General features: G+C 42.4%; 1 protein-coding gene across 1 annotated transcript; it reads right to left on the reverse strand.

The window, feature by feature from the left end:
• Positions 1 to 12709: 12709 nt before the first annotated feature.
• LOC115138404 (centrosomal protein kizuna) lies at positions 12710 to 50237 on the reverse strand. The gene is given in 16 exon segments (XM_029675221.2): positions 12710 to 13721; positions 14091 to 14137; positions 29542 to 29608; positions 29885 to 29965; positions 31263 to 31325; positions 31844 to 32006; positions 37456 to 37606; positions 38879 to 39043; positions 39703 to 39822; positions 43078 to 43384; positions 43598 to 43918; positions 43921 to 44206; positions 45999 to 46076; positions 47598 to 47760; positions 49243 to 49305; positions 50050 to 50237. Coding segments are annotated over 16 exon segments (2235 nt in total). The 5' UTR covers positions 50115 to 50237; the 3' UTR covers positions 12710 to 13626.
• Positions 50238 to 72089: the final 21852 nt, after the last annotated feature.

Here is a 72089-nt window from a genome sequence, read left to right on the forward strand (position 1 = left end):
CAAACAGGAAGGATATAACTCTAATTCAGTAAAGAAAATAATTAGCCTTTTTCTCAGAAGTGGCTTCCATCTGGCCACTCTCCCATAAAGCCCAGATTGGTGATGTGCTGTAGAGACTGTTCTCCCATCTCAGCCAAGGAACTCTGTAGTTCTGTGTGGTTATTGGGTTCTTGGTCACCTCCTTGACCAACGTCCATCTTGCCCAGGTGTTCAGTTTGGTCAGACGGCCAGCTCTAGGCAGAGTCTGTCTGGGTAGTTCAATATTTCCAATGATGGAGACCACTGTGCTCTTGGAATCGTTCAAAACTCTAGAAATGGTTTGATACCCTTCCCCAGATAAACGCCTCATAACAATTCTATCTTGGAGATCTACGGACAGTTCCTTGGACTTCATGGTATAGTTTCTGCTCTGACGTGCACTGTCAACTGTGGACCTTATATAGACAGATGAGTTTATTTCTAAATCATGTCCAGACAACTGAATTGGCCACATGTGGACTCCATTTAAGTTGTGACATCTCAAGGATGATCAAAGGAAAGTGGATGCATCTGAGCTTAAGTTTTAAATGTCACAGCAAAGGAGGGTGAATACTTACAGTTGAAGTCAGAAGTCTACATACACCTTAGTCAAATACATTTAAACTCAGTTTTTCACAATTCCTGACATTTGATCAGAGTAAAAACTCCCTGTTTAAGGTCAGTTAGGATCACCACTTTATTTTAAGAATGTGAAATGTCAGAATAATAGCAGAGAGAAGGATTTATTTCAGGAATCACATTCGCAGTGGGTCAGAAGTTTACATACACTCAATGAGTATTTGATAGCATTGGCTTTAAATTGTTTAACTTGGGTCAAACATTTAGGGTAGACTTCCACAAGCTTCCCACAATAAGTTGGGTGAATTTTGGCCCATTCCTCCTGACAGAGCTGGTGTAACTGAGTCAGGTTTGTAGGCCTCCTTGCTCGCACACACTTTTCAGTTCTGCCCACAAATTTTCTATAGAATTGAGGTCAGGGCTTTGTGATGGCCACTCCAATACCTTGACATTGCTGTCCTTAAGCCATTTTGCCACAACTTTGGAAGTGCAGTTACAAACCGTAGTCTGGCTTTTTTATGGCGGTTTTGGAGCAGTGGCTTCTTTCTTCTTCCTTTCGCACCAAAGTACGTTCATCTCTAGGAGACAGACCGCGTCTCCTTCCTGAGCAGTATGACAGCTGCGTGGACCCATGGTGTTTATACTTGTGTACTATTGTTTGTACAGATGAACGTGGTACCTTCAGGCATTTGGAAATTGCTCCCAAGGATGAACCAGACCTGTGGAGGTCTACAATAATTTTCTGAGGTCTTGGCTGATTTCTTTTGATTTTCCCATGATGTCAAGCAAAGAGGCACTGAGTTTTAAGGTAGGCCTTGAAATACATCCACAGGTACACCTCCAATTGACTGAATTGATGTCAATTAGCCTATCAGATGCTTCTAAAGCCATGACATCATTTTCTGGAATTTTCCAAAGTCAACTTAGTGTATGTAAACTTCTGACCCACTGGAATTGTGATACAGTGAATTATAAGTGAAATAATCTGTCTGTAAACAATGTTTGGAAAAATTACTTGTGTCATGCATAAAGTAGATGTCCTAACCAACTTGCCAAAACCATGGTTTGTTTAAAAGAAATTTGTGGAGTGGTTGAAAAACAAGTTTTAATGACTCCAACTTAAGTGTATGTAAACTTCCGACTTCAACTGTATCTGTAAGGTCCCTAAAGCCAAGCAGTGAATTTCAAACACAGATTTAACCACAAAGACCAGGGAGGTTTACCAATATCTCACAAAGAAGGGCACCTCACCTATTGATGGATAGGTCAAAAAAAAAAAATGGTGGAGTGGTTGAAAAACAAGTTTTAATGACTCCAACCTAAGTGCATGTAAACCTCCGACTTCAACTGTATGTAAATGAGACATTTATGTATTTAATTTTGAATATATTTGCAAGAATTCCCAAAACCTGTTTTCACTTTATCATTATTGTCTATTGTGTGTGGGTGAGAGAAAAAAAGTAATACATTTTGAATTCAGGCTGTAACACAACCAAATGTGGAATTTAAGGGGTATGAATACTTTCTGAAGGTACTGTAACAGACAAAACAACTATTTAATTCTGTGCTGAGGGGCAGATACAGGGCTTTCTGTCACGCCTGCTCCCGCACTTCTACCATGGCACTCGAGGGCGCCAGGCTCCCCAGCATTGCGCACTCCCGCCATCATCATTACGCACACCTGCCTTCCTCCGTCATGCGCATCAGCGATTATTGGACTCACCTGGACTCAATCACCTCTGTCATTACCTTCCCTATATCTGTCTGGTTCAGCGCTCTGTTCCCTGCTTCTGCATTGATTGTCGTCTGTCTTTGTGTTTCCCAGTTCTGACACTGTTCCTGTCCTGTTGCATGTCCGTTCCAAATGAAATGTTGACTCCCCGTACCTGCCTCCCTTCTCCAGCGTTGTCCCCTACAGCTTTCCCTGGTGGACAGAATACTATCAGTGGATTCAATACATATACATGTATAGGTTACTGCCAAAATAAAGGAAACCGTTGAGTAAATGAGGGATACAAAGTATATTGAAAGTAGGTGCTTCCACACAGGTGTGGTTCCTCAGTATTTTAAGCAATTAACATCCCATCATGCTTTGGGTCATGTATAAAAATGCCCAGTTGCCCATTATTTTTGGCTACCATGGCTAAAAGAAGAGATCTCAGTGACTTTGAAAGAGGGGTCTTAAAGGAGCATAGGGGGTTTAAAGTGTGTGTGTATGTGTGTGTGTCAGTCACCAGACCTCAGCTCAATTGAACACTTATGGGAGATTCTGGAGAGGCGCCTGAGACAGCATTTTCCACCACAATCAACAAAACACCAAATGATGGAATCTTTCTCGGAATAATGGAGTCGCATCCCTCCAATAGAGTTCCAGACACTTGTAGAATCTATGCCAAAGCTCATTGAAACTGTTCTGACGGCTCGTGGCGGCCCGACGCCCTATTAAGACACTTTATGTTGGTGTTTCTTTACCTTGATTGGAGCCATGAAAAGGCTTTGTGGGAGCACTTTAGACTGGAGCATTTACCAACGTGATAAACTAAAAGCATGTCCTTCATGTGTCCTTGAGATACTGTATGCAAGAAGTATACAGGTAAAATAAACAGTTGCCTTCCAGTGGAAAGGAATTCATCTTGCATGGTACAAAAAGGCATAGAGCTTCTTTATATTAGGCATTCTCTGCTCCAAGAGGGAACTCTTTGGAGATTTGATGGAGAGTGAATTTTTCATTTCTACAGCACTTTCGGATGCCTCAAAGACACTGCGGGGCATTTTAAACAGGAACATAGGCCTGCCCTACAGGGTGTTGCCCATAGAATTGCAAGACACAACAATCTATTCAAGGTTTTATTAGTTGTATGTAGAGGATACACATCAATAGAGGCTCCCCGGAGGCGGAAGGGGAGGACCAAATAAAATAGTGAAACTTTAAAGTTAAACTTTTTAGATAAAACTATACTAAATATATTCACGTCACCAAATAACTGATTAAAATACACAGTTTTGCAATGAAGGTTTACAGTAGCCTCAGAAGACCTCTGTAGGGTAGCACCACAGTGTAGCACCAGCTAGCTTCTGTCCTTCTCTGGGTCCATTGACTTCCTTACAAAACATAGGAGGCTCATGGTTCTTACCCACTTCCATAGACTTACACAGTAAATATGACAACTTCCGGAGGACGTCCTCCAACCTATCAGAGCTCTTGCAGCATGAACTGACATGTTGTCCACCCAATCAAATGATCAGTCAATGAATCTAGTATTGAAAGCATAAGCTACAGCTAGCTGGCACCACTAGTAGTTGAGTAGTTAACTCAAATAGAGAGAGAGACAACAGTTTAACAGTTTTGAACAAATTAAGTTATTTCAAAATTAATATGAAGCAAGAGAGAGAGAGAGAGAGAGGGAGAGAGAGCGACCTAGCTATATTTGGTTGTGTTTTTTTTTAAACGTTCACTTAGCTAGCGAATGCAGGTGCCTAGTTTAGCCTAGCTGGTGTCGTGACATTGTATTAGTTAATGTGACAACTGTTGCTCATCGAATGATTAAAGGTTTCTAATTGCGTGATTAACTGAATCAAGCAATTATTAACTCATTAACCTGGGACACCATGGGAAAATTTGTTTTATTGAGTTTCTATTTCCCAAATGAACTCAAAGAATATCAGAATATTGATTTTACAACAGCCGCTAATTAATCAGTTACCTCTGCAGTCTCGTTCTGAACGTCGCATAATCCGGGAATCTGCACGGACCCGGGTCTCACCAATGAGTTCGTACCACACCAATCTTAGTTGATTATTTATTTACTAGAAAGCTAAAATGATGATAAAAGATATACATACACAAAAACACATTCTAGGCTATGGATTAGAACTTAGTATAACGCGCCAACACACTATGGCGCGTGTTACCCAAAATGGGGATTTAAAGGAGAGAGAAAAAGAGAAAGTACACAAGAGACATATACATTTGGGTGAATTTGTCAGCTATGCTTATTCTAACCCTAGCCTTGCCCCAAACTGCTGCTCTTATGGGGCAGAATATAATGATGTAATTACGTGGGGAAGGTCTCCGTGGATTCTCCGCGTGGACCGTTCGGACTGCTCAATGACGCACTTCTCCGGCGCAACTCTTTGGTTGTCCTCACGATGTCCGTGTCCTTTTGGCTTAGGAGTCTGTTCCCTCGCCCTTGCTCTGGAAGGGCTCTTCTGAGGACAGACAGCTCTGTAGCTCAGAGCTCACAGCGTAGGAATGAAACAGTGTAGATACCACAATTCGATGGGGAGTGGAGGCTAGGTGGTTCGACTTGAATTCACCCGCTTAGACACAGCTAATCATTCGTAGCTTGGGTAGAAAAAGATTTCTTTGTCTTCAAACTTGCGTTTTGGGTTTGTTGACTTTTTAGACCTCGGCTGTAGCTTGGGTCACTTAGTCTCATCTGTAAATTCTTCACTCACAGGTTTTATACCCTCGGGTCAGAAGTGGGCATAACGGCCTTTAGGGCAATTCTCTGGGCGTACCAAGTTAACAGGAATGGTCTAGATTTGACTCAAATCCAATTTTAACTTCACATTTCATCTTTACCAAAGCATTCTCTTTGATTTGGACATTTTCCACACTACGTACAATGTTGAAACATCAAACATATACTAGGTAAACTGTTGACGTTACAATGTTTTCGTAATAACATCATCTATTAACCTTTAATAACAAAACAAAAATGACATACATTTTCATATTCAATCTATCGTCATGACCACCATTGTGGCTGACGGAAACCATTGTTCCAAAGTCCCTTTATTTCATGTTTAATGTTCTGAAGCTGGTTCTCCATATTGAGGGGACACAGGAATGTTGTGTGGCCTAAGATTTATCAGGGACGTGAGGGGTCATAAAACCCCCACATCTTCAGACCCCTAGATCTCTCCTCCTCTGTTGGGGGTGAGAGATAATCTGTAGGGTTGTGGTCTCCTGTAACCTGACCTGACCAGGACAGTCATGACACTTGCTATGGCTATCCAACACTGGAACTCTTCCAAGTCAAGGTAAGATTTAGATTTTATAAATGTATTGCCAGCGGGACCCACCGGTGTAACTGCTAAACTGCTTTCTGACTGTACACTGCACTGCATGACTGTAGAGGGTTTACTAATGCGTTAGTTATAGTATGTTGACTATGAGAAACAGTGACATAGGCCTACACTGAATAATAAAAAATTATGAATCCCGTATTGGTCTTTCACAGTAGGGCAAACACAAGCTGTACTGTGCAAGTAGGCTAATAGTAGGCCTACCATTGAAACAGATTAATGTAAAACAAAATGCATAGGTTTTCAGATTGATGCAAATAATCATGATATCATTCTGACAGCTACTTTGTAGCTACTATAGTTAACATTTAATTTGGGAAAGCCTTCCCATCTACCAGAAGATGGTTAAGCCTATCATTAGCATGGCTATATTTTTTCTATTCCTTAATTGTTTGAAACCTGGACGCTTTACTTCATATTATGAGGCATGTCTTACTTTACTTGAAAGTAGCCTATAGCCAAAATCCCATCATAGAAACGTGGAGGCAATACTTTTTATTTTATTTTTATAAAGACTCACTCATAGGCCTTCTCTTGTTCTATTGGTTTTCTTTCAACTTTCTTTCATTGTCTAACAGCCAAATCATATTAGCAACCCATGATAGTAGCATATTTAGACCCCCTTCTTTCAAAATATATAATGGATAGTCCCAGCTCTGTCCATGAAACCGCTCACATGTGCGGCGCACATTTTAGAACAGTTTTGCTGCCAGAAAAGGCTCCGCTAATAGCCAGGGGTAGCAGTGGTAAGGTGTTGGGACTGCTGTTGGGACAGCTTCATGTAGGCCCTAACAGTTTATGGGCACCGTTTGTCACTGTTGTAGTCCAATTAATGTATTGTTTAGTTTTGTGTTGTGTCGTGTAGTGAGTTTGCCCCACGATTGACATGCTAAAACCACCACTGCACACACACATGGTATACACCATCCAACAAAATGCTTACTTGCAGGTTCCTTCACGACAATGCAACAAATTAAGAAATACAAAAAATAAAAGAATATGATCATAAAGTAATTGGCTCAGTAGAATAAAATAAAAATTTTAGCATAAGTATACAAGAAGGCAGAATTGATTTAAGTGATAATGCCCGAGAAGCTGGTGTTGGGAGGATATATTGGCACGGGTGTTAGGGCCGGAGACCAAGTCAAGAAAATGTGCTCTCTAGTCAGGACACTGTTGTTCAGAGGAGCTAGCCAACAACACAGCTAACACAATCACTTTAAACGGAAGCTGGAAAGACTGCAAACTAGCTGCATTGCGTTTAATTTTAGCTGTTTCTATTGACATTTCTTTCTGTAGATCCATAAAAACGATGCCAGCTGATGCATGATTTCGACTGGCTAAGAAAAGCTGTCTGCCTGTCTGTCTCGTCCCGACAAGTTCATTACTACAGCTGGAGATCTCATTTCAATATTGAAACAATGTTGCAAATGTTGGAGAGACAGACAGCAAGGTTTATACAAATCTCTGCAGTTGAAAACCAAACGCTAGTCTGAAAGAAACGGGAGATAATGTCTAGATGCCTTTTATAGTGAAGATCAAGTTTAGAAATTGCCTGGCTGGCCTGATGAGACAGTGGATTGCGCAGTGAGATGGAACAGAGTAAATAGGCATTTCAACGTCATAGCTTTAGCCGGTGGTAACATGTTGAAGACACCGGTTGGTTTTAACCAATCAGCATCCAGGATTAGACCCACCTGTTGTATAATGTCCAATATTTACATGTGTTTTGGGGAAGGGGGATTGGGGGAAAAGTGTATAAATTGTTCAGTAACCAGAGTCTGGTAGCGGCAGTTGTAGCATGAATGTACTGTATACAGTATGTATGTGTGTAGCATGAATGTACTGTATACAGTACGTGTGTGTGTGTGTGTGTGAGTATCTGAACCCTGCTGAAGGTGCCGCAGGTGTTTTTAATAACAGTGACCTATTCATTGCTTTATGGTTTAATAGATGCAAATCAAAGCTACTTTTTGTGTAATTGTAAACTTAGGAAATTGAAAGTGAACACTCACACTGTTGGTTAAATGGTTTGTTATGAGTGCTATGAGTGCATCCTGCATGGCCATACACAAGCATAAAAGAGCATTTTTTCTATGGTAGACATATCCGTTGTGATAGAAACTACACATTATATGGCATGTGTTCACATCACATCCAACTAAGACTTGGCTTTGTAATTGGGAGTGATGATCGTATGTAAAATGACCCATATTGCAAGTAGCCCATGTTTGATGCTTCAACAACAGATCTCATACTGTATGTTGAAGAGCCGATGGTCTAATATCGTCTGTATTATCCAATAAGTATGTATACTTCAAGAAGCCATTGAGCCTTGAATCACAGAATCTCCCCTGACATGTCAGGGTGCTCTAGCAAACAAACAGCAGAGAACTGAGGACACCATCCAACCTGGAACTGAGTAAGTAGTGTTTGGTCTGATGCTATTTTGAAAGCCAAGAAGAAAAATTAAAAATTAAAAATAAAGTACATTACAATGATATATTTTACTTTATGGGGATTGAATGCTGAGTTAAGGCTTGCAAGGACAGACCAGATGCAAATTCAATTAGCACTAAGGTGTGAAGTAAAAGGTGTCGAGGCCTTTGGGCCCAACAAGTGGCAGGAGCCTTTGAAGCATCCTCTGAAGCCCCCTCATGCTGTTGAAAGACCATTCACTGGAATTTTCTACAAGAACTCTGCCTCCAAAAATAAAAGCTTCTCCCAAGTGGGTATGACACTCCTGTTTCCTGCTGCACTGCTGCTTGGATTCCACCTGGCGATCTGTTCACCGTCTGCCCTGGCCTGTCTCCCCCTGTCTGGTACAGGTACCCCCACCACACTCCCCCATCTCTCCCGAGCTTTCGCTCACCTCCAGCACACACGCACTGTTGGGGCGAGTGACTCTGCACTTACAATGGCTAGCCCCAAGTCGTTATATATTGAATTTCTTTCTTATGCATTTTGCTATTTTCCTCATGAATCCTGCATGCTTTGTTGACTACAAACTTTCTTAACCCAACCGTGGGACAGACTATGTTTGTTCCCACACTCGGGACTCTGACTCTCTATTGGTTACACAGACTTTTGCCCTCCCATCCTATCCTAACCACCTCTTGCCGGCTATATATTCATGTTACCTGATGAAATTGCTGTACAATTGTCACGATCGTTATAATGAGTGGACCAAAGCGCAGCGTGATCTGGGTTCCACATCTTTTTATTACTAAGTGAAACTCACAGCAAAACAAAACAATAAATCTCAAACTAAACGTGAAGCTAACAATAGTGCTAACAGGCAACTATCCATAGTCAAGATCCCACAAAACACAAAGGGGAAATGGCTGCCTAAATATGAGCCCAAATCAGAGACAACGATAAACAGCTGTCTCTGATTGGGAACCATACCAGGCCAACATAGATGTATAAATCACCTAGATAACCCACCCTAGTCACACCCGACCTAACCAATATAGAGAATAGAAAAATCAGGAAAATGAGAAATAAGTGCACTCAGGCTATCCGGAAGGCCAAAGGTAGTTCCCTTAAGGAGCAGTTCTCTCTCTGTGGGTCTAACCCCAAGAAATTCTGGAAAACGGTTAAAGACCTGGAGAATAAACTCTCTCCCTCACAGCTGCCCATGTCCCTTAATGTGGATGATGTGGTTGTCACTGACAAGAAGCACATGAATGAGCTCTTTAATCACCACTTCATTAAGTCAGGATTCCTATTTGACCCAGCCATGCCTCCTTGCCCGTCCAACATTTCCTCAACTCCCACCCATTCTGTGACTATCCCCGATGCTTCTCCCTCTTTTTTTCCCCTGCCACGCTACAAAGTTTCTCCCTGCAGGCAGTCACTGAGTCTGAGGTGCCAAAGGAGCTCCTTAAACTTGACCCCAAAAAAGCATCTGCGTCAGATGGTTTAGATCCTTTCTTCTTTAAGGTGAGAGCCCCTATTATCGCCAAGCCTATCTCTGATCTTTTTAACCTGTCTCTCCTCTCTGGGGAGGTTCCAATTGCTTGGAAGGCAGCTACGGTTCGTCCTTTATTTAAAGGGGGAGATCAAGCTGATCCTAACTGTTATAGGCCTATTTCTATTTTGCCCTGTTTCTCAAAAGTGTTGGAAAAACTTGTCAATAATCAACTGACTGGCTTTCTTGATGTCTATAGTATTCTCTCGGGTATGCAATCTGGTTTCCACTCAGGTTATGGATGTGTCACTGCAACCTTAAAGGTCCTAAATGTTGTGCTGGTATTTTTATTGACTTGGCCAAAGCTTTTGATACGGTAGACCAGTGGTTCCCAAACTTTTTATAGTCCAGTACCCCTTCACACATTCAACCTCCAACTGCGTACCCCCTCTAGCACCAGTGTCAGCGCACTCTCAAATGTTGTTTTTTGGCCATCATTGTAAGCCTGCCACACACACACTATACGATACATTTATTAAACATAAGAATGAGTATGAGTTTTTGTCACAACCTGGCTCGTGGGAAGTCACAAAGTGCTCTTATAGGACCAGGGCACAAATAATAATATAATAATAATCAATAATTTTGCTCTTTATTTAACCATCTTACATACGAAACCTTATTTGTTCATCACAAATTGTGAATAACTCACTACAGGTTAATGAGAAGGGTGTGCTTGAAAGGATGCACGTAACTCTGCAATGTTGGGTTGTATTGGAGAGAGTTTCAGTCTTACATCGTTTTCCACACACAGTCGGTGCCTGTATTTCGTTTTCATGCTAGTGAGGGCCGAGAATCCACTCTCACATTGGTACGTGGTTGCAACGGGCATCAGTGTCTTACCAGCGCGATTTGCCAAGGCAAGAAACTCTGAGCGCAGCCCTATCCAGAAATCTGGCAGTGGCTTCTGATTCAATTAAATTTTCACAGAACTGCTTGTTGCAATTTTGATGAAGCTCTTGTTCAGATATCGGTAACTGAACTGTAGGCAGGGCATGAAAGGGATAATGAATCCAGTACCTGAGTAATTGCGCACCCAGCTCACTGAGGTGCTTCGCATATCACATTTGACATTTTCCATAAGCTTTGAGGTCATTTGCACACAAAAAATCATATGATGGAAAGACCTGTGTGTTGTCCTTGTTAATGCAGACAGAAAAGATCTCCAACTTCTTAGTCCTAGCCTCAATTTTGTCCCGCACATTGAATATAGTTGCAGAGTCTTTGAGAGTCTCCCTGTAATCCTCGATTCAGATCATTCAGGCGAGAAAAAACATCACCCAGATAGGCCAGTCGTGTGTCAGACAAGTGAAAATGATGGTCAGTAAAGAAAACTTTCTCGTCTCTCAACGTTAAAAAACGTGTCTATACTTTGCCCCTTGATAACCAGCGCACCATGTTGCAGTGTATGTTGTAAAAGCGTTACATTGTCGCTGCCCAAATCATTGCATAATGCAGAAAATACACGAGAGTTCAAGGGCCCTGCTTTAACAAAGTTAACCATTTTCACTGTAGTGTCCAAAACGTCTTTCCAGTTGTCAGGCATTCCCTTGGCAGCAAGAGCCTCACACATCCCTGGGTCACTTCTCTTTTCAGCTGACTGCAGCTAGCGACTAGAAAGAGCTGCAACAAACACTCAAACTGGACAGTTTTATCTCAATCTCTTCATTCAAAGACTCAATCATGGACACGCTTACTGACAGTTGTGGCTGCTTAGTGTGATGTATTGTTGTCTCTACCTTCTTGCCCTTTGTGCTGTTGTCTGTGCCCAATAATGTTTGTACCATGTTGTGTTGCTGCCTTGCTATGTTGTTGTCTTTAGGTCTCTCTTTATGTAGTGTTGTGTTGTCTCTCTTGTCGTGATGTGTTTTGTCCTATATTTAAATTGTATTTATTTTTTAATCCCCCGTCCCCGCAGTAGGCCTTTTGATAGGCCGTCATTGTAAATAAGAATTTTCTCTTAACTGACTTGCCTAGTTAAATAAAGGTTAATTAAATAAAAAATGTAAAAAATGATTTGCAGCCTGCTACCACTGTGTCTATCAGGAAAAGTTATCTTCCAAGCTATTTATTGTGTTGTTATACACCGAGTGTACAAAACATTAAGAACACCTGCTCTTTCCATGACAGACTGACCAGGTAAAAGCTATGATCCCTTATTGATGTCACTTGTTATATCCACTTCAATCAGTGTAGATGAAGGGGAGACAGGTTAAAGAAGGATTTTTAAACCTTGAGACATGAGATTGTGTATGTGGGCCATTCAGAGGGTGAATGGGCAAGACAAAAGATTGAAGTGCCTTTGAACAGGGTATGGTAGGTTATGGTAGGTGCCAGGCACACCGGTTGTAACAAGAACTGCAACACTGCTGGATTTTTCACGCTCAACCGTTTCCTGTGTGTATCAAGAATGGTCCACAACCGAAAGGACATCAAGCCAACTTGACACAACTGTGGGAAGCATTGGAGTCAAACAGGACCAGTGGTTGACTCCATTGTGGAACGCTTGACACCTTGTAGTCCATCCCCCGATGATTTGAGGCTGTTCTAAGGGCAAAAAGGTGTGTGTGTGTGGGGGGTGGAGGTACAACTTAATAGGAAGGTGTTCCTAATGTTTGGTATACTCTGTGTATTTTGTACAATATACCTCCTCTCACAGAGTTATCTGCTGCACCAAGTATCTGTTGACCTGCTCCTTAACACGGATATTATGTTAGGGAGCCTTTTAGCAAACTCCAAATGATCCCGACACATTCCCTTTCTGCGTGAGGTGCAGGGCTGGCTGAAGCCATTACTGGTAATGAGCGTGGAGTCCTACTTTAGAAGGTTCAGGCATATAAAGTCACCTAAAAGCTGACTAATGGAATCCTACCGATGTACTGAACGCCAGGGGCTTTTACAATATTACAACATAACATGGCTTTACAAATGTTCGATATTCTATAGACATGATACAGATGAACTTTCATGTACGATTCAGAAAGGCGACCTCTCACAAGAGGTTATTTACAGAAGTGGAAAACAGGCTGAGGGCCAGTGGAGACGCTGCATGGTTCAGGTGAATTTATTTCCAAGGCATTTTAACTAGTGTAATGAATAGTCACTGTCATTGACATGCACTGCTACTTGAAGGGTGAAAGGGAAAAGGGTGGATGGGAGGAGGGAGGTTGATGGGTTTAACAAACTGCATGTTTTTTCCCACAAAATTAATTAATGTCTTTTGAGTACTGTATGTCTACTCGACACGTAATTTGATCACAAAGCATTATAAAAAAAATAGAACATGAAAACATGATTGTAATTCTTCTGAGCAATAAAAAATGAGTGAGTTTGAAATGTCATAGCAAATGAAAAGGCCCATGGGAAATGAAAAAGGAAAAAGAATACAGGTCTGATATAATCATTCTATATAAGTACAACTTGTTTCAAAAACATACATTGTGATCATTGTGGATCTGTTAACACGACGGTACATCTTGTCCTGGGCGATGGGCCACTTCAACAGGTCCGCAGGTCGTTTGGTAACATCCAGAGTGGCCATTGTTCTTTGTCATTTCACAGGTGACTCACGTCACTACACTCAAGCATGCTAGATGCAGACCACTCGGAGATGCTAGCAGCATTCAAAATGCATGATTTCCAGCCTAGTGCAAACAAATCGCTTCAAAAGACCCGTTTAATCTATTTCAAGCTGTTATTATGAGTTGTAAGAGTCATTCAGATAAAGAGACTGAAGCAGGGTTAACATCGGTGCATTTGAAAACTCTTCACATACTTTAACCATAGTAAGAGGTATCAGGTTTATCATTATACCTTTTTTATGATACAGTATGTATACAGTTTACAACGTAGAGAGAGTTTAGTCGGGTAACAAATGGAAGAAAAATAAACAGTATGCAGATGTTCTCTAAAGCGCTTTCTCTCAGCAGCTTCTGTTAAGAATCCCTTTTCTCAGGTAGTCAGTCCTAAAAATCCTCAGAGTTGTCATTGTTCGTATTGTATTGAGGGCGCAGAGCTGCTTCTATCTCGGAGTTGCTGTCGTCTGACTCTCCCCAAAAAGCTACAAAATAAATAACAGACCCAACATTTGACGCCTGAAACTGAATCATGAAATTCATAAAAGCAGAGATGGGGTGGGGGGGGGGTATATTCAAATGCAAATAGGAACCGATAGTCATTGTGAAATGCATACTAATTACACATGTAACATGGCTATTACAGAGAGCAAGATCTTGAATAATTGTCCATGTGCCCTTTTCACACCCATTTGTGATCCATACTAAGATGGATGATTCTGACATTAGCATAACATAACATCTCACGTGGTTCACAATATTGCTAACTTATTGCTAACAACTAACTAGCCTGCTTGGAGATATGACAAAGATAGACAGCATTATTTTGGCTTTGTAATGCATTCTAAACTCACCTTTAGACTGTACAGCAGAGTAGGTTTTCATTTTTGTCGTTTCTCTCCTGAAAATACAAAGAAAACAGTCAATAGCCCTGTGTTTTGTTGATAGAGCATCATTTCAAGAAGCAATAGTTAATTGTGACGGTGGTCTTTCACATTGAGAGCACTTAAGATTTCAAATGTGCATGGCAGTTGTGTCCAATAAGGAAAACCTCACCAGTTGTGTCAAAAGACAAACAAACCTTTTATAATCTCATACAAGAAACAATGGTTCAGAATTCACACAAGTCAAGCACATAACAGGTAAATAGCCTTAAAGGATAAAAAATGATAGTTGCCACACAGTCAGTGAAATCCTAGAAAAACCATCAATACAGCTCAGTACATGTCCCATCAATCAAACGCACAACTCACACCAACAAATACCTTGTTTCTTGTGCCAGTGCCCTTACCAAAATGTGTATCTAACACACACGTTACAAGGATGCCTATCCAAACATCGAGGAGCCAGACTTCCAAGCCTCAGCCCGTTTTAAAGGAAAGGAAAACCAAAGGGAACTTCCTTGACTCCTGTTCTAATCGTGCTGAAGGACTTCCACAAGCCCCCACTTTATTCAGAAGTGGTCCAAAGACAGGGTTGCTGGGTTCCCATAGCATCAGTGATGTCGCTATGTAAATGTAGGACCCCTGAAAAGGCTTTGATGTGCCTTGATGCATATGCAGTAGGCCGTTCCACTTTTAAAGGCCTCTTCAATTTACATCATCACAGGGCCTATTCACAACCACCACAATACATCCCAATCATCTTTCGGGTTATCGTATATCCATATGGTCAGTTGTTTATATTTTTATGTCCTACGGTGAAAGTCTTTTCTTTGAGATGTAACAAAAATAGGGCAGTTTGCGCTCTCACACACACACACACACACGCACACACACACACACAGGTTGTGTTGATTCATCTGCATCCATGTGTCCCTCAATTGAAACGCATGACCCCTTTGATTGCCATCCTCACAATTACCCCCTTCTCCCCAAGCACAGCCTTGGCAGAGCCAAATGTGACTGCTGTACATCGAGTATATGAACTCAATTATGTTATAGGTATATATATATATATTTTTGAAATCCTCCCAACTCCCCATTTCTAACAGTGAGAAGATTGCTTTCCAATACAATGCATTCAATTATGTAGCCGGCATAACTATTACGGTGTGACCATCACATTCACATATCAATAAGCTTCCTGGCAGATATTTGGATGATGTCTACCTCTTGCCTCAAGGCAAGAGAAAAAGAGTATAACTCTGAAAACCTTTGGCACGCCGAGCAGGCAAATCAAAATAGAGCCAGTCAAAAAACCAAGGTCAAGAAAGTAGATGTGTGGGACGAGGCAAGGACGCAATCACAAATGATTAGCCTGTCTGCATCTTAAAAGGGCACCTTGCATACAGTATGTATGTCCTTCTGAAACCCAGAGCAAGGCTTTTGTTGGGGGCCTTAAGCCTTTTAGATTACACCTTTTTTGTTCAAAAAGGTACAGATTCAGATATGATTCAATTAGACATTCTTTATGCAAGAAAATGGCAAAATGTAACATTCATTTATTCAGACTAGACAAATATACAGTGCCTTCAGAAAGTATTCACACCCCTTGACTTTTTCCACACTCTTTTTTTACAGCCTGAATTTAAAATGGATTCAATTGAGATTTTTTGTCACTGGCCCACACACAATACCCCATAATGTCAAAGTGGAATTGTATTTTTTTGTATTTTTAAATGAAAAGCTGAAATGTCCTGAGTCAATATGTATTCCCCCCCTTTGTTATGGCAAGCCTAAATAAGTTCAGGAGTACAAATCTGCTGAACAAGTCACATAATAAGTTGCATGGACTCACTCTGTGTCACACCCTGACCTTAGAGATCCTTTTAATTCTCTATTTGGTTAGGTCAGGGGGTGACGAGGGTGGGAAATCTATGTTTTCTATTTCTTTGTTGGCCTGGTATGGTTCCCAATCAGAGGCAGCTGTCTATCGTTGTCTCTGATTGGGGATCATATTTAGGCAGCCTTTTCCACCTGTTGTTTGTGGGATCTTGTTTTTGTGTAGCTGCCTGTGAGCAGCCCAGAACGACACGTTTTGTTTTCGGTGAGTTTCATATTTATTAAACATGTGGAACTCCAAGTAAGCTGCGCCTTGGTCCATTCATTCAGACAAGCGTGACACTCTGTGTGCAGTAATAGTGTTTAACATGATTTGTGAATGACTACCTCATCTCTGTACCCCACACACACGATTACAGTTGAAGTCGGAAGTTTACATACACCTTAGCCAAATACATTTAAACTCTGTTTTTCACATTTCCTGACATTCAATCCTAATAAAAATCCCCTGTCTTAGGTTAGTTAGGATCACCACTTGATTATACGTAAGAATGTGACATTTCAGAATAGTAGAGAATTATTTTTCAGCTTTTATTTCTTCCATCACATTTCCAGTGGGTCAGAAGTTTACATACACTCAATTAGTATTTGGTAGCATTGCCTTTAAAATGGTTTAACTTGGGTCAAACTTTTCGGGTAGCCTTCCACAAGCTTCCCACTAAGTTGGTTGCATTTTGGCCCATTCCTCCTAGACAGAGCTGGTGTAACGGAGTCAGGTTTGTAGGCCTCCTTGCTCGCACACACTTTTTCAGTTCTGCCCACAAAATGTCTATAGGATTGAGGTCAGGGCTTTGTGATGGCCACTCCAATACCTTGACTTTGTTGTCCTTAAGCCATTTTGCCACAACTTCAGAAGTATGCTTGGAGTCATTGTCCATTTGGAAGACCCATTTGCGACCAAGCTTTAACTTCCTGACTGATGACTTGATGTTGCTTCAATATATCCACATCATTTTCCTACCTCATGATGCCATCTATTTTGTGAAGTGCACTAGTCCCTCCTGTAGCAAAGCACCCCCACAACAGGATGCTGCCACCCTCGTGCTTCACGGTTGGGATGGTGTTCTTCGACTTGCAAGCCTCCCCCTTTTACCTCCAAACATAACAATGGTCATTATGGCCAAACAATTCTATTTTTGTTTCATCAGACCAGAGGACATTTCTCCAAAAAGTACGATCTTTGTCCCAATGTGCAGTTGCTAACCGTAGTCTGGCTTTTGTATGGCAGTTTTGGAGCAGTGGCTTCTTCCTTGCTGAGCGGCCTTTCAGGTTATGTTGATTATAGGACTGGTTTTACTGTGGATATAGATACTTTTGTACCTGTTTCCTCCAGCATATTCACAAGGTCCATTGCTGTTGTTCTGGGATTGATTTGCACTTTTCACACCAAAGTACATTCATCTCTAGGAGACACAATGCATCTCCTTCCTGAGCGGTATGATGGCTACGTGGTCCCATGGTGTTTATACTTGCGTACTATTGTTTGTACAGGTGAACGTGGTACCTTCAGGCATTTGGAAATTGCTCCCAAGGATGAACCAGACTTGTAGAGGTCTGCAAATAATTTTTCTGAGGTCTTGGCTGATTTCTTTAAAATTTCCCATGATGTCAAGCAAAGAGGCACTGAGTTTGAAGGTAGGCCTTGAAATACATCCACAGGTACACCTCCAATTGACTCAAATGATGTCAATTAGCCTATCAGAAGCTTCTAAAGCCATGACATTTTCTGGAATTTTCCATGCTGTTTTAAAGGCACAGTCAACTTAGTGTATGTAAACTTCTGACCCACTGGAATTGTGATACAGTGAAATAATCTGTCTTGTAAACAATTGTTGGAAAAATGACTTGTGTCATGCACAAAGTAGATGTCCTAACTGACTTGCCAAAACTAGTTTGTTAACAAGAAATTTGTGGAGTGGTTGAAAAACAAGTTTTAATGACTCCAACTTAAGTGTATGTAAACTTCTGACTTCAACTGTATCTGTAAGGTCCCTAAAGTCAAGCAGTGAATTTCAAACACAGATTCAACCACTTGACCAGGCAGGTTTACCAATGTCTCGCAAAGAAGGGCACCTAATTGAGGGATGGGTAAAAATAAAAAAGCTGACCTTTTTATATCCCTTTGAGCATGGTGAAATGATTAAATACACCTTGGATGGTGTATCAACGCACCCAGTCACTACAAAGATACTGACGTCCTACCGGATTCAGTTGCTTTAAAACAGTTAGAGTTTAATGGCTGTGATAAGAGAACTGAGGATGGATCAACAACATTATATAGTTACTCCACAATACTAACCTTATGGACATAATGAAAAAGAAGCATTTACTGAAAAAATATTCCAAAACATGCATCCTGTTTGCAACAAGGCACTAAAGTAATACTGCAAGAAATGTGACAAAGCAATTAACTTGGGGCAAATCCAATACAACACAGAGTACCACTCTCCATATTTTCAAGCTTAGTGGTGGCTGCATCATGTTATGGGTATGCTTGTAATCATTAAAGACTGGGGAGTTTTTCAGGATAAAAAAATATTCACAATGGAGCTAAGCACAGGCAAAATCCTAGAGGAAAACCTGGTTCAGTCTGCTTTCCACCAGACACTGGGAGATCAACTCACCTTTAAGCATGACAATAATTAATACTTTCTGAAGGCACTGTAAGTCAACTTTAATGAGTTGTACTTACCTACAAAATACAAAAATACTTCAGCTATAAAATGACTCACAGCCCTGATCCAATTTGTCAAAGTTACAGTGGAAGCTGTTTGCAACCTTGCAGTGGACATATTTAAATATGAACACATTTTAGACTTCATTCCATGTTCAAAATAACTTTGTAAGATTGTCTTCTTCTTAGCAGCCATTATACCCAGCATAAAAATCTGGATTTCTTTTATATGTCATGTTCAAATCACCTTTAAGTAGGAGCAATTCTCACGAGAATGTCAACATCCACAACTATAGATTAAGTGTCAGACACTCCTGGAACATTTTTTGCTTCTAATTGAGAGAATGTTTGATTTAGGGAATACCAGACAGATAAAACTGTAATTACACAAAACGCACACAATCAATAGTTACATGGCCAAGTCATAATTTTGGGAAGTGCAACCTTGTAGTTCTGACTACACAGTTTATCCATAAGAGTATTCATGAAGTCTTAGTGCAAGGTGAGCTTCAAATGAAATGTTTTTAAAAACGGTCTGTACTTTTCAGAAAATTGGCACTTGAAGTGAATGTGGAACAGCAACGAGTGTCTCGTCGTGATGTGTTTAGTCCTGTATTTTTATTTTAATCCAGCCCCCGTCCCTGCAGGAGGCCTTTTGCCTTTTGGTAGGCCATCATTGTAAATAAGAATTTGTTCTTAACTGACTTGCCTTAAGAGACGAAGTCTGGTTTGTTACTTCCCATTTACTTCCCAGTCCCTCTTATTTTGGATAGGGACGTATTTTACAAAATTACACATCAGCTGTTACGGCACTGCATCCTAGGCTATGACATCTGAAAACACAGACATAATCAAAATGTATGTATATATTCACATTCCTTTTTTAAAATCTCAAGCCATTTACAGCAACATGTTACTTCTTCTCCCCGCCACTGTAATGACGGTAATAAATACATGTTTCCGGGGAATAAATTGGACTATTCTTTTATAACTTCCGCAGGCAGCATGGGAATGATCCGTCAGCTGCTCCACTTCAGACAGGGACCGGACTGATTTTCAAGACTGGGCCATTACCATAGAGAGCCCAGGATGCCAATGACCCCTTCAAATCTAATATTACATTTCCATAAACATTTCTGCCAGTTCATATTGTGCTGAGTTTCCCTTAATTGAGGCAATGATCTGAATATGTAAGACAGACCGGGCTGGCCACTGTTTTGCACTCTGGTAGACAGAGGTGAACGTAATGTGAAAAATGCTGCAAATTATAGCTACCATTGAAATGCCTCCTTTTTGGAGAGTCTCCTTCCTGGTTTATGTGATTGTTACATATTACTGTTTACCTTATGTTATATCTACATTACAATAAGGTTTGTGAGCAGGACTGGCATCCTTCATTCACAACTTCATGATTTTTTTCTCTAACATTTGATTATTGTCTATCATTAGGTTATAGGCCTTGTAGAATTAAGAATTGTATGATACATTTGATACAAATGATACAAAGGAAATATCAATAACCAATCATGTCATAGCCCTTATAAAATAATTCCACAATTACAAATCCATATTATCCCACTGCATGTGAAAAAGCAGACTTTATTTCCCCCCAATTAGACATACTTATTGCTAGTGTCTAAGTAAAGGAGACCTAGACCTATGACTGCCTCCTTCGCTTCTCATATGCTATCTTTTCAAACTGCACTATATAATGATTGTTTTTGTAATGAGTTCATTGGAATGAAGGTAATTTGATGATGTTCTTCCATAATGGAAAAGCTATACAGGGTGGTGGATTCTGTCTGGAAAAATAATGCTTACCTTGCATTTCATATACTGTTAGCACAGCCTGGTAGAGAATGGTGCCTCTATTTACACTGTCTTTTTTAAGCTCCTAACACCCACACAGAAATGCTAATAGCACAGGCACTCTAGCACAGCGTTTGTCTAAAGGTAAAGGGAAAAAAAGAGGGAGACCCATCACCCCATCACTCCCATCAACTCCTACTCCCTTCCCAGCTATGACCCACAGCTAAATTGTTTAGATGTTGAATAAAGCAGAGGATTATAGTAGGATGGAGCACTCAGGGTATTCACCGATTCCACTCTGTGCTCTCTAATGTATGAGTGCTCTCTGCTGGCCATAAAGGAAAACTGCAGCACTGGAAATAGTGCCATAGATTCACACTCGGGTACATTCATTGATAGTAGGTGGCTCCTTCATTGGGATCAGAGCTGCTTGACAGAACAGAACACATTGACTGACAGAAATAAAATGGAATATTTTATTCAATTCAATTCTAGACCAGTGAAATTAGTCACAAATGAAATACTGAACAAAAAAATAAAATAGAACGTGCTAAAATGTCAAAGGTTTTACTAGAAATCGGTCAATTTTAATAAAATTAATTTCAAATTGTATTAGTCACATGCGCCGAATACAACAGGTTACAACACCTTACTTACGAGCCCCTAAACAATGCAGTTAAAAAACTAAATAAAAAAACGAATGAGAAATAAAAGTAACACGTAATTAATGAGCAGTAGTAAAATAACAATAGCGAGACTATATACAGGGGGGAACCAGAACAGAGTCAATGTGCGGGGGTACCGGTTAGTCGAGGTAATATGTACATGAAGGTAGAGTTATTAAAGTGACTATGCATAGATGATAACAACAGAGAGTAGCAGCAGTGTGTGTGTGTGGGAGGGGGAGGGAGGCAATGCAAATAGTCTGGGTAGCCTTGGGGGTAGAAGCTGTTTAGAAGCCTCTTGGACCTAGACTTGGCACTCCGGTACCGCTTGCCATGTGGTAGCAGAGAGAACAGTCTATGACTTGGTTGGTTGGAGTCTTCGACAATTTTTAGGGCCTTCATCTGACACCGCCGGTATAGCGGTCCTGGATGACAGGAAGCTTTGCCCCTTGATGTACTGGGCCGTACGCACTACCCTCTGTAGTGCCTTGCAGTCGGAGGCCGAGCAGTTGCCATACCAGGCAGTGATGCAACCAGTCAGGATGCTCTCGATGGTGCAGCTGTAGAATCTTTTTGAAGATCTGAGGACCCATGCCAAATCTTTTCAGTCTCCTGAGGGGGAATAGGTTTTGTCATGGCCTCTTTACGACTATCTGGTGTGCTTGGACCACGTTAGTTTGTGGTGATGTGGACACCAAGGAACTTGAAGTTCTCAACCTGCTCCACTACAACCCTGTCGATGAGAATGTGAGTGTGCTTGGTCCTCTTTTTCCTGTAGTCCACAATCATGTCCTTTGTCTTGATCACGTTGAGAGAGAGGTTGTTGTCCTGGCACCACACGGTCAGGTCTCTGACCTCCTCCCTATAGGCTGTTTCGTCGTTGTCGGTGATCCGGCCTACCACTGTTGTGTCAATGGCAAACTTCATGGTGTTGTAGCTGTGCCTGGCCGTGCAGTCATAAGTGAACAGGGAGTACAGGAGGGGATTGAGCACGCACCCCTGAGGGGCCCCTGTGTTGAGGATCAGCGTGGCGGATGTGTTGTTACCTACCCTTACCACCCGGGGGCGGCCCGTCAGGAAGTCCAGGATCCAGTTGCAGAGGGAGGTGTTTAGTCACAGGGTCCTTAGCTTATTGATGAGCTTCGGGGGCACTATGGTAACACTGCAGTCAATGTATAGCATTCTCACATAGGTGTTCCTTTTGTCCATGTGGGAAAGGGCAGTGTGAGGAGCAATGGAGATGGCATCATCTGTGGATCTGTTGGGACTGTATGCAAATTGGAGTGGGTCTAGGGTTTCTGGGATGGTGTTGATGTGAGCCATGACCAGCCTTTCAAAGAACTTCATGGCTACAGACGTGAGTGCTACGGGTCGGTAGTCGTTTAGGCAGGTTACCTTAGTTCCTGTGCCCAAGGACACTATGGTGGTCTGCTTAAAACATGTTGGTATTAGACTCGGATAGGGAGAGGTTGAAAATGTTGGTTGGTCAGCACATGCTCCAGTACACGTCCTGGTAATCCGCCTGGCCCTGCGGCCTTGTGAATGTTGACCTGTTTAAAAGGTCTTACTCACATTGTCAATGGAGCGCGTGATCACACAGTCTTCCGGAACAGCTGGTGCTCGCATGCATGTTTTAGTGTTATTTGCCTCGAAGCGAGCATAAAAAGTAGTTTAGCTATTCTGGTAGACTCGTGTCATTGGGCAGCTCTCGGCTGTGCTTCCCTTTGTAGTCTGTAATGGTTTGTAGGCCCTGCCACACCCGACATGCGTCAGAGCCGGTGTAGTACGATTCAATCTTAGTCCTGTATTGACACTTTGCCTGTTTGATGGTTCGTCGGAGGGCATAGCAGGATTTCTTATCAGCTTCCGGGTTAGAGTCCCGCTCCTTGAAAGCGGCAGCTCTAGCCTTTAGCTCAGTGCGGATGTTGCCTGTAATTCATGGGTTCTGGTTGGGGAATGTACGCACGGTCACTGTTGGGATGAAGTCATCGATGCACTTATTGATGAAGCCAATGACTGATGTGGTGTACTCCTCAATGTCACCGGAGGAATACCAGAACATATTCCAGTCTGTGCTAGCAACACAGTCCTGTAGCTTAGCATCTGCTTCATCTGATCACTTTTTGATTGATCAAGTCACTGGTGCTTCCTGCTTTAATTTTTGCTTGTAAGCAGGAATCAGGAGAATATAATTATGGTCAGATTTGCCAAATGGATGGCGAGGGAGAGCTTTCTATGCACTCTATGTGTGGAGTAAAGGTGGTCCAGAGTTGTTTTCCCTCTGGTTGCACAATTAACATGCTGACAGAAATGTGGTAAGACCGATTTAAGTTTCCCTGCATTAAAGTCCCCAGCCACTAGGAGCACCGCCTGGGGTGAGCGTTTTCTTGTTGCTTATGGCGGAATACAGCTCATTCAATGCTGTCTTAGTGCCAGCCTCTGACGGTGGTGGTATGTAAACAGCTACGAAAAATACAGATAAACTCTCTAGGTAGATAGCTTATCATGAGATACTCTACCTCAGGCAAGCAAAACCTTGAGACTTCCTTAGATATAGTGCACCAGCTGTTATTTACAAAAAATACATAGTCCGCCACCCCTGATCTTACCAGACGCCACCGTTCTATCCTGGCGATACAGTGTATAACCAGCCAGCTGTATGTTGATAATGTCGTCGGTGAGCCATGGCTCCGTGACGCATAAGATATTACAGTATTGAATATCCCAGTATTGAATATCCCGTTGGTAGTTCAATCTTCCGCATAGGTCATCAATTTTATTTTCCAAAGATTGCACCTTTGCTAGCAAAATGGAAGGCAGTGTTTTTTTTTCAATTGCCTTCGAATTCCTGGAGAATTCCCCCCCTTTTCTCCGCCTTCTCTTCACACAAGTGACGGGGATCTGGGCATGTTCCTGGGAAAGCAGTATGTCATTCACCTCGGGCTCGTCGGACTAGTTAAAGTAACAAAAGGATTCTGCCAGTTCGTGGTGAGTTAATCACAGTCCTGATGTCCAGAAGTTATTTTCGGTCATAAGAGATGGTAGCAGCAACATTATGTACAAAATAAGTTAGAAAATAAAAAGTTACAAACAACGCAAAGGAGAAGAGAAAAAAACACGTAAAAATGTCAGCCTTCTTCTCCAGTTGCCCTTTGGCCCTAATCTATGGATTTCACATGACTGGGCAAGGGCACAGCCATGGGTGAGCCTGGGAGGGCATAGGCCCACCCACTTTGGAGCCAGGCCCAGGCAATCAAAATGAGTTTTTCCACACAATAAAGGGCTTTATTACAGACAGCACTCCCCTCAGATGATCCCACAGGTGAAGAACTTCAATGTGGAGGTCCTGGGCTGGGATGGTTACATGTGGTCTGCAGTTGTGAGGCCAGTTGGACATTAAGCCAAATTCTCTAAAACAACGCTTATGGTAGAGAAATGAACATCCAATTCTCTGGCAACAGCTCTGGTGGACATTCCTGCAGTCAGCACCCCAATTGCACGCTCTTTCAAAACTTGAGACATCTGTGGCATTGTGTTGTGTGACAAAACTGCACATTTAGAGTGGCCTTTTATTGTCCTCCTGCACCTGTGTAATGATTAATCAGCTTCTTGATATGCCACACCTGTCAGGTGGATGGAATATCTTGGCAAATGAGAAATGCACAATAACAGGGATGTAAACAAATTTGTGCAAAACATTTGAGAGAAATGTTTTTTTTGTGCATATGGAACAATTCTGGGATATTTTATTTCAGCGCATGAAACAATGGGACAAAGAATTTCTACTTAATTTTATCATGAATAGAAATGAAATTACATTGTGTGATTAAAAGCCCAGTGCAGTCAAAAAGGTGATTTTACTGTGTTGTATTGAGTACACAAAATATTATGCTCTTTCCATGACATAGCTTAGACCGGGTTTCACCTTGTTAGTCTATGATCCCTTATTGATGAAACTCGTTAAATCCACTTCAAATCAGCGTAGATGAAGGGGAGCAGACAGGTTAAAGAAGGATTTTTAATCCTTGATACAATTAAGACATGGAGTGTGCATGTGCGCCATTCATAGTGCATTCGGAAAGTATTCAGACCCCTTGACTTTTTCCACATTTTGTTACGTTACAGCCTTATTCTAAAATTGGTTAAATAGTCCCCACCCCCCCTTATCAATCTACACACAATACCCCATAATGACAAAGCAAAAACAGGTTTTTAGAAATGTTTAAAAATGTATTAAAAAAACTGATATCACATTTATATAAATATTCAGACCCTTTACGCAGTACTTTGTTGAAGCACCTTTGGGAGCGATTGAAGCCTCGAGTCTTCTTGAGTATGACACTACAAGCTTGGCACACCTGTATTGGGAAATTTCTCCCATTCTTCTCTGCAGATCCTCTCAAGCAGGTTTTCATCAAGGATCTCTCTGTACTTTGCTCGGTTCATCTTTCCCTCTATCCTGACTAGTCTCCCTGTTCCTGCCAGTGAAAAATATCTCCACACCATGATGCTGCCATCACCATGATTCACCGCAGGGATGGTGCCACGTTTCCTCCAGACGTGACGTTTGGCATTCAGGCCAAAGAGTTCAATCTTGGTTTCATCAGACCAGAGAATCTTGCTTCTCATGGTCTGAGAATCTTTAAGCGCCTTTAGGCAAACTCCAAGCAGGCTGTCATGTGCCTTCCGTCTGGCCACTCTATCATAAAGGCCTGATTGGTGGAGTGCTGCAGAGATGGTTGTCCTTTTGGAAGGTTCGTTCATCTCCACAGAGGAACTCTGGAGCTTTGTCACAGCAACCAGTGGGTATTTGTTCACCTCCCTGACCAAGGTCCTTCTCCCCCGATTGCTCAGTTTGGCCAGGCTGCCAGCTCTAGGAAGAGTCTTGGTGGTTCCAAACATCTTCCATTTAAGAATGATGGAGGCCACTGTGTTCTTGGGGACCTTCAATGCTTTAGAAATGTTTTGGTACTCTTCCCCAGATCTGTGCCGTGACACAATCCTGTCTCGGAGCTCTACAAACAATTCTGAGGACAAAAGGGTAGGGGCGGGAGGGGTTGTTTAAAAAGACCACCTGAAATTCAGCCTGTTTTTAAATTAGTCGATAGACAAATGAGAGAGTGCTAAACTGCTCTGCGAATAACAGCTCATTTTCAGTTTTCCACTCCCCACTCAAACCACTCCGACAGCCCTAGTAAAATTCTTGCTTGAAAAATTGCTATTTGCTAAGAAGCTAATTTTTGTTATTTAAATTTTTTTTATAAACCATTTTTATTGAAGACAATCACAGTATGGTACTTAATTGCTACCCGTAAAAACGTCTGGTTTAACCTATCAGACAGATGTATACACTATATGAATACTGTTAGATATGGTGTGATTGACTGTGGGAGGAGGAGAGGAACTCAATGCAGGAGAGTGACCTCGTCTGACAGGATCACCTCAATGCTGTCTGTGCCCGTTTCTCTTGCCCAGTGGGCTATATGGAGTTACACCCATATTGCTTACACAATTACAATGCTTTCAGATCTACAAATGAAGGGCCATCAAGTGTCTAGGGGTAGGAGCAAGCATTTGTTTTTAGACTGGGCATGTGTCTGCCTTTGCCATGAATTCACAATGGGGAAAAAATTGTCACCATATTATTTCTCTGCCGAAAGTCTCTGAACACATTTCTGTCAGCTGCGCTCTAAATCAGGCTCTGTTAGTTTGTCTGCATGTTCGTTGGTCTCTCTACCTGGCACCTTCTGGTGCCTGATCTTGTTTTTTCCTCCCGCTCGCTCTCCCTTCCTCTCCCTCCCTGCCAGTGTTCTGTGAGAGATGCCACACACATCGCTTCTTCCTGCCTCTCCTCCAGAGGGCTAATTTCTGATTATGACACTTTGTGTCTGTCTGAGTGATTGGAGGGGGGGGGGGGAGCGAATGCCTGAGCACATCCTGTTGTCCAAGGGAACGCTCCACACTAATTGTCAAGTCAAGGTTTTTGTCAAGCAGGAAGAAGGCATCACAACCACATCACTCACTGATTACTGGAGAGGGAGAGATCACCTATGTTTTCTTTTTCAGTGTGAGAATCTTTTCTTAGATCAAGGCCAGGCCCCAAAAAACAAAAACAAAATAGGAAAAAAAGCCAAGAAAATATAAAAACAAGAAAGGAAAAGGAACATCTGAAATGCCTACAGTAAAACAAAGAAAAACATCACAATGAATCTTGCACAACAGGAAGCAGTGGCATGCACCCCCAGACAAAGGGGAACAAGTAGTCTTTACATGGAGTGCAGCTGCTTATTAAGTCTCACTCCTTGCATTATTGCTTTCATCCCCACTCAACCACAAAGTGATTTTTCTTTACCACTCACAATGGCAGCAAAAGATTTCTAATGGATGAATCCTTAATAAACTGTTGTTGCAGCTCAGTCTGCTTGGCCGTGACTTATAATACAATAAACAGCACATTCTATACTCTGAAAAACACTGTGGAGGAGAGAGAAAAATACTGAATATGAAAGACCTTGATTCTCTCCAATGCCATAATAGTGAAATGAGCACATATAAATGTGTTAAGAGTATTTCTTTGCATCTTGTATCGAATGCGCGTATTTAATCTGTAAAGCTTATTAAAGGCAGTCATTGCTATGCAAAGAGGCACCCAGCGCTTTTCTCTTGCTTTTCAGCAGAGTGTAGTGTTTGGCCAATAGGACTGCCCCCCCCCCGCCTCTCATTCTGCATTCATAACATGCAACATTTGCACAATGCATCTCTCAAAGGCTCCTGAATAGAGGACCGTAATACTCATGTAAACAACTGCAAACCAATTACTTAATGAATCAGGCCCACACATAATGAGGAGCCATACAAAGGCCTATAAATGCATTTTTTTTGTACCAAAGCCTCTGCTTTAAACTACAATCCCTCAGCTGTAGTCTAGGCTTAACTGGGAAATCATAATTATTGTCTAAGACAACAGAGAGGAAGCCATTTTTTGAGTCCAGCCACAGAGTCGTTTGATGTCACTCATCAGCTCACTGACAAAATAAAGCTAATCATCTTTTTTTTTTTTTTTAAAGGATGAAGTAGAGGGGAAGAGAGGAAAATACATAAGGACAGGGTGAGAGAGGAATAGAGAAAGGGGGAAAGAGATGGGGAGAGAGACATTGAGATAGGGAAAGACGTGGCAGAGCATGCTGCAGTGTTATGCTTCTGTTCAAGTGCAGGGTTTCCAGACCACTTGTAGAAGCAATAAAGCGCAAGAAGTGACTGTGGTAAGTGGAATGCTTAAAACGGAAGCATCCGGGGGTGGAGAATCACAGAGGTGCAGGAAAGAGGTGCGATGGTGACCGCTCTTAGCTGTCGCTCTACAACAGATCACTCCTCCCCTGACCAGAATAGGTGTCAAGCATGCAAAACTAGTCATTAGTCTCATTTCAATAATATATGCACAGGACCAACACGGCCACAGTGGCCAATCAGAGTGGTGTGATTCTCTCCATTTCCTCGACATTTACATGTGTTTTATCGCCTTCCCATGCTCCTTAATGACAGTGGAGACAGAGCGATCAGAGGGTCTGGAGTCTGAAATTGGCTCATGTTTATTAAAGAGGTATAGTCATTGGGCTGGCACTGGCAGACAGTAGCGCCTCAATAGAACTGGGCCATTATGCCCTTCCCTCTGCTAATAGGTAGACTGAGAGACCCGCTGGCCTGGCCAGGGAGACGCACACTTTGGGCCCTTGTGTCAGCGTGGTGCCCAGTAATCACATGAAATCAGAGAAGATTATTCCTCATAACGTTTACCCAGCCATTACCTTCCCAAATGGGCTCCCGGTGAAGAGCTGCTCTGAGGACCTACAATTGCAGATTTTGATGAAGTCGTGTTGATATTCAAATGTGTGAAAAACATGCAGCTATTCAGACGTTCTTTTCCTACCACTCAACACTTTGATTTGAGCAGCCTAAATGCAATTCAGGATGTGGGGAAGCTCTGGAAATGAAGGGATGTGTCATCTTAAAACTCCTCCTTGTAAGTCTTCTTTTCAAAACAGTTGTTTCTGATTTTCTATTTATTGAAACACAGTTTGTACACATAGTGCAAACCATTTGGGGTCAGATTGGATTTTCCAAACTAGTTTAGTTGGCAACGGTCTGGTTTTATTGCTAGCCTCCTAAAACAAAAACCCAATAAATAGTGAGAGCAGGCTTTAGGCTTGATAACAGTCTGGCCTTTTGTTTTCATGCACAAGTTAATGGGTGGCGCCCCCTTGATCTAATGGAAATTAACAGGGAATTATGAGAGCTACATGCAGATGTACATCATTACCTTTGGTGTCTGGTGGCCTATTTCCATAAAGGGTGTGAAGAAGAACAATGTCCTTACCATGGGTAAGGGTCTTGAGAGGAGCGCTCAACCCTCCCAGTATTCTCTTCATAGCCATCATTTATTCCTTAAAGAGCAAACAAGACAGATCAAACATTTTGACGTGCATCAAATTACACGATAATCTATGTTGTGTATTGACATGTAGGTAAATAGACGGAGAGGAAAAGCACAGAAGACTGACAAAATCAAACCTGTACACAGGGTGGTATTCTTTATACAACACTTGTGCCAATTCTTTATAGAACATAGAACAGTGAGACATATGGTCAGTGTTGACTGATGATTAGGCCACGGTGGCTCGCTGGAGGGGTGGGGTGGTGCAGGCGCTGTCTCCCCTTACCTGACAGATCCTCCTCGTCTCCAGAGCTCTGCTGCCTCGCCTGCGTGGCAGACTGTTTAAGCAGCTGATATGCTTTTGTCTCTGTCCCAAAAACACAAAATGTCAGAGTTAAATATTGACTCAAGGCCCAGGTTTCCAACTTTCAGAGGCTGTGTGTTTGATGAGACAACACGCTGGCTCTTTGGGCCTTCTGATGAACAGTGGGTCAAAACACAGCGCAGGGCAGGCTAAGCTGTGTATTTAAGCAGTGTGCATACACACGCCAAGGGGAGTAACAGTTTCCACGACACCATAACCACCCTCCACCTTATCTCTGTATCAGGTTGGCAGGCACCCCAACTCGGAAGAGAGAGATTTTCTTTCAATAAAACACTAACTACTTCCATATACAGTGGATTAGGTCTGATATTTGAGAACTACACAGGCTTTACAATCTATAGAGCAGCTAGCTGTATGTCATAAATGACCAATTGTCTCAAGTTGATGACACTAACACACTACGGTAAATCGAAACATAAAAGCGTTATATCTGGTCGTTTTAATCCAAGTTCAGGCCAGGGGTCGAGTTTACGCATCCAAGCGTGCTAGCCATAGGCAAGAATCCTTTGAACTCTGTGGGCCACAAATGTATGTTTGGCCTTCCAGAAATGATGAAACAATGGAACATTTGTATGCCAAATATATCTAAGTATCTGTCCATTGTAGTTGTCTTGTTTGTCAAATCGTTTGCTCGGACTAACAAGTGCATGTCACTTTGAGCATTTACAGCCACACATTATTAACTCATTACCTTTGGTTGCCCAGCAGTGGCTCCAGCCATGAAACTGGACTGGAAATGTTTCTTTTCAAAACAATATTTTTATTTTAATTAGTTGTGAGTTGAAACTGGACTAGTTCTGTGGTCCTGCGTCCTTGGGGGTGTTCCACACATGAAACGCCCAGTAGGAAATCCCATAGCCTAGTGTAATAAGAAATCATTTTGAATTTCTGAGATTCTGGCTGTGGACTAGTACACAGGCCGCTTTCAGATCCCGTCTTTTCAAGTCTGCTGCTGCACAGCATTGTTTATAAGATAATGAGAACCAATGACAGATCTTTGGCTACACCCCGGTGTCCTGACAATTAAACAGCTGCATTATGCGGGGCGCGAATTATCAATTTGGCCTCGGATCTGCTCTGGCCGGCTGAAAACACGCACAGTTTCTCCAATATAATTAGAGGAACTGCACAGCTCTTCAGGTGGGACTTTGACCCCAGATTCACCTTGATCATCCTACCACAGCCATCCATTTAAAAAGAGCCCATTATCGGCTGCTGTGGGAGGAAAACAAACGGCACACAAGAACTCTGAATGCAGGGCTCGGTACTGCCTTTTTACCTTTAATAGGAATACTTTCCACGGGGCTCTCGTCTTGGCTGTCCTCTTCACCACTTTGTAGTCCTGTAAAAGAAAGGGAGGCCCACACAGAGCTCAGAGACAGGGGGAGGCTAGGCTGGGACTCTGGGTTTCCCTTTGTCTGAATAGAAGGCCCTATGAAGACTGAGGCTGCCAGGGATTCAGAAAGAGGCCTATGGTGAAAGTGTTGCAATTCTTTGTCATATGGGGGAAGTTTCCTTTCAGTGCAGCGATTGCTCATACTTAACAGAAATGGCACCATTCTACAAACGCTCACATCCCAACCTCTCTGTCTCACTGGGCAATTACCGACTTTCCTCAGTTTGAAATGTTGTGTAAACTTAAGTTGCAGTATGTGCAAATTACTTCTGATTAGAATTTTTTCAGTCTAAAAACATTCGCATCATTGGACAGGGTCATAATCACAACTTCCCTCGTTAGCTTTAGTCTTGAGGCTGGCTATACAGTTTCATTATCATAACCGAGTGATGCATCACTACAAAGGAGTAGCACATTAGCTAACAACTGCCCATACCGAAATGGTGAAAGAGAGGGATAATGACCTTGCATCCCTGAGGCGCCGTGCTCCTGAGAAGGTCTGGCTGGTTGGACCTCCGCAACGCTGTCGTTGAGGAACGAGGGAAGGCCACAAGATGAAGACTCACTCTCCACCGAGGGGCACTCCTCACTGGACCGGGACAGAAGTGTCCTCAGCAGCACTTTGGCCTGCAACCATGGCAAATTAAAACCACATTATAACTGCTCCCACATTGTGACGGGAGTGTCAAATTGAACTCCTAACGACTAAACAAGTAATCTACCCAGGCCTGGCTGTGGTACAGAGTACTGCACACATCCTGACAAAGAAAATAACTAGAAATTCTCTCTGGTTTAAGCAAAAGAGATTATCCTCTCTCTCTTTCTACTCTCCCTCCCTCCCTCACACACACTCCTCTCATCCATGAGATTAGACAAGTGCCTAAAGAACGCAATCATCCTCGCGTTAACGTGAAATGCGTTAAGTTATCTCCACTTGGCGGAGAGGATTGAGACAAACTGCTCTCTTCCTTCCTCTCAACTTATCTCCCGGGAGACGAGGACACACACAATTAAGAAGAGCTGCTCCATGTGAGGAGGAGGAGGAGGGAGATGGACACGGTGATTCCATTCACCGTATCAAACCAGCCATCATCATCATCATCTGAGCGATAGGCCCTCTCTTGTCTTCAAAGCCTGCCTCTCGGCTCAGACGGCCCTTCACAACTTTTAATGAGCGTTAATATGAAGGGGAAGATCAGGACGATTTAGAAACAGACAAACCTGTACAATATTAGTTGTGATCGGCAGGTCATCGGCAGACTGATAGCGTGTACAGGCTTTCATATCCTGAGAGGAGAACAAACACCCAATCTGATCTTTTCTTCCTACTCAACACTCACAATCCAAAATGTCCTGATCCCTCCTCGTGATATTTCTCTTTTTAAATATATTCCAAATGCACCACGTAGTGGAGAGAGCTCTCACAAACCACTGCAATTGAAATATCAATGAATGCAACGGTTGGCCCTTCAATATTCAAAGGGTCTCTGAGTGTGCATGCGAGATGCATGCTCCCGTTGGTCACAGAGTGGTGAAGGCTGTGTGGCAAGACGTGAATGGAAATTCTGTTTGGGCTCGTGTGTGAGAATGAAGGAGAATAAGCTGTTGTGTGGGTTTGTGAGAGGGGGCAAGAGAGAGAGAGAGGGGGGGCGAGAGAGAGAAATAGAGAGGGGGCGAGAGAGAGAAAGAGAGAGAGGTTTACACTCAGGCTCTTCCTGATGCGCTTGGACATGGTGATCAGGATTGCGGCACCTCTCTTCTCTTTGTCAGTCATATTTTTAAGAGCCTCTACAGCCTCGCAAGAACCAGAGCTAAAATGTTAGCAGCTTTTTCAGGAGATTGGACACATAAGATTGTTATTTTTTAAAACTGATTTATATTGAAAGAAAGAAAGAAATATTCCCTACTCAATCAAATGTTAAGAGATTCATCTGTACAGACCTACTCATTGATTTGTGATACAGTTACAGTCAGAAGTTTACATACAGTGGGGCAAAAAAGTATTTAGTCAGCCACCAATTGTGCAAGTTCTCCCACTTAAAAAGATGAGAGAGGTCTGTAATTTTCATTATAGGTACACTTCAACTATGACAGACAAAATGATCCAGAAAATCACATTGTAGGATTTTTAATGAATTTATTTGCAAATTATGGTGGAAAATTCCAGAAAATGATGTCATGGCTTTAGAAGCTTCTGATAGGCTAATTGACATAATTTCAGTCAATTGGAGGTGTACCTGTGGATGTATTTCAAGGCCTACCTTCAAACTCAGTGCCTCTTTGCTTGACATCATGGGAAATTTTAAAGAAATCAGCCAAGACCTCAGAAAAATTATTTGCAGACCTCTACAAGTCTGGTTCATCCTTGGGAGCAATTTCCAAACGCCTGAAGGTACCACGTTCATCTGTACAAACAAAAGTATACAAGTATAAACACCATGGGACCACGCATCCGTCATACCACTCAGGAAGGAGACGCGTTCTGTCTCCTAGAGATGAACATACTTTGGTGCGAAAAGTGCAAATTAATCCCGGAACAGCAAAGGACCTTGTGAAGATGCTGGAGGAAACAGATACAAAAGTATCTATATCCACAGTAAAAACCAGTCCTATAATCGACATAACCTGAAAGGCCTCTCAGCAAGGAAGAAGCCACTGCTCCAAAACCGCCATACAAAAGTCAGACTACGGTTAGCAACTGCACATTGGGACAAAGATCGTACTTTCTGGAGAAATGTCCTCTGGTCTGATGAAACAAAAAATAGAATTGTTTGGCCATAATGACCATCGTTATGTTTGGAGGAAAAAGGGGGAGGCTTGCAAGCCGAAGAATGGATGTTGGCCTGGTGGGACGCTAGCGTCCCACATACTCTAGAGAAGACATCAGTCAGGAAGTTAAAGCTTGGTCGCAAATGGGCCTTCCAAATGGACAATGACCCCAAGCATACTTCCAAAGTTGTGGCAGAATGACTTAAGGACAACAAAGTCAAGGTATTGGAGTAGAGTTCGACAAAGTTTATGATTTTTCAACGCCGATACCGATTATTGGAGGACCAAAAAAGCCGATACCGATTAATTGGCCAATTTTTATTTAATTATTTGTAATAATGACAATTACAACAATACTGAATGTACACTTATTTGAACTTAATATAAAACAGCAATAAAATCAATTTAGCCTCAAATAAATAATGAAACATGTTCAATTTGGTTTAAATAATGCAAAAACAAAAGTGTTGGATAAGAAAGTGAAAGTGCAATATGTGCCATGTAAGAAAGCTAACGTTTAAGTTCCTTGCTCAGAACATATGAAAGCTGGTGGTTCCTTTTAACATGAGTATTCAATATTCCCAGGTAAGAAGTTTTAGGTTTTAGTTATTATAGGACTATTTCTCTCTAACATTTGTATTTCATATACCTTTGACTATTGTATGTTCTTATAGGCACGTTAGTATTGCCAGTGTAACAGTATAGCTTCCGTCCCTCTCCTCGCCCCTACCTGGCCTTGAACCAGGAACACATCGACAACAGCTACCCTCGAAGCAGCGTTACCCATGCAGAGCAAGGGGAATAACTACTCCAACTCTCAAGAGCGAGTGACTTTTGAAACGCTATTAGCGAGCACCCCGCTAACTAGCTAGCCATTTCACATCGGTTACAGCAGCCTAATCTCGGGAGTTGATGGGCTTGAAGTTTTAAACAGCGCAATGCTTGAAGCACAGCAAAGAGCTGGCAAAATGCACGAAAGTGCTGTTTGAATGAATGCTTAACAGCCTGCTGGTGCCTACCATCGCTCAGTCAGACGGCATTATCAAATCATAGACTTAATTAATACATAATAACACACAGAAATACGAGCCTTAGGTCATTAATATGGTCGAACCCGGAAACTATCATCTAAAAAACAAGACGTTTATTCTTTCAGTGAAATACAGAACCGTTCTGTATTCTATCTAACGGGTGGCATCCATCAGTCTAAATATTGCTGTTACATTGCACAACCTTCAATGTTATGTCATAATTACGTAGAATTCTGGCAAATTAGGCAGCCCAAACTGTTGCATATAACCTGACTCTGCATGCAATGAACGCAAGAGAAGTGACACAATTTCACCAGGTTAATATTGCCTGCTAACCTGGATTTCTTTTAGCTAAATATGCAGGTTTAAAAATATATACTTCCGTGTATTGATTTTAAGAAAGGCATTGATGTTTAAGTACACATTGTAGCAATGACAGTCCTTTTTCGCAAATACGCACCGCATCGATTATATGCGACGCAGGACACGCTAGATAAACTAGTAATATCATCAACCATGTGTAGTTAACTAGTGATTATGATTTTTATAAGACAAGTTTAATGCTAGCTAGCAACTTACCTTGGCTTACTGCATTCGCGTAACAGGTAGGCTCCTCGTGGAGTGCAATGAGAAGCAGGTGGTTAGAGCGTTGGACTAGTTAACAATAAGGTTGCAAGATTGAATCCCCGAGCTGACAAGGTATTAGTATCGGCCAAATCGATGTCCAAAAATACAGATTTCCGATTGTTATGAAAACTTGAAATCGGCCTTAATTAATCGGTCGACCTCTATATTGGAGTGGCCATCACAAAGCCCTGACCTCAATCCTATAGAAAATGTGTGGGCAGAACTGAAAAAGCGTGTGCGAGCAAGGAGGCCTACAAACCTGACTCAGTTACACCAGTTCTGTCAGGAGGAATGAGCCAAAATTCAGCCAACTTATTATGGGAAGCTTGTGGAAGGCTACTCAAAACGTTTGACCCAAGTTAAACAATTTAAAGGCAATGCTACCAAATACTAATTGAGTGTATGTAAACTTCTGACCCACTGGGAATGTGATGAAAGAAATAAAAGTTGAAATCAAACATTTTCTCTACTATTATTCTGACATTTCACGTTCTTAAAATAAAGTGGTGATCCTAACGGACCTAAGACAGGGAATTTTTACGAGGATTAAATGTCAGAAATTGTGAAAAACTGAGTTTAAATGTATTTGACCAAGGTGTATGTAAACTTTCCGACTTCAACTGTACATGTGTCAAATTAACAATGACAACCCTGAGCACACAAACAAAGAAAGCAACAGAGGATTCAGGAAGGAAGATGAGTAGCAATGATGGTACCTTACTCTTATCTCAATCTTTCACCCTCTGTGGGCCTGGTGAATAGTCTCATTTCATGGCCGGTTTAATTGGGCATGCTCTGCTGCAAGGTCAATGAGTAGGGAATTTCAAAGACTCCCGCCTCTGTTGTGAAGAAGGTCTAATGGCTGCCTCATTCACGTGGGCCTGGGCCACAGCAATACTTCAGCTAATAACAAATTAAAGGCCTGTGTTTTTCAGGACAATAAGCCACAGGATGAAAGGAGTCTGGGCAGAGCCTGTTATTTGCGATTAGCACATGGGTCAGAGTTTCCTTTGGCCAAGGTCACCCTGTGTAGCAATCTGACGAACGGGAAGCACTACATTTCACACACACACAAAGTGTGAGTCTGTCTGTACAGATGTTTTATCCGGGTCTCCTGAGTGGCGCAGCAGTCGAAGGCACTCTGCATCGCAGTGCTAGAGGCGGAACTACAGACCCGGGTCACAACCGGACGTGATCGGGTGTCCCAATGGGCGGCGCACAATTGGCCCAGCGTTGTCCGGGTTAGGGGAGGGTTTGGCTGGGGCCTTTACTTGGCTCATCGCGCTCTAGCAACTCCTTGTGGCGGGCCTGGAGCCTGCAGGCTGACCTCGATCATCAGGCGAATGGTGTTTCCTCCGAAACATTGGTGCAGCTGGCTTCAAAGTGAAGCGGGCGGGTGTTAAGAAGCGCGGTTTGGCGGGTCATGTTTCAGAGAACGCATGACTCAACCTTCGCCTCCCGAGCCCTTTGGAGTTTGCAGTGATGAGACAAGATCGAAAATAGAAAAAGGGGTTAAAAAAAATCTAAATAATAATAAAATAAAGAAATAAGTATATCCTTGTAATGCATGACATGTTCTTCCTGTGCATGACAGAGTATGTACTGTAAGAAAAGGTACTGTCCCTTGAAGTGTATTGTGAGATGCATACCGTGGCACTATAGGAGGCGTTGTATGGCAGCAGCAGTGGAGTGAACAGCTGGACGAGGCGCTCGGGGGTGAGGACATGGTAGTCCTTCAGCAAAAGGGCGTGCTTGAACCAGCGATCCCACAGAGGAGCAGCATCAGGGGGGAGACGGGAGCTGCAGCATGGAGGACACGATGTACCGTGAGCGAGGATCACAGGCTTGTATCTTACCACAGTAAGATACAACATAAACATACTTTATTACAGTGAGAGAATGCATTTATACATATACTGTCCATCTATATAGTGTAAACACTCCAAATATAAACAATTATGGAGTTGGGTCATTCATGCATGTAATGGTGAGAAAGAAAAACTCAATGGAAAGAAACACACAAGGTGTGCCGAATGAAAAGGTAGTGTAGTTTGACATCTTGATATATTGACCAAAGTTGGCTTATTTTATATTTGTGAATTGAAGTTAACCTAATGACACATAAGTTGGCTACATACTGAGAAAAGGTCAAGCGACCACAGTAGGGTATAAAAGATACTGTATCTCAAGACACTTTCTTTTTGCCTGAATACAATAAGGTATTCAGGCATAGCAGAGCTTGGAGCTATGGTTCAAAATGGAGCTCCTCATTATCAAAAGAAACCAGTCACAGATAGGGCATTTCATTTGCTCATGACATTCACACACACACAGAGTTACTGCTTGAGGTAACACCAATGACCTTTACATTTGTGGAGGATGGAGATGTGTTCACGGACATTCAATTCAAATCTCAACCTGTTCTAAATATGTGCTTCCCCTCTCCTCTGAACTCCAATCAAACCTTCAAGAAAAATGCACAGGAACTAATCTGCTCTTTGTCTGAAAAGTGGAATTCATCTTTGAATCGGTTCACTTTTCATTTGGACGGTGAGATTGTCTATTGGACTCGGTCACTTTTAGAGCACTGATATCTCTGCTCAATGACTCCATTATAGCTCACATTTATTACATGAGCAGAGTTGAAAATGTTCCCGTCTTGACTCACTCAGACTTGATGGAATATTTAGCAAATATAATACTAAGGTACCCTGAAGCAGCAACACAAGACCAATTGAAGGATTTTTCTACCTGGGGTTTTACAGCACATTGCTAAATAATTATCAAGTAATTATCCAAAAATAATATCAAAAGCAATTAATAATTTTCTCTAGAAAAACAAAAGGACGCAAAGGAGAAAATAAACATTCTGTACATGAAGGCTCAATTTCAAAGGGTCGTAACATTACTGACCAGCATGAACCTGAAGATCATTTTAACTGCCTCACCTAACACACACTTCTATATACGATTGAAAAGAAATGCATCAAATTATAAATTTTCAAAACAGTGCCATCAAAAAAAAAAAAAAAAAAAAAAACTTATCTGGTGCAGAGTTCAAAGAAGCCTTACCTTATTTTCCTGGGCTCAGTGGTGGACCAGTTGGAGCTAACTAGCTCTTCGGGTAACAGGCAACCCATTGACATGGTCCATGACAACCTCTGAAGCTGGTGAAGGACGACTGCTCCACATGCATCAAGGTCCTCTCCATTCAAGCCTGCCCTGGCGTTACAAAGGCTGACGAATATATAGAGCGGAGTGAGCCATCGCCATGGAACCCGGGGCTCAGCCTAGCAGCCCACAGGTCAGGAGTATAGAGCACAGCAGCTGTTCTCAGTACACCCCATGTTAGGGATGAGCCCCAACACACACAAGCCCCAAACACATAGCAAAGGCCACAGCAAGAGACAAACACACACAATCCACCGTCTGACAACCAGGTGACAGTAGTTCTGATCATTCTGGCAAAAAGGCAAGAAGTTGGGAATGTTATTTCCTTCCCTGCTATTCTACTGCAAACACTTATTGATAATAAAACATTTGTATCTTTATCATCTTGTACAAAAATGTAATATATTTAGAAAAGTGTTCACTTTCGTTTCAAATGACACATAGCCAGTGCATTTCAATGACTCCCAAATGCCAAGAGGACCATAATTCAGCAGCAAAGTGTGGTTACTATGACAATCCTGTGTCTTTGAAAAACCCTTAGAAACCAAGATGTGCTGCAAGAGCATTGTTGGTGCCAAGTGATGACACTTAATTTAAAGTGAGAGCCCTTGGCGGCAGGTTGATACATTTTCCCCAGATCCATGAACACTGGTTGATAATGAAAATAATTGCAGCCAAACTCAAGGCAAAGACCAAAATCGTTTCTAAATACGGAAAGAGCTTACCTGATCACTTTATTGCGTTTGCTATCGCCAAGTGACGAGACACAGTACACACTTCTTTCTCCTCTGTGGAATCGTTGTTCGATGCTCTCCAGTAGATGGAAGAATCCCTCCATGGACAGTCTGAAAGAACATGTATATCAAATGAAGACACAGAAACAAAAAGTCTGACTGGATTTGAACCATACATGTTTACAGATTTTTCCTCTCTCTGTGTGTGTTTAAGGGGTCAAGGCACTATGGTAGCATTTGTATTGACTGACATGTTAACCAATGTCAGAGATGGGCCTTCAACCATTCAATTCGATGTCAATTGATGCGGAGTGAATACCAGGCAGGAAAATAAAGTGCCTCAGCACTGGGTACACAGCTAATAAACTGAGGGATTAGGAGCATAGAACAAAACTGTTCTTGTGTCTCATTTCAATATAACAGGGGCCTGGAAATTATTATAGAAAAAAATTAATTTCATCCATATTCGGACAGCTAACATAGCCCAACCTCCCAACAATAAAAAACCCAAGATGATTTCTTTTGGTGAGAGATTTACACTTTAATCTGGCCATGTGAGGCTGTAAAATGAGAAATGGGTGCCTAATGCATGTGGATTGGGGGAATCCATCTCTTTCTTGAGCATTAAGCTCTGGGTGGCCCTCATTGAATTCCCCAGAAACCCCAGCCGAGATCCTGAGCCCCCCAACATAAAAGGGGCAAAAAGAATGTATGACAATCTATAATGGGCTCCGGGGTTAGAGGTCAGCAAACAATTGCTCCTTCCCTTTTGCAGGTTGTTTCCTGGTAACATCCTGATTAAGCTGGCAGCTTGAATTATATCCATGACATGTAGTGCACCATCCATCTGCGCTAAGTCCTCTTCAATGCAGCTGAAGTAGCATGGGTAAAAGCTCTGCCTTTTTTCCTCCCGTCAGCGTGGGCCTTGAAATTGTCATCAACTTACTCTACATTTTATTTGTCAGTGCTCTTCAAAAAGGGACCTTTTAACTAAAAAAAAGGGACTTAGTTGTGTGCACCAAACCTCTCCGTATTGTTGTGAGGGCTTCATCGCGAGGTCTCATACCACACGTTTGGTGTTGCTGTGTGTGTCTGAGTCTCGACATCATCAGGAGTGTATTATTAGTAAGGATGGAAGGGGGGGGGGGGGTCAGCCTCTGGCGAGTGATATAACACTGACACTGTGTACAGTAGAGATTTCACCATGATTTCCTCAAATGTAATGGTCTCAACATGAGTGATTGGTGTCAGATCACTTTCAGGGCATTTCTTTCACACACAAAGAAAAGGGAAAATGCTGGAAAATACTCATAGTTGTATCAAATGGAGAGACCTGGTTAAACAAATAACACTGTACAATAATTCTCACTATTAAACGGTTGTATGTGAGAGTACACAATAACCAGTCAATTCAGACTAACCAGTACAATCCAGACAGCCTTTGTCCATTTGGAACCATTTCTAAGTAATGCCCTTGATTAAGGGGGTTCGTACTCAGACACTTCATATAGCTACAGAATCTCCACATGATTTTTAGAAGAAAAAAAACATCTCACAGCTGACATAGCCATGACGTTGTTGTCTTAACAACAACATAATACAAGTAATTCCCAGTCACCACAAGAGACATTACACAGCATCTTCTAATTATGTACATATTTCCATCGTTAATTTTTTTAAACTACTTTTTATCACTTATTTGTTAATATTAAGATAATTTTACTGCACTAAAGAGAGCTTACAGGTAAGCATTTCACTATCACTGTATCAGTGGGTTTTCTTTTTTACTTGTCATGTTTTGTGTGGACCCAAGAAAGAATAGCTGCTGCTTCTGCAAAAGCTAATGGGGATCCTAAATAAATAAACACCGCATCCCTGTGAAAGACTCCAGCCATTACGATGAGCACTAAAGAAAACCCAAGAGGTTTTCTGTTCTCTACTCCCTCACCCAGGTCACACCAGGGGGAAATATAATGGAATAATGGAATGAATTGCCAACGCTTGTTTTCCTGCCTGGGAGCTGAATGGGAAAAGCGATATAAACTCTAACCTTGACGTTGAGTGAGGCCGCGTGGCACTGGAGACAGGCTGCTCTGAGCTTCACATCAAAGCCCCCCCCCTCATACACAGGGCTCCATGTTAACAATGGAGAGCTCAGATTCTCCCCTCCCCATCGCCGCCACAACCAACCACTCTACAGCTTCTCTAAAGGGCACAGTGGAACATTTAAATAGAGTACACAACATCTAAACAAAAACATTCATTGTTCAGATTCTAAGTACAATAATTTGTCTGTTTTATTTTCATTCCATGTCAAACTTCAACCCTGATACCAAGCAAACAATACATTTTTGTTGTTGTAGCAGATCAAATGTTAAAATAGTTTGGACTGTAAAAAGAAATGCTGTATTTTGGTGGCCTTGGAAAACATTTGTACAATACACATGTACAACTGGAAGATGAGGCCTATGCATTGAGGAATATACACCCATGCATTGCAAAATCTAAATTACAGACAAGCTACAGTTATTTATAAGAAATACCTTTGAGTTTCACCCCCAAACAGTTACTTGTCTACCAACACATATACTGAGAATTATCTTAACACACAGAGGAAAGATGCGTATTATAGCTACGTCTATAGCCTGCCATCAGACTTTTTTCAGAGGACAGGAAAGATCTGGATTAATGGACAGAAATTGTCACTCCGTTCACTGTGCAAGCCATCACAAGCCATCCTTAAAATCAGAGGACACCAAGCGCTGGATTTCTTAGTGTGAGTGCCTGTCCACATGCCCACCCTCCAGAACACTCTATGGAGCCACAAATGTCCTCCTCCACTGAGACTTCCTGAGGTCTCCCAAGCAGAAAATTGCTCTGTTACAGCATTATCTTGGATTAAGGCAATAATGTTTGTCACGGGTCCTAAACCCTCCCTATAAGGTGCACTGGGGCTAAAGCGGATGCTGCTGAGAAGAAGTGAGTGCGGTGGGTCGTGTGGAGCGGGACTCCCACCATCCTCTCTGGCGGCTACAGATGTGGCGCAAGTCAACTGTCTTGAGCAGAATCCCCAGTGCAGCTTAACTATCCTGCAGCCCAGTTCAGCTTGGCCACTCTGGAACATGCTCATGTAAAGCTGTAGCTTCACTGCTTTAGCCTGCCCCTCTGTTTAATTTACTCAACAATAAAACTGAATTAAACAGATTGGCTGGGAGGAAAATGTAGAAAAATGTTTACAAAACCGTGTTTGTTATGATGGCTGACATAAGGGTTTAATTGAATGTCCTCAAATGAATAGACAGCTCTTTCCAGTGCAGTGCAACACTTCACTGAGACCGAAATGTAAAGTACATAACGAACTCCTACCTTTTCAATGGGATTTCTGGAGACGTGAATTCGCTACGTGATTCTGGTCTGTTCCTAGGCTCTGGAGTGTTCAGTGATTGACTGTGAACACTGGCGCTGCGGAGCTCCCTCTCGCTGGGTGGAATAGCACTCCTCTGTGGTGGGCTGTCTGTCCTCCTGGTGTGGCTGGCTGTATGGACTACACCCTCTGGCACCTTTGGAAGCTCAGCCAGGTCAGACTCAGTCAGGGAGGTGGACAGGTCACTACCAATGCTGGTCACTGACAGCTCCATACTGGAACTGGATCTACTAAGGGTTTCACTCTTCTCTAAAAACACATAAACAACAGGCTATTTGAATCCGTGTGTATATGTAGCATTATAAGTCAAAATATATGCATTTCAGCAATTCCTTAAAAGGAACACGTTTCAATCAGATTGCTAAGGAATAAAATACTAGCTAGTACAGTGAAACAACGTACAACATACAGAGTCGGGATATCTTCTGGCATTTAATATCTCTCAGTAATAAGATCACCAACCTGGCACATCTTGAGATTCTTTTCCCAAGTCAGTTTGAGGCAGTGATCTTTGCAGAACTCTCTCCACATCTTCTTTTATGCTCTCCTGATGACCAGACCCTCTACCCAGAGTGTATTCTGCAGGTGAATTCCTGTCCCACATATGGCTGATAGTGCTGGGCGATGGGCTATTCTTCTCAGGCCTCGTCAAGGTCACCCGAGGTGAAGTCAGTTGTTCATCACCTCCAAAAGGCACGCCGGCGCTGGCTGTTAAGGTACGAACAGATGGAACCACTGCAGCCGTCCTTTCATGTTTGTCACACAAATTACAGCCGTCGGGGGATCGTTTGAGCCTGAAATGTCAACTGATAAAGACGCTCCGCTGTCGGCAACGACCTCTCTGGAAACTTTGGAGTCATTCGAAAGGCCACTTTGCAGGCATTCCGAGGCATGTGATGGATGATTTGGTGAATGACGCTCCGCTTGTCGTAAGTGTATACTTGCGGTGGCATCTTCAGCCGCGGAACTTCTGGAGGTCTGGCGACCCATGAAGATTACAGATGGTTGGCGTAAACCCCTGGCCCGTGGTGAGGGGGACTCACCCTGAGGATGGCAATTCAACAAATCTCCCTGAAAAACAGGAAACAATTTTTAAAAAAAGGTAACCCATTCACGGTTACTCAATGTCAAATAGCAAAATGTTTATCAAAAGCAATGCGTTTTGGAGATCATATCTAGGGATGTATTGTGTAACTCCAGTTAAATTGACTGCTAATTCATATCATTATGCTCAAATCATATCCCCAAGAGCAACATTTTTTTCTTGTCACAGTCCACATTCCAATTTGAGCAATGAAAATTCGAAAGACAATAGTACTTCAATTAATATAGAATCATAATAACACGACGTACCATACCATGGCAAAATAGTGTGAAATGGTCAAGGATACCCTTTAGCCACAAGCAGCAAAGACATTTCAAGTTGGTGTAATATTGCTCCTACAATTTTCTGCTTCTATAATTCTGTTTATTCTCCTATAAATGCAACACTTGCAAAATTAGGTTATACGGGCTTTTTCTTCAAAAACAAACAGCGGAGTGTTTTAAAAGTATCACTTTTTCTGTTAAAAACGCTGTTTATTTGGGTCAAGGTCATATTTATTTCCAAAACCCTCTTTCAGAAGAATGTTACACGATCAATGTTTTAACTTCTAATCGTATAAGCAATCCTCTGTACAAGTTGTGATTCATGTCTGCTGTGGCACCAAGGGGGTCGGAGAGAAAGCTAAAAAAAAAACTTCCTCCAAACATAATAACAAAAAGTATGGCTTCTGTTTCTTTTCTGATAAGAGTCTTAAATACCAAACAGTTAGCTGCTTAATAACATTCACTGTAAACCATGCAGCTCTGCCCAGCAGATCCACAAAGTAGGTAAAAAATAGGAAAAGTTAATTTCTTGGCTGAGTGATTCCATCGGTAGCTGCAGGGCAAAGTAGAAAGTGTTTCACTAAAGTAGCAATTGATTCTTCTATCAATCTGCGGCACGCGCGTGCTCTTCCAAGGAATGTATTAAATATGAAAATCATATCCCGTTATCATCTGTCTCCAGCTTTCAGCCCGGTAAGCTTCCCTTAATGAATGCTGTAGCCTGAGGGACATGCACACTGCCAGCAATGGCTTGTATGCATAATGGAGTGACGGTACCATTTTGCTCATTACAATATCGCCAAGCTGAGGGGGGGTTGTGCACACAGTCACAAGTGACTGCTCTAGACAGCATGCTCCAAGTTATTATGAGATGTCTTAGACATTTCATCTAAAAGAGCTTTAACTGCGTTAAGTGAAGGAAGAAGCAGCTATAGGCTTGAACTACATCGTTTGTACAGATGCACCAGCCAGGATTAGACACCTGCATTATTACAGACACAGTTCAAATGTATACTGCTCTACAGATTTGCTCTGCATAATGTCTACTTTTCTTTGTTGTTCCAAAGCTGAAAACACAGTTTGATAGAGCTAAGATTTGCATTATCCTACAAAAAAAAAAAAGAGAGAGATTTGCCATAAGAAGAGAATACTGTGTGAGTCAAATATTTTGGGCCAAATCTTCTGGAACTCTAAAATATAAGAATTGCATAATACATGGTACGCATTTCCCAAAGACTATTTTAGACTGTATAACTTTTAAATCATATAAATGACCCTTATATAAAATGAATTGCACAAAACATAGGGCACCCTGCATTAACAAACAGCAGACTACTACTACAGCCAGAATGAAACATACAGGTAGCTTAGTTGCAAGTCATGTATGTTCTTTGAAAAATGTGTTCATTTATTCTAATCAAAGGTTAGGCTTACATCTATCTTCTAATTGACTTTTTTTTTGTAATTTCAAGATAATCTTAATTATTATTATTACCTTGTCTATTTTAAGATTTGGCTCTTCTTTCTTCTGCCTTGCAGCCATAAATCTGGAAATTCTATTCAAGCATTCAACCTGAGAAATACAGGAAAAAAATACAGTCAGTAGAGCACAATTCATTTAGCAAATGTCCCTTTTCAAAGTGATCAATAATTCTATATCTATTGTACCGTTTTTCAATGCATCAACAAACAAAAAAGGGATACATCGTTGGACATTGTCCTTATCAGAAAGATCTACATAATGAACATGTCATTATCTTGGTAATTGTATACATAGGATGTTTCTTCAGTGTGATAAAACCGTGTTAAACATGTTCTGCAAACACATTTAAAAACATAAGACAAGAGGAGCGGGTGAAATCCAAAGTGTCCAAACATGAGAGTTAGTCACCACGGGTATTCCCCAGTGAGTGTCCTCCATGGTGCCTGCAACACTCTTAATCATCTGAGTAGCCAGACTGACTGCCCTAATCCCAACTCCAATGAAACAGTCTAATGGTGCAGTTAAGGGCACTAGGATTAACTCCAACATCCCAGGCCTTTTCTTCAAAACAATACAAAATTGCACACAAAAAAAAGCTACTTTTGTTTTATCAAAATGACTAAATACACTTGTTATCTATTTGCACTGATTCGACAGCGACTGATATCAACAATGAAGTCACGAGTGATTATGATTACGGTCAGCATCATTTGTATGTATGTGTGTGGTCGTACTGTATTGTACTGGAGAAATAGGCTGAAATATCTAAACAAGAAAACAAATAGTGACTTAGTATACAAAATATCTACAATTGAATGTTAAAGGTACCTTTTCACAGTTGTTTGACTGCTTGACAATGAAGCCATAGCACACTTGTAACAGGAAGATGAATGAAACAATGTGACAACAGAAAATTATTTATAAAAATCAACTACAAAACATTTATGAATCATAAAGCATTAAAAAATAAACAAAGCAACTGCTTGAGGGGGAAAAAATAAACCTCTGGAGCACTTCACTGTCTCAATATTGGGCAATTAATTTAGCGAGTCATAATTAACCAATTTTGTTAATTTGATATTAAGCTGTAGAGCACTGTTGTTGAGTTAAGCGATAATCTGACTCGTTCATTGTTTTCACTTGCTCATTTGCCTGCAGTGATAAACTGCAGTGTTCGAGTGTTTACTATTGTTACATCAAGCAAATGAGTGTAAATATCCCTACAGTGTACGGCAATTAGAGCATGATACTAAGGCAATTGACAATAAGAACGTCATTGAAGTGCATGCATCATATTTTTCAAATTCTAAAACATTTGTGTGTTGTGAAATGGCCTTGTAAATCATGATCCCACACTCACATGAACTATTCTTCAGTACATAAGGGACAATAGAGCATGAGCGTCAACCATAGGTTTACTGTACAGTGATCTTTATTGAATCATGTCAAAAGATTTCAATAAAAGGTGCTCTCCATCTCAATCATGTAAATTGTGGTACAGTTTGCAGAGAATCATAAACCTTTTAAATTCACCATGTCTAATAACAACTCTGCAGCTGTGGCTACACACTGAACAGATGAGACACTGGCACTGCAGTGTCCCAGTCTTACCTTGTGTTCATCCAGAGGGTTACGGTCAGGACAGTGCTCCTTCATGCTCATTTCAATGCCCTCCACATCTCTCAGGAGCTCCAGGTTTCGAATTTTTGCCTGTTTCTCTCTCTCACAGATTTCCTTGAGATAACCACGGAGTGTGGCACACTTTATCTGAGGACTTAAGGCAATAAAGAGATGTATTTATTTAAGGACACTCATGCAAATAAAAGCCAGATGTGCAGTACTATTCCTCCACACATTATTCTAAAGAAATGGTTACTACGGCAGTGTTTCCCCTATATTAATTTAGCTGCGGCACGCTGACACTCTCCCCCCGATTATAATATTATTATTTTTAAGATGGAATGTGCCACTATTTTAAGAGGGAAAAGTGCCACTATCTGCCACCGCCACCGCAGCCGTTGCTATTGTTTTTTCTTACAATGCAGACGTCGCCCGGCGTGACAAAAACATTTGCAGTACATAATCTGCTGTTCTATCGAGCATACAATGATGTCTTAGGGGGAAAAAACAGTGCTCTTTGTTTGCAGTAACTTCTTTGTTGTTGTAATTTCACAAATGGACGTGGCGGTTTCACCATTAAGGACTCCAGCTTTAAATATTTCTGCCAAGACATGCCTTTAAGATCAGAGTGACAAGTTACAATGTACAGTATATTTGTGGCATTTGATGCATTCAGAGTATTTTGGGGGTTTTCAATTAGGTAAATGCAGATGAGCAACCCCATGCTTCAGCCCTTTTATTTAAATTTGCCCTCTAGTCTCCTTTTCCCCTCTTATCACCTAGCACCACTATTTTTATTTTTATTTTACCTTTATTTAACTAGGCAAGTCAGTTAAGAACAAATTCTTATTTTCAATGGCGGCCTAGGAACGAACAGTGGGTTAACGGCCTTGTTCAGGGGCAGAACGACACCTTGTCAGCTCTGGGATTCGATCTTGCAACCTTTCGGTTACTAGTCCAACGCTCTAACCACTAGGCTACCTGCCGCCCCGATGCGGCATCAATTGGGCTACAGGTTATAATGTTTTTAAAAGGGAAAATTATATTTCAGATGGTGTCAACATACTTACATTGTCATTCATTTTGGAGTAGAATGTCCTTTAAAAAAAAGTCACCAGTCGTTCCACCCCCCAAAAATATTCCCCCGCTACCTTTGCCACTGCTGCTGAAAAATATCCTAGGGGAAACACTGTACTATGAGTAGGCCTATCTCTAGGTTCTGTTTTCACTAGCATTCCTCATTAGTAGCTGAACAGTTTAGAACTTCAGTATACAGTGAAAAAAAAAAAAAAAAAAAAAAACGTTGCATTGTTTAGGCCTAATTCATACCCGAGTGACTACCAGTGAAATAACTAGCATACTAGTATAGCCTAATAACAGTGGTACTACTAGTCTAACTGTCTGTACTTACATAACCACTACAATGTCATGCCTACACAGGTTATTGCTCATCGTTCTACTGGAATAAACCGGGTGCTGTGCCCATATAAAGGAAATACAACAATTTGGGATGAAAAATAATAACTGGATAGCTAATGAGTGAACTGTTATTATGATTAAGGGTTTGATAAACAATGCACATAAAGCTAAACTGCTAGCTAACGAGCTACATTGTTAATTGTTGGGACCCACTTACCCTCTCTTGTCAGATCTGCAGTAAGCAAACAACTCCCTCTCCAACTCAAGTCTCCTCTTTTCCCTACAGGAATAGATTAAACAGATGTTGGCTACATAGTTTTCCCCCCATCTCATACGAATAAAAACTATTATTGGCAACAAACAAAGACGTGTCCCCCATAACATACTAGCTTCAGCAGCCCCATGAACGCCCACACTACTGGTGTTCTGTGAGAAAGAAAAGGTCCAGATGGTCGTGCACGGAGCTAAACGTACATTAACCGTCAACATTTTCATAGTTAGCTAGCTACAGTAACGTTACAGTAGCTAGCTAATTATTAAACTACTGATTAGTCGCCTGATCTAACGTTGCTGCAGTTCTGGTAAGAATGACATGTTTTACCAGTTCGTATGAAACCGGTATTGCATACACAGTGACATGAGTAACAGTAGCTATTTAACGCTAAACTAGCCCTATCTAGCTAGCTAACGTCGTTAGTTTGCTGTTGGTGTAACCCCCCTACTAAGTTGGTTAGCTAACGTTAGCTAGCATAACGAAAATATGCAATGGTTATTGTTAAACTTATACATTGAAGTTACTTACACGTCTTTTTCAAGACATAGTTGCTTGCTAGCGCGTCAATCCGCTGACCGGTAAAATAGACCAACAGCTAGCTAGTTAGCCGTTGCTAATGGTTAGTTAGCTAGCCACTTTATCCAGTGACACATGGCGTGAAAAGCAGCAGCAGTGTCAGGAGAGTGCACAACTCAAACTCGTGGTGTCAAAGGGGCCTGGCACCAAAAGGAAAACGGGTTAAAATCTTACCTTTCGTGCATGCTTTGTTGAATGGATCCAATTCTTTCATAGTATTGGTCCTCACAGAACGCCATGACAACAACGTTCCTTGTTCTTTGCGCCCCGTTTTGTACAAGCAGCGAAAATGTAGCTACTGAAAAGTGTTTATGCTGGTTGCCATGAGCACCACTTCCCAGAGATCCCCTCTTGTAAACAACAGGAGCGGGAAAGTAGCGAAGTGATGTGATTTGCGCTGGTCTAGAATCAGCTTACAGACTGTACCAATGACTGTATATGAACGGTACACTCATGCAAATGAAAATGCATTTGGAATCTAAATAATTATTGCATACATACAGGGAGAACGGGCAATATTTCCCTATAATCAAATCAAATTGTATTGGTCACATGCGCCGAATACTTACGAGACCCTAACCAACAATGCAGTTTCAAAAAAATCTGGAGAAAAAGAGATAAAAGTAACAAGTAATTAAAGAGCAGCAGTGAAATAACAATAGTGAAACTATATACAGGGGTGTACCGATACAGAGTAAATGTGTGGGGGCACCGATTATTTGAGGTAGTATGTACAGTTGAAGTCGGAAGTTTAGACAAATACATTTAAACTCAGTTATTCACAATTCCTGACATTTAATCCTAGTAAAAAAATCCCTGTTTTAGGTCAGTTAGGATCACCACTTTATTTTAAGAATGTGAAATGTCAGAATAATAGTAGACAGAGTTTATTTCTTTCATCACATTCCCAGTGTGTCAGAAGTTTACATACACTCAATTAGTATTTGGTAGCATTGCCTTTAAAATGTTTAACTTGGGTCAAATGTTTTGAGTAGCCTTCCACAAGCTTCCCACAATAAGTTGGGTGAATTTTGGCCCATTCCTCCTGACAGAGCTGGTGTAACTGAGTCAGGTTTGTAGGCCACCTTGCTCGCACACGCTTTTTCAGTTCTGCCCACAAATGTTCTATAGAATTGAAGTCAGGGCTTTGTGATGGCCACTCCGATACCTTGACTTTGTTGTCCTTAAGCCATTTTGCCACAACTTTGGAAGTATACTTGGAGTCATTGTCCATTTGAAAGACCCATTTGCGACCAAGCTTTAACTTCCTGACTGAAGTCTTGAGATGCTGCTTCGATAAATCCACATAATTTTCCTTCCTGATGCTGCCACCCCCGCGCTTCACGGTTGGGATGGTGTTCTTCGGCTTGCAAGTCTCCCCCTTTTCCTCCAAACATAACAATGGTCATTATGGCCAAACAGTTCCATATTTGTTTCATCAGACCGGAGGACATTTCTCCAAAAGGTATGATCTTTGTCCCCATGTGCAGTTGCAAACCATAGTCTGGCTTTTGTATGGCGGTTTTGGAGCAGTGGCTTCTTCCTTGCTGAGCGGCTTTTCATGTTATGTCAATATAGGACTTGTTTTTACTGTGAATATAGATATTTTTGCACCTGTTTCCTCCAGCATCTTCACAAGGTCCTTTGCTGTTGTTCAGGGATTCATTTGCACTTTTCGCACCAAAGTATGTTCATCTCTAGGAGACAGAACGCGTCTCCTTCCTGAGCGGTATGGCGGCTGCATGGTCCCATGGTGTTTATACTTGCGTACTATTGTTTGTACAGATGAACGTGGTACCTTCAGGCATTTGGAAATTGCTCCCAAGGATGAACCAGACTTGTGGAGGTCTACAATTATTTTTCTGAGGCCTTGGCTGATTTCTTTTGATTTTCCCATGATGTCAAGTAAAGAGGCACTGGGTTTGAAGGTAGGCCTTGAAATACATCTGCAGGTACACCTCCAATTGACTCAAATGATGTCAATTAGCCTATCAGAAGCTTCTAAAGCCATGACATCATTTTCTGGAATTTTCCAAGCTGTTTAAAGGCACAGTGTGAACTTCTGACCCACTGGAATTGTGATACAGTGAATTATAAGTGAAATAATCTGTTTGTAAACAATTGTTGGTAAAATTACTTGTGTCATGCACAAAGTAGATGTCCTAACCGACTTGCCAAAACTATAGTTTGTTAACAAGAAATTTGTGGAGTGGTTGAAAAACTAGTTTTAATGACTCAACATAAGTGTATGTAAACTTCTGATTACTTGTCATCCACAACACGGCCAGGTCTCTGACTTCCTCCCTTAGGCTGTCTCGTTGTTGTCGGTGATCAGGCCTACCACTGTTGTGTCATCGGCAAATTTAATGATGGTGTTGGAGTTGTGCCTGGCCGTGCAGTCGTGAGTGAACAGGGAGTACAGGAGGGGACTGAGCACGCACCACTGAGGGGCCCCTGTGTTGAGGATCAGCGTGGTGGATGTGTTGTTACCTACGCTTTCCACCTAGGGGTCAGGAAGTCCAGGATCCAGTTGCAGAGGGAGGTGTTTATTCCCAGGGTCCTTAGCTTATTGATGAGCTTTGAGGGCACTATGGTATTGAACGCTGAGTTGTAGTCAATGAACAGCTTCTCACATAGGTGTTCCTTTTGTCCAGTTGGGAAAGGGCAGTGTGAAGTGCAATGGAGATCGCATCATCTGTGGATCTGTTGGGGCGGTATGCAAATTGGAGTGGGGTCTAGGGTTTCTGGGATGATGGTGTTGATGTGAGCCATGACCAGCCTTTCAAAGCACTTCATGCCTACAGATGTGAGTACTACGGCTTGGTAGTCATTTAGGCAGGTTACGATAGTGTTATTGGGCACAGGGACTGTGGTGGTCTGCTTAAAACATGTTGGTATTACAGACTCGGACAGGGAGAGGTTGAAAATGTCAGTGAAGACACTTGCCAGTTGGTCAGCGCATGCTCACAGTACACGTCCTGGTAATCCGTCTGGCTGTGAGGGCGTGTGAATGTTGACCTGTTTAAAGGTCTTACTCACATCATCTGTGGAGAGCGTGATCACACAGTCTTCCGGAACAGTTGGTGCTCCCATGCGTGTTTCAGTGTTATTTGCCTCGAAGCGAGCATAAAAAGTAGTTTAGCTAGTCTGGTAGACTCGTGTCACTGGGAAGCTCTCGGCTGTGCTTCCCTTTGTAGTCTGTAATGGTTTGTAGGCCCTGCCACATCCGACGAGCGTCAGAGCAGGTGTAGTATATTTGCACGGTCAAATTCAATTACTACAGTTAATTTTTACATGTTTTGTTTGAGTTGCTTTTGAAACCAAAAGACGAATTAAAAACAGTATTGGTATTGTTGAATTCGATTTTCATAATAGCAAGCTAGGACTGATGGTTTGGTTGGCTAAACTAGCAAGTCTGTTTTGGTTACCACAGCAACTACTGCATATAGTAAACTTGCTAGCTACTTGTTTAGTGGATATTGAATATATTTCCACCGGCAAATGTGTTAAATTATAGCCATAGTATAAAATGAATAATCAACTCCGGGCTCTATGTGTTCTCTGGAAAATAATGCAACTCCGTGGAAGGTCAGTTCCAATCCACTAGCGCGTCGTGGAACACACCTTCCACGTCGTTCATTATTTTCCACAGAACACATAGCCTCTCGTTGATGATCTCTGACCTAATCTAATGCCATTATGACTCGTGTAAAATAATAAATGAGAGAGAGATCGAGGCATTTTTACACGTTTTTTTTACTGCTGATGTAGTGATTTGCATTGGTCAGCAAGATTGGATATTTGGATTGACACATTATGCAAGCCAAGTTTTCTACAATGCATTATTCTACTCATGTTCTTTGCTATCATTTCAGTAATTTTCTGTGATAATCTTCCCTTTTAAATACGAAGTGATGTACAGTGTAGCCTGGCTTGACATAGCAGGCTTTGAGTGGACAGAAGATGCGGCTGTAGACAGAAGATGCAGACAGAGTGGACAGAAGATGCTTGGACAGAAGTGGTCAGAAGATGCTGCTGCTTCAGCAAGCATGGTAAGCCCCATACATCTCTTATCCCGGATCCCAATCGATTTTAGAGAGACTCAAAGAAACTAAAATGACTAGGGAAAGCTTTCTTAGCCGTGGGCTCTTCGGCCTACAGAACGTGCCTCCAAAATTACCAACAGCCTGATGTAGGTTTTTGTTAAAGGTCTGTGTTCTGCTAAATAGCTCAATAGAAGCCAAAACGAATGCATGAGTAATGCACATGTATGCCATTATTACTGAACAGATAAACTGGCTCTGTTCTCTGTCCATGGTCCTGATGCAGCAGGCTTCCTCTTTTCTCCAGTAGCCAGCCACAGCATCCCCACGGATCATGCTTTGCATTTCAGAAGTTCATTGTTGACAGCTCTCTAATGTCATGCCACGTTCTGACTGATGCTACAATAGCGGCACATCGGTTTTGTGTCTCGCTACAGACGCGTCACCCACATCCGAGGTGCTGTTATTGTCAGCCCCTCCAAATGCAGCCCCTAATCAAGCAATTTCCCCAATTCCAGCCACATCAAATTGCTATTTAGCTGTTGAACTGGGGAGTTTTGCTGTCCTTTTCATATGTTAATCACCCCTATTCAACATCTCTCCGTGAGGCTATTTGTTGTGGAATAAATCCCCTTGTTTGCCTCCTGCATGTATAATTGATATTGTTGCTGGGCTCTTTGTTTGTGCTGCACAGAGCTGAAAAGCACTACTTTGGAGGTGATGAAGTGAGTGAGACTCGCAATCACTCTTCTTTCTACTGGGTCCCAGCCGAGGTTGGTGAAAGTGATCAGTCCTCCTATTAGATTTGAATATTACAACACTGTATCATATGATGGGATGCATTAGATGTTTCTGTTCATTTTACAGTTATAGCTATAACTTCCCATCTGCATATGAGCAACCTTGAAACACAATCTGTAGTAGAAGCCCTAATTTTGACAATTACAGTCAGTTAGCATGTACTTGTCGAATACCAACCACAACCTGTCTGGGTTATCCATCATAGCAAATACATTCCAATGTTTCTTTCTTTCTTGACTTATCCCTTCCACTGACACACACATTCAGTCTCCGCTTTACGCAGGTTAACTTTCTTATCTGACTCTTGAACCTTGAGTTACATGGCAGTCTCAAGAGATAACTAAGCCTACATATTCCACTTTTACGGCCCCAGACCCATACCATACATCAAAACATACACTGCCTTCAATCCTATTTCAGTTTTACTAAGAAATTATTCAACATAAAACCATAAATGTCTGTTTTCCCTGGGAGAGTATGTATGGAATATAAACAGCACAATAGGCCTATCCACCAACAGCAGTAGTCATATACATATTGGGGAAAAGCCAGCATGTTATGTTTTATCAGTTGATGCTTAATGGTAAAATGGGGCTTTATTATTTGAGTTATAATATATGCATGGGAAAATAGAAATGTGTCCTTTTCCAATTGTATTCCCATATAGAATTATTGGCCCTTTTCGTCCTCCTCCTCGTCTTGTAGAATAGATACAGTATGTAGGGTAATTGATATGCCTTAACAGAGGTCTTGATTTGCATGAGAATTAACGGCAGTAAATTAAATTGATATTCTGTGCACATCTCAAATGATTCCTTCAGACCTTTGTTTCCCTGCTTGGCAGAGCCCGGGTTCAGCTGCTAACCAGACAGAAACATCTGGGTGGTTAGTAATTTGATAAACAGCTTATAGAAACACTCCCCAAATGATCTTCTCTGAAGACTCAGATTTTTTCTTGTGTCAAACTTGGAACAGTTGGCTAAGGCTTGGCTTTCTGTAATGCACATATTGGGTTTATCTGTTCTGTGGCTTTTGCTCACTCTTTTCACTATCATTTAGATTTTGGATCAGTGTTTGGGGTTAATTCAAACCCCCAGTCAATCTGACGGTGAGAGTTGAGTAAAATATTTTACAGGTTGGCTATTGTGGCCAACATATAAAGGATCTACAACTGCATTTAATATTCATTCAAAACATTGAAGACATTGTGATGAACAATAAATACAAGAAAAAGCTACATATTTTCCTGGTAATAATAGCCATGGAAGGAATAGCATTTAGTACTCAATAGGAATAAACCTCCCATTTCTAATGTGTCTAAGGGTAGGCCATTGTTTGACTGGAGCTCAGATGAGTCCCACTGAAATTGCAAATAAGGTGATTTTTTTCCCCCCACAGAATTTATTCTAGATCAGAATATAAAAGCTGTCAAGTTCTACGTATGGGCTAATTCAATGGTCACTTGTTTCTATAATTGGCTTATGCCATCAGAAAATTAGATTTGACAAGCTTTTATCATTGTTTCAACAATTGGGCACTTGAAGTTGGCATAGCTATATTTTGATTTTCACACAGTCATATTAAAGCTGAAATGTGGCTAGCTAATGATATGAGTTATGTCCGTGTCCACCTTCAACAAATAATAAAACAGAAAATAGGTTTGTTTATTATTGCCAATCATCACATAGGCGTCAAATTCGGTCTATTTGACACAACATGTCATTGTGGATCCAAACAAAGCAGCAACATGTTGATGTGTGTGTGGTATGTACATTTATGTGTGTTTGTTCATGTTCGTGGGTGAGACAGTCAATTATGAGTTTAAGTGCTGTCAAGAGGATAAAAAGGTGCAAAAAAATCCCCTTTTTAATTGTATGGCCAGCAAAGTTAATAAAGTATGGAGTGGGGATCGATGCGACGGAGTTTCTCTGAAAGCTTTTCTTCACGGGTGAAGATTAAGAGGCAATTGGACACAGAGAGTCTCAGAAACGAACGTCAAGATGCTGTATCATCGCTGCCAGTGACTATAATTGTCCTACTAATCCAGAAGACGTCTCCAGTAAGTATTAGTCCTCCCACACATACTCTGAATGGGTGTGGTTTGAAGCTAATTTGAAAATAAAGCATTCTGTAGGATGGCCATCTCATCAGGCTAACTAGGAAGGACAGTGCACGCTAACTAGGAAGGACAGTGCGCGCTAACTAGGAAAGACAGTGCACGCTAACTAGGAAGGACAGTGCATGCTAACTAGGAAGGACAGTGCATACTAACTAGGCAGGACAGTGCATGCTAACTAGGAAAGACAGTGCACGCTAACTAGGAAGGACAGTGCACGCTAACTAGGAAAGACAGTGCACGCTAACTAGGAAGGACAGTGCATGCTAACTAGGAAAGACAGTGCACGCTAACTAGGAAGGACAGTGCACGCTAACTAGGAAGGACAGTGCATGCTAACTAGGAAGGACAGTGCATGCTAACTAGGAAGGACAGTGCATGCTAACTAGGAAGGACAGTGCATGCTAACTAGGAAGACTGACAGTGCATGCATGCAGTAAACTAGGAAGGACAGTGCATGCTAACTAGGAAGAAGTGCATGCTAACTAGGAAGGACAGTGCATGCTAACTGGGAAGGACAGTGCATGCTAACTAGGAAGGACAGTGCATGCTAACTAGGAAGGACAGTGCATGCTAACTAGGAAGGACAGTGCATGCATGCAGTATGCTAACTAGGAAGGACAGTGCATGCTAACTAGTGCATGCTAACTAGGGACAGTGCATGCTAACTAGGAAGGACAGTGCATGCTAACTAGGAAGGACAGTGCATGCTAACTGGGAAGGACAGTGCATGCTAACTAGGAAGGTGCATGCAGTGCATGCATGCTAACTAGGGACAGTGCATGCTAACTAGGCAGGACAGTGCATGCTAACTAGGCAGGACAGTGCATGCTAACTAGGAAGGACAGTGCATGCTAACTAGGAAGGACAGTGCATGCTAACTGGGAAGGACAGTGCATGCTAACTGGGAAGGACAGTGCATGCTAACTAGGAAGGACAGTGCATGCTAACTAGGAAGGACAGTGCATGCTAACTAGGAAGGACAGTGCATGCTAACTAGGAAGAACAGTGCACGCTAACTAGGAAGGACAGTGCATGCTAACTAGGAAGGACAGTGCATGCTAACTAGGCAGGACAGTGCATGCTAACTAGGACAGTGCATGGAAGGACAGTGCATGCTAACTAGGAACAGTGCATGCTAACTAGGAAGGACAGTGCATGCTAACTAGGAAGGACAGTGCACAACTAGGAAGGACAGCATGCTAACTAGGAAGGACAGTGCATGCTAACTAACTGCATGCTAACTAGGAAGGACAGTGCATGCTAACTAGGAAGGACAGTGCATGCTAACTGGGAAGGACAGTGCATGCTAACTAGGAAGGACAGTGCATGCTAACTAGGAACAGTGCATGCTAACTAGGCAGGACAGTGCATGCTAACTAGGCATGCTAACTAGGACAGTGCATGCTAACTGGGAAGGCAGGACAGTGCATGCTAACTAGGACAGTGCATGCAGTGCATGCTAACTGGGAAGGACAGTGCATGCTAACTAGGAAGGACAGTGCATGCTAACTAGGAAGGACAGTGCATGCTAACTAGGAAGGACAGGATGCAGTGCATGCTAACTAGGAACAGTGCACAGTGCATGCTAACTAGGAAGGACAGTGCATGCTAACTAGGCAGGACAGTGCATGCTAACTAGGGGAAGTGACAGTGCATGCAGTAAACTAGGTGCATGCTAACTAGGGACAGTGCATGCTAACTGGGAAGGCATGCTAACTAGGAAGGACAGTGCATGCTAACTAGGAAGGACAGTGCATGCTAACTAGGACAGTGCATGCTAACTGCATGCATGCTAACTAGGAAGGACAGTGCATGCTAACTAGGAAGTGCATGCTAACTAGTGCATGCTAACTAGGCAGGACAGTGCATGCTAACTAGGAACAGTGCATGCTAACTAGTGCATGCTAACTGGGAAGGACAGTGCATGCTAACTAGGCAGGACAGTGCATGCTAACTAGGCAGGACAGTGCATGCTAACTAGGCAGGACAGTGCATGCTAACTAGGAAAGGACAGTGCATGCTAACTAGGAAGGACAGTGAAGGACAGTGCATGCTAACTAGGAAGGACAGTGCATGCTAACTGGGAAGGACAGTGCATGCTAACTAGGAAGGACAGTGCATGCTAACTAGGAAGGACAGTGCATGCTAACTAGGCAGGACAGTGCATGCTAACTGGGAAGTGATGCAGTGCATGCTAACTAGGCAGGACAGTGCATGCTAACTGGGAAGGACAGTGCATGCTAACTAGGAAGGACAGTGCATGCTAACTGGGAAGGACAGTGCATGCTAACTAGGAAGGACAGTGCATGCTAACTAGGAAGGACAGTGCATGCTAACTAGGCAGGACAGTGCATGCTAACTAGGCAGGACAGTGCATGCTAACTGGGAAGGACAGTGCATGCTAACTAGGCAGGACAGTGCATGCTAACTGGGAAGGACAGTGCATGCTAACTAGGAAGGACAGTGCATGCTAACTAGGAAGGACAGTGCATGCTAACTAGGCAGGACAGTGCATGCTAACTGGGAAGGACAGTGCATGCTAACTAGGCAGGACAGTGCATGCTAACTAGGCAGGACAGTGCATGTTAACTAGGCAGGACAGTGCATGCTCCAGTGAATATAAACCAGTTTCATTGTGCTAAATTGATCTGAATTGAAAGTACTCTGTTAAAAGCAAGAGATGTCACCAGAGATGTAACCTACCTTTGAAAAGAGTGTGAATGGTGTCCAGTATTAATGCAAATAGCGTAAATCATTATTAAAGGTAGGCCATTTACAGATTACTATACACACTTTTATCTCATTGTTCAATGGACAACTTGAGGCATTACATTGACCATGATGTTGTATTTGTTGGTGATTTGAATAAGCATCAGCAAAGTCTAGAGTGCTGTCTGAGAGGACAATGGATACAGTGTTGGTAAAAACAAAGCCTTGTGGATGAGGACGGTACTCTCCTGTTTGTTTGTTGCTCGGTTATGTAGATCTTGTGATGTCACAGGTTGGTGAGTGGATTCATTCTCCATTCTCTTTCTCTGGAGCCTTGGCAACGGCTTTGAGAGAGAGGAAGCAGAGTATTGTCATGCACTCAGACATGAGGCAGTAAGTCGGGTGTTTGAGTGACAGACAGCGGTATCAGTGTCAGTGTGGAGGGCAGTGGATGAGGCCAGCAGTGTGTGTGGCAGGCTGGCTGGCTGGTTGATGAGAACCATGTTGTCAGGGTCGTGTGTGACATCCAGGGCCTGTCTGGGCCCTCACATGAGGTTAGAAGTCTATGTCAACTCGTTTAAGCTGCAGCATGTGGAAATGCACCTCCATGTTTACCAGCTCTCTGTCTGTAGCTGACAGGTAAACCATCTGTCATATGGTGGGTCAGAGATCTGGAGTGATCCCATTACAGATGCTGTGCTGGTGCTGGGCTCACTGCAGTTTCCTTACTCTGTCTCTCTGGCATCGCCGTGGGAAGATGTTTTGGGGTGGGGGTGCTGAAATGTTCTCTCGTCCGGGGAGGTATGACAATAGCCAATATTGATACGATATTAGTAATACAGTGATGGTGATATAACCATGGCGATAATACGGTTTTGTCAATACTGAAATAAAGCACCATATCCCTTGACGTTGACTGCTCATTATCTGGAAACCTCTACCCACATTGAAAGAGATGTTTGGCCCCCTCCAGCAGAGAGGCCCAGGTTACATGTCACATCTACGTCAGTGCATTAGTGAGCGTTTATTTGTTGTGTGAGGGAGCCCTCGCTCGAATCCACTTTCAAGGTCACACTCGATTGACACTGCCACTGGATGTTGTGCTTATGTGGGTTTAGTCTCAGAGGTCAAATTATCCTTTAAGTTGGAATGAAATTGGGAATAGTGGAGGCAAGGATCAGCCCTGAGCCCAGGCCCTGGCTCTCCTCAGTATTAAGCCATCACAGTGATGTAAGCTCATATAATGAACCCTTTCACCGCTACCACTGCACCAATATCCCTACAACACAGCATGCATATTGATTGCAGATTGTGAGTGTGTGAACGTATCAGCGTGTGTGATTGTCTGCGTGAAAGTGCGCGTGAAAGTGTGTGTGTGTGGGTGAATGCGTGTGTGTGTGGTTTGTCTTTTTCCTGCGAGGAGCAGGGGAATCGTGTTACTCTCCGACTGATTAGAAAGCTCATGCATAGGAAATCACGACCGAGATGCTGGTCCCCATCTGCCCACAGTGCAGGTGAAAACAATTTACACATCGGCGGGCTAATGGATACATTCATAGGGAGCAGAGAGAGAGAGAGGGAGTAGAGGGAGAGAGGGGCACAGTAATGGGCCTGGGCCAATGCAGGTCAGTGGCCCTGGTCAGACAGCCAAGTCAGATAGCAGCGTATCAGATGACACATAATCGCCGGGTCATGGACTAATGAGTGTGGTCGCGCCCTGGCCCCCGTTGTAAATACACTTGTAAACAATTCTGTGAGTGAAACATGGCAATAATATGTTGATTCAGCAGGTAATGAGGTGCTCCCAGAATCAATACCCCCGTCACCCTCTCCCAGCCGGGCCAGTGGAGAGCAGCTAGCCAGGTTGCTGTGTGCCTCTGCGGATGACCTTTCCGCTGCAGTAAGGACACGGTGCGGTCTGAAGAGGACTATTCTCATATTGCAGGAGGTGCTGAGTGCCAGAACTTTCATTCGCAGCAAGCAAATGAACAGGCAGCCCCTGCATGCTAATGAGCGGCAGGCTATTTTCCACCTTTTTTATCTGCACATTATGCTCTTGACTTTGGAGAAGGTGGGAATTAGGTTGGACCTCAGTGTCAGACTGCCTGATGGTTCTGCTCAGGAAAACTGGTAATTGAAGCCGATGGCTGCCGCGGAGGAGGTCTGAATTTGGAAATAAACAGTTTCAAGCACTGCGCGTCATTTCTAGAGAGATGACAGGGGGAATAGAAATGAGCTGTCTGGATCTAATGTGGTTTCACAGCAGGGGAAAAAGGGTCCATCTTTTAGATAACAATTCCACTCATTAGGACTTCAATGCAGCCATAATGACAGCAGCCCCGAGTTGTTAAAATCAGAGAGGGCAATTAGGAAAAGTCCGCACCCAAAGAACCCAAATAAATGCAGATGTGTCGAAAGGAATTCTGTATGTTGTTGTTATTTGACATTGTGAGATACATCTAATTGCTTTGAAGGGGAAGTAAAAAAAATAAATAATGAAAGGGCCTCCTACTGAGTAGTTCTTATCGGCGTGGCAACTTTGTCATTATTGCTTCTTTATTAGCATAATGGGAAGTAGACCAATTATTTCTCCTCTCATTGGCAAAGTGACTAATTTGTGTTTGTTTCTCAGCTTATTAAGTGTGAGGCTTTAAACATCTTCATCTCAGTGTGTATGTTTGTGTGTGTGTTGATGCCTGCCAGCATGATACTATACTTACGGTTTACACCTGTTATGAAACATTGCACAGATTTCAGGATCATAATTAATGTTTTTAATTGGTGCAATTATCAAAGTATAGCCATAATTACTGGAGCTGAAGCGACAACTGACTGCCTTTGCAGCATATGGCAGTTCTGCTGAAATAAACAGAGGCTATGAGAAGGGGACTTTTGAAAGGACATTTTTCTGCTGTATATTCCACCACAATTTCTGGAGATGTGGCCTCTTCACCTTGTTCCCACTTGGCTACAATCTTCAGAACCCCCCGTGGTGATCACCAAACTTCTCTGTCATTCAGACGCTGGAGCCTGGCGGTAAGCTGTGTGTGTCCACTGCATCGCCCTCCCCTTAGGAGACGCTGCATCGCCCTCTTTCAATTTCCAAAGGATTATCAACAACAATGCATTTCCTCAGCAGATGTGCAAACTTTCTCTCTCCCCTTCTCCCACCCTCCTTTGTCCCCCTCTCCCCCCAACCCCCCAAATGTTTACTTGGCTGACATTTTGAGAAGCATTCCATGAGCTGAATGATGTTTCTCTATTTATAACTAGTTGCAACATGGCGGCCATGGTCACTTCCTCTGTGTCTTACAGTATAATAAACAACTTGTTTATACATCCACAAATGACTTGGTCGGTTAATCCCTGTTGCTTTTTAATGTGGCATTATTGTTGCATGTCAAAAACACAACCTTCCCGAATGTGGAATTGATGCGGCGCAGCAACCTTGATGTGGCGAGAGAGACCGCGGGGGTTTCGTAGCTCAGATAGACTTCATGCTCATGAATAAAACAGAGGGTTTAGGGCTTCCTGTGTGGCTAATTCACAGCTCTGAGGTTTCAATCTGTTTTTATGGTGCTTGGGTGGAACAATTTCGCTTCCCAGCTCCAGGGCTACAGCAGGTAGAGGATTCTCGGCTGCTCATACAAGTAATTTGTCATAATCAATCATTGTGCTTTTGTGAAGTCGACACAAGCTGCAGAGACATGATACTTTCTGCTTTGTTTGCGATTGTATGGAAGAAAATAGTTTATAACGTCATCGAAATGGAGCTTGTGTAAATATTGTGGGCCGACGTGGTTTTGTCACTCATTTTCAGTGGTGACATTACATTTTAGGGCCTGCTATTGTTTGTTTACAAAAACTTGTTTAAATGCATCCCGGTAAAGGAGATCAATCAATTGGAGACTTATTACATAATTATTGCTGATTAGCAAGACCTTGTCTTGCACCTTATACCTACACCGAGCTCTAACCAGGAGACATAAGATTAAGAAACCTGTTTCAAGCACCATCCTTCAACTTGGTCAAGTAGAGCCCTATAGCTAAAACTCCAGATACTCTCAGACCCTAGTTTCTCTGTTTCTGTCACTCAGGGCAATTAGTCATGAGCAACGCGGTTCTTTTCCTTGTAAGTCTTGTTTGCAGACTCATTACTGGGCCCTGCTGGTGTCTCCTGCACTGAGAGGAAGTCAAACAAAGCACCACTCACACCCAGCGGCTGTGCAACAGAAGCAGGGCCCGGACCCACCACCAAACGCTGAGAAGTGAAGGGCTGCGAAAACAAACCGCTACGGAACACCCTTCACTTCTACTCCCGTCGCAGTCACAACCCGCCACCTCCTCTCTCTCACCACCACTCTGAAGTGCTGGGAAAACACACCAAGGTGGTCCCCTGTACGACTCACCATTTTACAGAACAGCACCTCCCCACTTGGTCCATCCTCTACTTACCTTCTCTACTCAGTTTAACCTGCCAAACCCTTTAATAGAAGGGTAGGACACATAGGCCTGGATTACTGTACACCGGTGTCTTCCCAATCTCTCTTCCCTCTCCATCTCTGACACAGACAGACAGAGGGGACCAGCTAATTAAAAGCAGACAGTGTTGCTGTGGCCAGGTATAGCGTACAGTGGAGCTGAGCTAGGGGCCACAACACCACAGCAGCTCGAGCTCCGGTTCATCTCAACCAATTAGAGTGAGCATCAAAGCCGGGGCGGCCATTAAAGGGTGGGTTCAGAGGAGACATTGTTGTGTGCGTGGTCAGCAATCAGCATGGCCCCCGCTGTGAGACGGGTTCTGTTTACGCCATTTAAACATCGTACACAGTCACGTGACGTGGCTCCCTACAGTGGAGGCCTCGTTTCGGATGTCCTTCTCATAACGCAGGACTGAACTGAAGCGTGGCTGTCCAGAAGGAAAACAACGTATTATGATTATGCTCTATGTTTTCTGGGACAGTTTGGGGGTAATATGCTTTACAACTTCCATGGTTTGACTCGGAGAATATTGCAGTGTGAAATACAAATGAGGTGGAAGAATCTCATATATGAAATGATAGCCTATATGGCATTGGGAAGAGTATATGGTTTATGACATTGTTCATTCCCACCTGACTGATAAATTACCACTGAAAGTGCCGAATAATATGGTGTAGGCAAGCTGCCTGCAGAAAAACATACTGCATAGAACACATTGTGTCCATGCTGTATGTGTACCGTATACTGCGTGTGTCACAGTTTATTTTCAGTGAAGATATTGGTTCTCACTTCAACTGGTTGTCCAATCCTCTCCTCTTACAAAATTAACCAATTTCCCCTCTCCTCCAATGACTCGCCTGCTATCCATATCCTCATGTCAGTTTCGAGTGTCTGAGAGAGTAAGAAAGAGAGAGAGAGAGATAGTGAGACAGAGAGAGGCAAATAAATAGTAAGTAAGAGAGAGAGAGCAAAAGAGAGAGAGAGAGAGAGACGTGCTTGACCTGCTGAATGGGCAGGTGCCTGCCGTCTCTGTGGGTCAGTGGGAGGAGCAGTGATAGGATCTGAGGGGAGCCAGAGGAGCCGGGATGGCCCCTGTGTTTCTCCCTAAAGCCTTGAATAAGCCTGCAGTCAGCAGAGACTGGATCCCCAGGATTAGGACGAGGGCAGGGCTGGAGTGCTGCCACTCTCCCTCTCAGCGGCTGAGCAGGAACACCTCATTATACCTGAGGTGCAAACCATCACTCATGGTGCTTGGCCCCCTCAAACTGACTGTCCCATCACTGTCTGCCACCAGGACTGGAAGGACTGCAATCTGTTATGGTTGATATATGATAAATTGGGGGTGTTGTGGTCTACATTCCTTGATCCGAAGTAAATTGGACTGACAGACCAATCTCTCTAAAACTGAAGTCAATAACAGAAGTAAAATTTTACAGGGCAGTAGGTAGCCTAGCTAGGTAGCCTAGCGGTCAGAGCGTTGGGCCAGTAACCGAAAGGTCGCTGGTTTGAATACCCGAGCTGACAAGGTGAAAAATCAGTCGTTGTGCCCTTGAGCAAGGCACTTAACCCTACATTTCTCCAGGGGTGCCGAACTACTATGGCTGACCCTGTAAAACAACACATTTTACTGCACCTATCCCGTTTAAGTGACACTAAAACATCTATTTCTTTAATCTATTCTGTAGCGATTCCTTCAGGTCTTGAATTTGACGGACGAATGACACCGCCTGGGACGTGTGTGAGTGGAGGCTACATGCGTGTACGTCTGCATATGTTAGCATGTCCATGTCTGAGAGGAATTTATATTCTACTGCAGCTAACGCATCCCTCACAGCGCACTGACCAAGCTAATAGCCAATCATATTGATGGGCCTTTGCTAATTTATACATTTATTTATATATTTCCTTAGCTAAACATAATTAGTGATTACTGTCCAGTGTTTGAAAAGCAATAGTTCTTAGTAAATTAGAGAATGATTATTGCATGGCAAATCTACTTCATTCTAAATATGGTAATTAATGGTCTATGCAGTGGGAGCATTGGTTAAAAGCACTAGTAACCTCACGCAAGCTTCAAATGTACCACACTCTAAATTGCTTGACATGGGTTTCTTTTGAAGGCTATATTTAATTGAATGCCATACAGTAGCCAGTTTTGAGGCTAATGGAATTTACATTATATGTAAGGGATCTGGTGAGGAGTCACTTAACCATCCATTAGGCTGTGTTTTTGAGCCACACTATTTTCTTACTCGCCACATTTAAATGGCCACGATTAAATCAGGCTTGTAATATAATTAGTAACTGATAAAAGTAGAAATGTAAAATGTAGCCTCGACATTATCATATAGGAAATTGGGGGGTTGAACATTGACAGAGTGATTATGAAGTTGCTGATACACTGAGGATAAAACCACATGGATCACGATGGGTTATTTAATTTACTGGGGTGATTTAAAATAACTGACAACACCATCACACAATATTGCTCACTATTAGTTTTGATAGAATACAGCATGAAAAGATATGTTGTATGAAAATAATAGAAACGCTTGAAGGGTGAGCATCATCATCTCCGAGCAAGGCATCCCTGCAGAGCCACCTAGTGTCAGTAGCTACTGGAAGTTACTGCACTGCACACTGCGTGCAACATCACAAATCATCACCTCCACACTGAACACTGGACACTGAACACTGAACACTGAGGGGACACAAACAGACGGCTGCACTCTGGACTAACGAAGATTCCCTCTTTATACATGGAATTACAACCTTTTTTACAAACAAACCAGGCAGTGTTGCAGCTATTGGTATATTCCCCACATCACTGTTCTACAAGCAACAAACACGTTTAACGACCGTGATGGTATTTGATTGTCTATTGAATATAGCTCAGTACTGTTTGTGATAACAATGATACTCCAAGACAAAAACAATAGTTGTCATATGTCACTGTGACCACTGACCAATAACTTCATGCTGCGGACCAGTGTTTCAAAACTTGGGTAAGGGTGCCCCCACATGGCCACTAGTATATTGAGTCCCTGACGTTCTCAGAGGCAGGCAGCATTTCTGTCTGGGAGACTGGAGTCATACCCATTGTGTTCTTGGAACACTCTTGACATCTAACTACTATCAGGATTATGATAAAGAATTAACTGTAATTGTAGGTTTGAATTATATTATTTTCAGAGTAATATTACATCATTTTGGGAATTATAATAATTTAATCAGTGGCAGTCTAGTGGTTAGAGTGTTGGCCCAGTAACTGGAAGGTTGCTAAGATTGAATCCCCGAGCTGACAAGGTAAAAATCTGTTTTTCTTCCACTGAACAAGACATTTAACCCACTGTTCCTAGGCATTGGAAATAAGAATTTGTTCTTAACTGACTTGCCTAGCTAAATATAGGTTCAATCAGAACATGATCATTGGTCTATGTCTCAGGTCTTGAAGAATGTCACTAACTTCTCATATTGACCTCTAAACGTTAATTATATAGTTTAATCAGTGGTATTAGAACTCAGATGATACAATATGTAAGTATGTCTATGTAAATTATCACAATGTTTATGTATTTTCTAATATATTTCTAATATATACTCCCATCTCAAACACACACCCACATACAAGACAAACCAGAGATAATGACTAAACACTCATAGACTGCAGCAACAGTTGTTTTAGTCAGACTCTGTAGCTTTGGGAGAAAGACCCAGGCTGAGGCTCTGTAATTTGCAGTCTGGTCTGAGCCTATTTCATTGTGTGTCGTTAGGCGCTGCTGTTCAACAGTATGGAAGTCTATTAGGTGAGGCAGAAATTGTAATGATGGACACTGAATTCTGGGAATCAGCTGCTCAATATAGGCCCCTTAATTGCTTAGCAACAGTGTTTCAGGCCTCTCATTTGAGATCAAGAGTTTACTGGACTGGAGACTCCGCTTTGGAGAAATAGAGCTTGTGCCATTAGATAAGACACGCTAGAAATGGGCTCTATATCTGCTTCCTCTGTGCCCCCCCCCCCCCCCCCCCCACCGTCTCTATCTCTCTCTCCCTCATGCTCTCTCTCTCCAGACCCACTGAACCACCCCTCCTCCCTCCCTCCCTCCCTCTCTCCCCGAACCCTTCCCCACCAGGATGATTATGTTACCTTTCACATGGCTGATGTATTCAGTTCACTAGATTATTTTCTGTCATCTCAGTTAATTGAATTCTGTCCATCACATTTGGATGTTGTTGCATTTGCATAAAGGCTAGAGTGGTGAAGAGTGTCAAACTTCAATTTAGACAATGTCACTCAAAATAAGTATACCGGGCTCTCTCTGGAGGTGGGTATTTCCGGATTTTGCCAGATTTTAAATATATGTATTCTTGGGATGTGGGGCTCTCATATACATGTAAATATAAATATGAAAATAACCGGATGGCTCTCTGATATTGGGTCCATGACTATGTGTGTGTGTGTGTGTGTGTGTGCGCGTGTACGTGCATGAGCGTACATACATTTTGTGCGTGTATGTGTATGTAGAGTGTGCGTGCGTGTATGTGTATGTAGAGTGTGCATGCGTGGGCTGTTAGTGTGTGTGTGTGGTCATGGGGTCTGTTTTGGTTGCCCTCATGGCCGGTGTGTGACACAGACAGTGTGTGGGCTTCACTACTCCCTATTGAAGCTGATGTCTCTCAATAGGTACTTCCTCCTACTCCCATACTCACTGTCAAGTACTTCTAACCTCCAAACTACAAGTGCCGTATGAAAACAGTGCACAGGGCCATGGTGGGAGGGGAAGTCGAAGGACCTACCACAATCCCATGTGTTAAAACACACACACACACACACACACACACACACACACACACACACACACACACACTCCTCCATTGAGTTTTAAAGCAGTCTCTCCTCGGCGGGCAATCTGTTAAATCGCTGCGACTGACAGAGGGAGACGAGGCATAATAACATGTCACACAATGAAACATAGGAGAGAGAGGGGGGCAACTGTTCCTCCCTGTCAGCCAAGAAGACCTGGGCCAATTCAGATTTAATAAGTGTACCGGAATATCCAATTATGTTTGCTTTTGAAAATTGATTCATATGTCTTTAGTGGCAATTTTCATATTAGCCTCTTTCAAATAAACATCTATTAGGTTTATGTATCCCATCCTGTTTGGCACTGCAGCACAGCCCCAGCTAAAATAAGTCTGTGTCAGTTAGTCAATAAAGAGGAGCCCGAGACGACGGACAGATTAGAGTGCTTATCTCTTTTCATCAACTCTGAATGCGGACTGAATTGAAGGTCAATATCTGACGATTCTCCAGAGCTGAGCAGGTGTCTGAGAGTATGGATTTGCTGCGCTCACAGCGCCACTGGCCCTCTTTGTGGGCTCGCCAAGGCCATACTTTACATGGTGTTCCAGTCTCTTTCTCAACCCTCCTCTCCTCCATCCTTCCCTCTCTTTCTCCTCCTCCACCCCCATGTTCTCTCCATTCTGAGACTACAGACATGTCATCCTTCCAGACAGTAGCCTCATGGTGTGAATTATCTGTGGAGGCTTAGGAAATGATGTTGTCTATTGAGAGGCCCAGAAAGGTATTCTGTTTGTATTACTCACAATAAAATGAAAGACAACAGCGAGCTGGTATCGACTGAAAGCCTGCCATCATTTCACGTGAGTGCTCTGAGGCTCCGAGACGAGATGGGAGAAAAATTCCTAGTCTGGTTCTAAATTAAAGAGAACAAATATGAGGACATAAGTACAGAAGCCAAGAATCCCTCTTTCAATGGGCCATCTGTTTACAGACATTCTCAAGGTTGTTTATTATTGATTATATCTCTTTCTCCAAAACCCACGCCTCAGATAAAGAGCTGCAACAGAGTTTCAAACTTATCAGGCTGAATATGTGTGTGTGTTTTGTTTCCTTATCCAATTTCTTTTTTTTTAATAGAACCAAATGTAACGGTTGTGTCTGTGGAATGGGAGTGGACCAGAGGCAGCAGCTAATGGCCTGTAGAAGAAAAACGGGCTGGGAACAGGGCAGCTGTCTTCTCCTCCAGGCAGACTGACACACTGTTTGTGTTTCAGCTTAGAGCCCAGTTCAAACTCCAAAACCACACCAAACAGTGGATAAAACAACATTCCCTCTCGAGTGGTGCCACACGCGAGCCAGACGAGCGTGGCCAGGGTGTGTGTGTGTGTGTGTAGGGCAGAGGGCTGGGTGTGGATAGCCATGGGCTGAAGGCAGCGAGGTGCTCGTATGGAGGGCCTTGTCCAGTCTGTCAGAGGGCCCTCTCGGCTACTCTCCTCTCACACAATGCCTGTGTGAAGGGGCTCACTCAAACAGGAGTCTGGATGCTGCTAAGCTTTTAGGCTGGAGCAGCAGTCTGCTGCAGCCCTTCCAGGTGTAGAGCTATCTCAGACCACTCCTCAGGCCAGCCGGCCTTACTCCTACCCCCAGGGAAGGCCACATCCGACTTTATCTGATCACACAGGCCGGTGTCCGTCAATATGTATCGATGTAGCTACAGAAACAGGCTCTCATAGGAAGTTAAAAAAAATGTCACAAAATCTATAAAGTGTTTATATATGCTGGCTATCAAAATTCTGTTCAAATTAAATGAAATATTTAGTAGTATTTGGTAGTATTTACTAATGAAGATGAAGTGATCTTGACCGCTGTCACAATCAAATGATTGAAACAGTCACACAGCTTCTTTCCTGAATTTCGAAATCTACAACCGGCTGGGTGAAAAATGTTGATATATTTTCGCTGAATAAATGAACAAAAAAAAAAAGATATTGCCCGCTGAGTATATCTTTGAATGGAGCACTTTATTTGTGTACGCATCTGTAACGTTATTGTGTCCATTTTTATTCATGCCCGTGAAGTTGTGAGCTCACCCTAAGCTTTTATTTACGTGGTAGTCTTTCTCCTGCGCTACAGGAGTGCCTGGCGAGCTGCAGATAGATCCTTTCAGAACCTTACAATGGCCTGCTTCAGCAGCTTTTTGTTGCCGTAACGACCTCTTTCTTCTTAACATTCCAAATGGCTTTGGTTCAAACCTGAAGGCCTTGATGGACAAGGTTCTATGGAATCAATCAACTGCTTCCCGCAGAAGATTTTAACATACTTTAATGTTGGGCTTGTCTAGTTGTCCTTTTGATATATAAACCTCGCGTGACAAACGTCTAAGATCCAAGTTTCTATTCTATTTTCTCTCTTTGTGCAAAGTGGATTTTTAGAGAGGCCTCAATGTGGGTGAAAATATAGCAGAGACACAGGGGCTATGCTGAAAGCTATTGTCATCTGTGGTCATCTTGTTGGGGGCAGTATGTATGTATTTATAATTCTTGAAATATACCCATATTAATATTTTGTATATTACTTATGCTAGTCGAGACATGTAATTCCTGAAAATAAAAATATATTGTATTTCCTCAAGGCATTATATAAGCAAGGCAAACATTTCATTCTTATGTTAGTGGTTTTGAAAAAGAATCAAAGGACTGAGATCTGCACTAAAGAAATGAGATGCAACAACGATGCCAAAATGTTTGTTCATGAATATTCAATTGTTTATTAACGAATGTATGAAAAGATGACAAATACACCTGCGATTTATTTTGTCCCGTTTGTGGCAGTGACTGTTGTAAGAGAAACAAGACAGCTACGCCACAATACTGCACGCTAGATGTGCAACGCATCTCTACGACCTCTCCCTCCTTTCGTAAAACAGCAACATCTGCTTTGAGTTTTTATAGCCAACAACATATGTCCCGTCTTTAGTGACAAAGCTGACCACAGCTCTCACGCTGTTCCCTTTCCCTAGTCCAAACACACACCTTTAGAGACCCGTCAGCCTTTATTGTACTGTCTTCTGTCACCGCAGATAAGGCAAGTTAAAGTTTAATGAAATGAGGCCCGCCTTTCATAATTTGTCACGGGCTGTGAGGTAGAAGCCCCCTGCTATGTAAACATGGAGTCCAGTGTTAACAGTCATTAGTTCTAAATGACGGCACATGGACGGTGCAGCAGAAATGTCATGCTGCAGCCATTTTTCTGTTGC

The sequence above is a fragment of the Oncorhynchus nerka genome, linkage group LG12 (genome assembly GCF_034236695.1).
Source record: "Oncorhynchus nerka isolate Pitt River linkage group LG12, Oner_Uvic_2.0, whole genome shotgun sequence".
In the NCBI taxonomy this organism is placed as follows: domain Eukaryota; kingdom Metazoa; phylum Chordata; class Actinopteri; order Salmoniformes; family Salmonidae; genus Oncorhynchus; species Oncorhynchus nerka.